Source organism: Chlorocebus sabaeus, chromosome X, assembly GCF_047675955.1.
Source record: "Chlorocebus sabaeus isolate Y175 chromosome X, mChlSab1.0.hap1, whole genome shotgun sequence".
NCBI lineage: Eukaryota > Metazoa > Chordata > Mammalia > Primates > Cercopithecidae > Chlorocebus > Chlorocebus sabaeus.
This window is the reverse complement of record NC_132933.1, coordinates 91,839,817-91,911,905: the sequence shown is the minus strand read 5'-3', so window position 1 is coordinate 91,911,905 and position 72,089 is coordinate 91,839,817.

Here is a 72,089-nt window from a genome sequence, read left to right as displayed (position 1 = left end):
AAGATATAACTCTGTGAGATGAATTAACAGAACACAGAGCAGTTTCTCAGAAATCTTCTTTCCAGTTTTGAACGGAAGATATTTCGTGTTTCACCATAGCCCTCTATGGGCTTCCAAATATCACTTTGCGAATTCCACAAGAACAGCCTTAGCGAAAGGCTTCTTGAAGGGAAAGATGTAACTCTGTGAGATGAATTAACGGAACACAGAGCAGTTTCTCAGAAAGCTTCTTTCCAGTTTTGAACGGAAGATATTTCCGTTTTCACCATAGCCCTCTATGGGCTTCCAAATATCCCTTTGCCAATTCCACAAGAACAGCCTTAGCGAAAGGCTTCTTGAAGGGAAAGATGTAACTCTGTGAGATGAATTAACAGAACACAGAGCAGTTTCTCAGAAAGCTTCTTTACAGTTTTGAACGTTAGATACTTACTTTTTCACCATAGCCCTCTATGGGCTTCCAAATATCCCTTTGCCAATTCCACAAGAACAGCCTTAGCGAAAGGCTTCTTGAAGGGAAAGATGTAACTCTGTGAGATGAATTAACAGAACACAGAGCAGTTTCTCAGAAAGCTTCTTTCCAGTATTGAACGCAAGATATTTCCTTTTTCACAGTAGCCCTCCATGGACTTCCAAATATCCCTTTGCCTATTCCACAAGAACAGCCTTAGCCAAAGGATTCTTGAAGGGAAAGATGTAACTCTGTGAGATGAATTAACAGAACACAGAGCAGTTTCTCAGAAAGCTTCTTTCCAGTTTTGAACGGAAGATATTTCGTATTTCACCATAGCCCTCTATGGGCTTCCAAATATCACTTTGCCAACTCCACAAGAACAGTCTTAGCGAAAGGCTTCTTGAAGGAAAAGATGTAACTCTGTGAGATGAATTAACAGAACACAGAGCAGTTTCTCAGAAAGCTTCTTTCCAGTTTTGAACGGAAGATATTTCCTTTTCCACCATAGCTCTCAATGGGCTTCCAAATATCACTTTGCCAATTCCACAAGAACAGCCTTAGCGAAAGGCTTCTTGAAGGGAAAGATGTAACTCTGTGAGATGAATTATCGGAACACAGAGCAGTTTCTCAGAAAGCTTCTTTCCAGTTTTGAACGGAAGATATTTCCTTTTCCACCATAGCCCTCCATGGGCTTCCAATTATCACTTTGCCAATTCCACAAGAACAGCCTTAGCGAAAGGCTTCTTGAAGGGAAAGATGTAACTCTCTGAGATGAATTAACGGAACACAGAGCAGTTTCTCAGAAAGCTTCTTTCCAGTGTTGAACGGGAGATAATTCCTTTTTCACCGTAGCCCTCTGTGGCCTTCCAAATATCACTTTGCCAATTCCACAAGAACAGTCTTAGCGAAAAGCTTCTTGAAGGCAAAGATGTAGCTCTGTGAGATGAATTAACAGAACACAGAGCAGTTTCTCAGAAAGCTTCTTTCCAGTTTTGAACGGAAGATATTTCCGTTTTCACCATAGCCCTCTATGGGCTTCCAAATATCACTTTGCCAATTCAACAAGAACAGCCTTAGCGAAAGGCTTCCTGAAGGGAAAGATGTAGCTCTGTGAGATGGATTAACAGAACACAGAGCAGTTTCTCAGAAAGCTTCTTTCCAGTTTTGAACGGAAGATATTTCCTTTTTCACCATAGCCCTCTATGGGCTTCCAAATATCCCTTTGCCAATTCCACAAGAACAGCCTTAGCGAAAGGCTCCTTGAAGGGAAAAATGTAACTCTGTGAGATGAATTAACATAACACAGAGCAGTTTCTCAGAAAGCTTCTTTCCAATATTGAACGGAAGATATTTCGTTTTTCACCATAGCCCTCTATGGGCTTCCAAATATCACTTTGCCAATTCCACAAGAACAGCCTTAGCGAAAGGGTTCTTGAAGGGAAAGATGTAACTCTGTGAGATGAATTAACAGAACACAGAGCAGTTTCTCACAAAGCTTCCTTCCAGTTTTGAACGGAAGATATTTCCTTTTTCAGCATAGCCCTCTATGGGCTTCCAAATATCCCTTTGCCAATTTCACAAGAACAGCCTTAGCGAAAGGCTTCTTGAAGGGAAAGATGTAACTCTATGAGATGAATTAACAGAACACAGAGCAGTTTATCAGAAAGCTTCTTTTCAGTTTTGAACGGAAGATATTTCCTTTTTCACCATAGCTCTCTATGGGCTTCCAAATATCCCTTTGCCAATTCCACAAGAACAGCCTTAGCGAAAGGCTTCTTGAAGGGAAAGATGTAACTCTGTGAGATGAATTAACAGAACACAGAGCAGTTTCTCAGAAAGCTTCTTTCCAGTATTGAACGGAAGATATTTCCTTTTTCACCGTAGCCCTCTATGGCCTTCCAAATATCCCTTTGCCAATTCCACAAGAACAGCCTTAGCGAAAGGCTTCTTGAAGGGAAAGATGTAACTCTGTGAGACGAATTAACAGAACACAGAGCAGTTTCTGAGAAAGCTTCTTTCAAGTTTTGAAAGGAAGTTATTTCGTTTTTCACCATATCCCTTAATGGGCTTCCAAGTATCCCTTTGCTATTTCCACAAGAACACCCTTAGCGAAAGGCTTCTTGAAGGGAAAGATGTAACTCTGTGAGATGAATTAACAGAACACAGAGCAGTTTCTCAGAAAGCTTCTTTCCAGTATTGAACCTTAGATATTTCCTTTTTCACCGTAGTCCTCTATGGGCTTCCAAATATCACTTTGCCAATTCCACAAGAAGAGCCTTAGAGAATGGCTTCTTGAATGGAAAGATGCAACTCTTTGAGATGAATTAACAGAACACAGAGCAGTTTCTCGAAAAGCTTCTTTCCAGTTTTTAACGGAAGATATTTGCTTTTTCACCATAGCCCTCTATGGGCTTCGAAATATGCCTTTGCCAATTCCACAAGAACAGCCTTAGCGAAAGGCTTCTTGAAGGGAAAGATGTAACTCTGTGAGATGAATTAACAGAACACAGAGCAGCTTCTCAGAAAGCTTCTTTCCAGTATTGAACGGAAGATATTTCCTTTTTCACCATAGCCCTCTATGGGCTTCCAAATATCCCTTTGCCAACTCCACAAGAACAGCCTTAGCGAAAGGCTTCTTGAAGGGAAAGATATAACTCTGTGAGATGAATTAACAGAACACCGAGCAGTTTCTCAGAAAGGTTCTTTCCAGTATTGAACCGAAGATATTTCCTTTTTCACCGTAGCCCTCTATGGGCTTCCAAATATCACTTTGCCAATTCCACAAGAACAGCCTTAGCGAAAGGCTTCTTGAAGGGAAAGATGTAACACTGTGAGTTGAATTAACAGAACACAGAGCAGTTTCTCAGAAAGCTTCTTTCCAGTTTTGAACGGAAGTTATTTCCTTTGTCACCATAGCCCTCTATGGGCTTCCAAATATCCCTTTGCCAATTCCACAAGAACAGCCTTAGCGAAAGGCTTCTTGAAGGGAAAGATGTAACTCTGTGAGATGAATTAACAGAACACAGAGCAATTTCTCAGAAAGCTTCTTTCCAGTTTTGAACGAAAGATATTTCCTTTTTCACCAAAGCCCTTAATGGGCTTCCAAATAACCCTTTGCCAATTCCACAAGAACAGCCTTAGCGAAAGACTTCTTGAAGGGAAAGATGTAACTCTGTGAGATGAATTAACAGAACACAGAGCATTTTCTCAGAAAGCTTCTTTCCAGTTTTGAACTTAAGATATTTCCTTTTTCACCATAGCCCTCTATGGGCTTCCAAATATCACTTTGCCAATTCCACAAGAAGAGCCTTAGCGAAAGGCTTCTTGAAGGGAAAGATGTAACTCTGAGAGATGAATTAACAAAACACAGAGCAGTTTCTCAGAAAGCTTCTTTCCAGTACTGAACGCAAGATATTTCCTATTTCACCGTAGTCCTCCATGGGTTTCCAAATATCACTTTCCGAATTCCACAAGAACAGCCTTAGCGAATGGCTTCTTGAATGGAAAGATGCAACTCTGTGAGATGAATTAACAGAACACAGAGCAGTTTCTCAGAAAGGTTCTTTCCAGTTTTGAACAGAAGATATTTCCTTTTTCACCATATCCCTCTATGGTCTTCCAAATATCCCTTTGCCAATTCCACAAGAACAGCCTTAGCGAAAGGCTTCTTGAAGGGAAAGATGTAACGCTGTGAGATGAATTAACAGAACACAGAGCAGTTTCTCAGAAAGCTTCTTTCCAGTTTTGAACGGAAGTTATTTCGTTTTTCACCATAGCCCTTAATGGGCTTCCAAGTATCCCTTTGCCAATTCTACAAGAACACCCTTAGCGAAAGGCTTCTTGAAGGGAAAGATGTAACTCTGTGAGATGAATTAACAGAACACAGAGCAGTTTCTCAGAAAGCTTCTTTCCAGTATTGAACCGGAGATATTTCCTTTTTCACCGTAGCCCTCTATGGGCTTCCAAATATCACTTTGCCAATTCCACAAGAAGAGCCTTAGCGAAAGTCTTCTTGAAGGGAAAGATATAACTCTGTGAGATGAATTAACAGAACACAGAGCTGTTTCTCAGAAAGATTCTTTCCAGTTTTGAACGGAAGATATTTCGTATTTCACCAGAGCCCTCTATGGGCTTCCAAATATCACTTTGCGAATTCCACAAGAACAGCCTTAGCGAAAGGCTTCTTGAAGGGGAAGATGTAACTCTGTGAGATGAATTAACAGAACACAAAGCAGTTTCTCAGAAAGCTTCTTTCCAGTTTTGAACGGAAGATATTTCCTTTTTCACCATAGCCCTCTATGTTCTTCCAAATATCCCTTTGCCAATTCCACAAGAACAGCCTTAGCGAAAGGCTTCTTGAAGGGAAAGATGTAACTCTGCGAGATGAATTAGCAGAACACAGAGCAGTTTCTCAGAAAGCTTCTTTCCAGTTTTGAACGGAAGATATTTCTTTTTTCACCATAGCCCTCTATGGGCTTCCAAATATCCCTTTGCCAATTCCACAAGAACAGCCTTAGCTAAAAGCTTCTTGAAGGGAAAGATGTAACTCTGTGAGATGAATTAACAGAACACAGAGCATTTTCTCAGAAAGCTTCTATCCAGTATTGAACCGAAGATATTTCCTTTTTCACCGTAGCCCTCCATGGGCTTCCAAAGATCACTTTGCCAATTCCACAAGAGCAGCCTTAGCAAAAGTCTTCTTGAAGGGAAAGATATAACTCTGTGAGATGAATTAACAGAACACAGAGCATTTTCTCAGAAAACTTCTTTCCAGTTTTGAACGGAAGATATTTCCTTTTTCACCATAGCCCTCTATGGGCTTCAAAAGATCACTTTGCCAATTCAACAAGAACAGCCGTAGAGAAAGGCTTCTTGAAGGGAAAGATGTAACTCTGAGGGATGAATTAACAAAACACAGAGCAGTTTCTCAGAAAGCTTCTTTCCCGTACTGAACGCAAGGTATTTCCTTTTCACCGTAGCCCTCCATGGGTTTCCAAATACCACTTTGCCAATTCCACAAGAACAGCCTTAGCGAAAGTCACTTGAAGGGAAAGATATAACTCTGTGAGATGAATTAACAGAACACAGAGCAGTTTCTCAGAAATCTTCTTTCCAGTTTTGAACGGAAGATATTTCGTGTTTCACCATAGCCCTCTATGGGCTTCCAAATATCACTTTGCGAATTCCACAAGAACAGCCTTAGCGAAAGGCTTCTTGAAGGGAAAGATGTAACTCTGTGAGATGAATTAACGGAACACAGAGCAGTTTCTCAGAAAGCTTCTTTCCAGTTTTGAACGGAAGATATTTCCTTTTTCACCATAGCCCTCTTTGGGCTTCCAAATACCACTTTGCCAATTCCACAAGAACAGCCTTAGCGAAAGGCTTCTTGAAGGGAAAGTTGTAACTCTGTGAGATGAATTAACAGAACACAGAGCAGTTTCTCAGAAAGCTTCTTTCCAGTTTTGAACAGAAGATATTTCCTTTTTCACCATAGCCCTCTATGGGCTTCCAAATATCATTTTGCCAATTCCACAAGAACAGCCTTAGCGAAAGGCTTCTTGAAGGGAAAGATGTAACTCTCTGAGATGAATTAACAGAACACAGAGCAGTTTCTCAGAAAGCTTCTTTCCAGTTTTTAACGGAAGATATTTCCTTTTTCACCATAGCCCTCTATGGGCTTCCAAATATCCCTTTGCCAATTCCACAAGAACAGCCTTAGCGAAAGGCTTCTTGAAGGGAAAGATGTAACTCTGTGAGATGAATTAACAGAACACAGAGCAGTTTCTCAGAAAGCTTCTTTACAGTTTTGAACGTTAGATACTTACTTTTTCACCATAGCCCTCTATGGGCTTCCAAATATCCCTTTGCCAATTCCACAAGAACAGCCTTAGCGAAAGGCTTCTTGAAGGGAAAGATGTAACTCTGTGAGATGAATTAACAGAACACAGAGCAGTTTCTCAGAAAGCTTCTTTCCAGTATTGAACGCAAGATATTTCCTTTTTCACAGTAGCCCTCCATGGACTTCCAAATATCCCTTTGCCTATTCCACAAGAACAGCCTTAGCCAAAGGATTCTTGAAGGGAAAGATGTAACTCTGTGAGATGAATTAACAGAACACAGAGCAGTTTCTCAGAAAGCTTCTTTCCAGTTTTGAACGGAAGATATTTCGTATTTCACCATAGCCCTCTATGGGCTTCCAAATATCACTTTGCCAACTCCACAAGAACAGTCTTAGCGAAAGGCTTCTTGAAGGAAAAGATGTAACTCTGTGAGATGAATTAACAGAACACAGAGCAGTTTCTCAGAAAGCTTCTTTCCAGTTTTGAACGGAAGATATTTCCTTTTCCACCATAGCTCTCAATGGGCTTCCAAATATCACTTTGCCAATTCCACAAGAACAGCCTTAGCGAAAGGCTTCTTGAAGGGAAAGATGTAACTCTGTGAGATGAATTATCGGAACACAGAGCAGTTTCTCAGAAAGCTTCTTTCCAGTTTTGAACGGAAGATATTTCCTTTTCCACCATAGCCCTCCATGGGCTTCCAATTATCACTTTGCCAATTCCACAAGAACAGCCTTAGCGAAAGGCTTCTTGAAGGGAAAGATGTAACTCTCTGAGATGAATTAACGGAACACAGAGCAGTTTCTCAGAAAGCTTCTTTCCAGTGTTGAACGGGAGATAATTCCTTTTTCACCGTAGCCCTCTGTGGCCTTCCAAATATCACTTTGCCAATTCCACAAGAACAGTCTTAGCGAAAAGCTTCTTGAAGGCAAAGATGTAGCTCTGTGAGATGAATTAACAGAACACAGAGCAGTTTCTCAGAAAGCTTCTTTCCAGTTTTGAACGGAAGATATTTCCGTTTTCACCATAGCCCTCTATGGGCTTCCAAATATCACTTTGCCAATTCAACAAGAACAGCCTTAGCGAAAGGCTTCCTGAAGGGAAAGATGTAGCTCTGTGAGATGGATTAACAGAACACAGAGCAGTTTCTCAGAAAGCTTCTTTCCAGTTTTGAACGGAAGATATTTCCTTTTTCACCATAGCCTTCTATGGGCTTCCAAATATCACTTTGCCAATTCCACAAGAACAGTCTTAGCGAAATGCTTCTTGAAGGCAAAGATGTAGCTCTGTGAGATGAATTAACAGAACACAGAGCAGTTTCTCAGAAAGCTTCTTTCCAGTTTTGAACGGAAGATATTTCCGTTTTCACCATAGCCCTCTATGGGCTTCCAAATATCCCTTTGCCATTTCCACAAGAACAGCCTTAGCGAAAGGCTTCTTGAAGGGAAAGATGTAACTCTGTGAGATGAATTAACGGAACACAGAGCAGTTTCTCAGAAAGCTTCTTTCCAGTTTTGAACAGAAGATATTTCCTTTTTCACCATAGCCCTCTTTGGGTTTCCAAATACCACTTTGCCAATTCCACAAGAACAGCCTTAGCGAAAGGCTTCTTGAAGGGAAAGATGTAACTCTGTGAGTTGAATTAACAGAACACAGAGCAGTTTCTCAGAAAGCTTCTTTCCAGTTTTGAACGGAAGTTATTTCGTTTTTCACCATAGCCCTTAAAGGGCTTCCAAGTATCCCTTTGCCAATTCCACAAGAACAGCCTTAGCGAAAGGCTTCTTGAAGGCAAAGATGTAACTCTGTGAGATGAATTAACAGAACACAGAGCAGTTTCTCAGAAAGCTTCTTTCCAGTATTGAACCGGAGATATTTCCTTTTTCACCGTAGCCCTCTATGGGCTTCCAAATATCACTTTGCCAATTCCACAAGAAGAGCCCTAGCGAAAGTCTTCTTGAAGGGAAAGATATAACTCTGTGAGATGAATTAACAGAACACAGAGCAGTTTCTCAGAAAGCTTCTTTCCAGTTTTGAACGGAAGTTATTTCGTATTTCACCATAGCCCTCTATGGGCTTCCAAATATCACTTTGCGAATTCCACAAGAACAGCCTTAGCGAAAGGCTTCTTGAAGGGAAAGATGTAACTCTGTGAGATGAATTAACAGAACACAAAGCAGTTTCTCAGAAAGCTTCTTTCCAGTTTTGAACGGAAGATATTTCCTTTTTAACCATAGCCCTCTATGTTCTTCCAAATATCCCTTTGCCAATTCCACAAGAACAGCCTTAGCGAAAGGCTTCTTGAAGGGAAAGATGTAATTCTGGGAGATGAACTAACAGAACACAGAGCAGTTTCTCGAAAAGCTTCTTTCAAGATTTGAACGGAAGATATTTGCTTTTTCACCCTAGACCTCTATGGGCTTCGAAATATGCCTTTGCCAATTCCACAAGAACAGCCTTAGCGAAAGGCTTCTTGAAGGGAAAGATGTAGCTCTGTGAGATGAATTAACAGAACACAGAGCAGTTTCTCAGAAAGCTTCTTTCCAGTTTTGAACGGAAGATATTTCCTTTTTCACCATAGCCCTCTATGGGCTTCCAAATATCACTTTGCCAATTCCACAAGAACAGTCTTAGCGAAAAGCTTCTTGAAGGCAAAGATGTAGCTCTGTGAGATGAATTAACAGAACACAGAGCAGTTTCTCAGAAAGCTTCTTTCCAGTTTTGAACGGAAGATATTTCCGTTTTCACCATAGCCCTCTATGGGCTTCCAAATATCCCTTTGCCAATTCCACAAGAAAAGCCTTAGCGAAAGGCTTCTTGAAGGGAAAGATGTAACTCTGTGAGATGAATTAAAGGAACACAGAGCAGTTTCTCAGAAAGCTTCTTTCCAGTTTTGAACAGAAGGTATTTCCTTTTTCACCATAGCCCTCTTTGGGTTTCCAAATACCACTTTGCCAATTCCACAAGAACAGCCTTAGCGAAAGGCTTCTTGAAGGGAAAGACGTAACACTGTGAGATGAATTACCAGAACACAGAGCAGTTTCTCAGAAAGCTTCTTTCCAGTTTTGAACAGAAGATATTTCCTTTTTCACCATAGCCCTCTATGGGCTTCCAAATATCACTTTGCCAATTCCACAAGAACAGCCTTAGCGAAAGGCTTCTTGAAGGGAAAGATGTAACTCTGTCAGATGAATTAACAGAACACAGAGCAGTTTCTCAGAAAGCTTCTTTCCAGATTTGAACAGAAGATATTTCCTTTTTCAACATAGCCCTCTATGGGCTTCCAAATATCACTTTGCCAATTCCACAAGAACAGCCTTAGCGAAAGGCTTCTTGAAGGGAAAGATGTAACGCTGTGAGATGAATTAACAGAACACAGAGCAGTTTCTCAGAAAGCTTCTTTCCAGTTTTGAACGGAAGTTATTTCATTTTTCACCATAGCCCTTAATGGGCTTCCAAGTATCCCTTTGCCAATTCCACAAGAACAGCCTTAGCGAAAGGCTTCTTGAAGGGAAAGATGTAACTCTGTGAGATGAATTAACAGAACACAGAGCAGTTTCTCAGAAATCTTCTTTCCAGTTTTGAACGGAAGATATTTCGTTTTTCACCATAGCCCTCTATGTTCTTCCAAATATCCCTTTGCCAATTCCACAAGAACAGCCTTAGCGAAAGGCTTCTTGAAGGGAAAGATGTAACTCTGTGAGATGAATTAACAGAACACAGAGCAATTTCTCAGAAAGCTTCTTTCCAGTTTTGAACAGAAGATATTTCCTTTTTCACCAAAGCCCTTATTGGGCTTCCAAATATCCCTTTGCCAATTCCACAAGAACAGCCTTAGCGAAAGGCTTCTTGAAGGGAAAGATGTAACTCTGTGAGATGAATTAACAGAAAACAGAGCAGTTTCTCAGAAGGCTTCTTTCCAGTATTGAACCGAAGATATTTCCTTTTTCACCGTAGCCCTCTATGGGCTTCCAAAGATCACTTTGCCAATTCCACAAGAGCAGCCTTAGCGAAAGTCTTCTTGAAGGGAAAGATATAACTCTGTGAGATGAATTAACAGAACACAGAGCATTTTCTCAGAAAGCTTCTTTCCAGTTTTGAACGGAAGATATTTCCTTTTTCACCATAGCCCTCTATGGGCTTCCAAAGATCACTTTGCCAATTCCACAAGAACAGCCTTAGAGAAAGGCTTCTTGAAGGGAAAGATGGAACTCTGAGAGATGAATTAACAAAACACAGAGCAGTTTCTCAGAAAGCTTCTTTCCCGTACTGAACGCAAGGTATTTCCTTTTCACCGTAGCCCTCCATGGGTTTCCAAATACCACTTTGCCAATTCCACAAGAACAGCCTTAGCGAAAGTCTCTTGAAGGGAAAGATATAACTCTGTGAGATGAATTAACAGAACACAGAGCAGTTTCTCAGAAAGCTTCTTTCCAGTTTTGAACGGAAGATATTTCGTGTTTCACCATAGCCCTCTATGGGCTTCCAAATATCACTTTGCGTATTCCACAAGAACAGCCTTAGCGAAAGGCTTCTTGAAGGGAAAGATGTAACTCTGTGAGATGAATTAACGGAACACAGAGCAGGTTCTCAGAAAGCTTCTTTCCAGTTTTGAACGGAAGATATTTCCTTTTTCACCATAGCCCTCTTTGGGCTTCCAAATACCTCTTTGCCAATTCCACAAGAACAGGCTTAGTGAAAGGCTTCTTCAAGGGAAAGATGTAACTCTGTGAGATGAATTAACAGAACACAGAGCAGTTTCTCAGAAAGCTTCTTTCCAGATTTGAACAGAACATATTTCCTTTTTCACCATAGCGCTCTATGGGCTTCCAAATATCACTTTGCCAATTCCACAAGAACAGCCTTATGGAAAGGCTTCTTGAAGGGAAAGATGTAACTCTGTGAGATGAATTAACAGAACACAGAGCAGTTTCCCAGAAAGCTTCTTTCCGGTTTTGAACAGAAGATATTTCCTTTTTCAACATAGCCCTCTATGGGCTTCCAAATATCCCTTTGCCAATTCCACAAGAACAGCCTTAGCGAAAGGCTTCTTGAAGGTAAAGATGTAACTCTGTGAGATGAATTAACAGAACACAGAGCAGTTTCTCAGAAAGCTTCTTTCCAGTTTTGAACGGAAGATATTTCATTTTTCACCATAGCCCTCTATGGGCTTCCAAAGATCACTTTGCCAATTCCACAAGAACAGCCTTAGCGAAAGGCTTCTTGAAGGGAAAGATGTAACTCTGTGAGATGAATTAACAGAACACAGAGCAGTTTCTCAGAAAGCTTCTTTCCAGTATTGAACGCAAGATATTTCCTTTTTCACAGTAGCCCTCCCTGGACTTCCAAATATCACTTTGCGAATTCCACAAGAACAGCCTTAGCGAAAGGCTTCTTGAAGGGAAAGATGTAACTCTGTGAGATGAATCAACAGAACACAAAGCAGTTTCTCAGAAAGCTTCTTTCCAGTTTTGAACGGAAGATATTTCCTTTTTCAACATAGCCCTCTATTTTCTTCCAAATATCCCTTTGCCAATTCCACAAGAACAGCCTTAGCGAAAGGCTTCTTGAAGGGAAAGATGTAACTCTGTGTGATGAATTAACAAAACACAGAGCTATTTCTCAGAAAGCTTCTTTCCAGTTTTGAACGAAAGATATTTCCTTTTTCACCAAAGCCCTTAATGGGCTTCCAAATATCCCTTTGCCAATTCCACAAGAACAGCCTTAGCGAAAGGCTTCTTGAAGGGAAAGACGTAACTCTGTGAGATGAATTAACAGAACACAGAGCAGTTTCTCAGAAAGCTTCTTTCCAGTATTGAAGCGAAGATATTTCCTTTTTCACCGTAGCCCTCTATGGGCTTCCAAAGATCACTTTGCCAATTCCACAAGAGCAGCCTTAGCGAAAGTCTTCTTGAAGGGAAAGATATAACTCTGTGAGATGAATTAACAGAACACAGAGCATTTTCTCAGAAAGCTTCTTTCCAGTTTTGAACGGAAGATATTTCCTTTTTCACCATAGCCCTCTATGGGCTTCCAAAGATCACTTTGCCAATTCCTCAAGAACAGCCTTAGAGAAAGGCTTCTTGAAGGGAAAGATGTAACTCTGAGAGATGAATTAACAAAACACAGAGCAGTTTCTCAGAAAGCTTCTTTCCGTACTGAACGCAAGGTATTTCCTTTTCACCGTAGCCCTCCATGGGTTTCCAAATACCACTTTGCCAATTCCACAAGAACAGCCTTAGCGAAAGGCTTCGTGAAGGGAAAGATATAACTCTGTGAGATGAATTAACAGAACACAGAGCAGTTTCTCAGAAAGCTTCTTTCCAGTTTTGAACGGAAGATATTTCGTGTTTCACCATAGCCCTCTATGGGCTTCCAAATATCACTTTGCGTATTCCACAAGAACAGACTTAGCGAAAGGCTTCTTGAAGGGAAAGATGTAACTCTGTGAGATGAATTAACGGAACACCGAGCAGTTTCTCAGAAAGCTTCTTTCCAGTTTTGAACGGAAGATATTTCCTTTTTTACCATAGCCCTCTTTGGGCTTCCAAATACCTCTTTGCCAATTCCACAAGAACAGCCTTAGCGAAAGGCTTCTTGAAGGGAAAGATGTAACTCTGTGAGATGAATTAACAGAACACAGAGCAGTTTCTCAGGAAGCTTCTTTCCAGTTTTGAACAGAAGATATTTCCTTTTTTACCATAGCCCTCTATGGGCTTCCAAATATCACTTTGCCAATTCCACAAGAACAGCCTTACCGAAAGGCTTCTTGAAGGGAAAGATGTAACTCTGTGAGATGAATTAACAGAACACAGAGCAGTTTCTCAGAAAGCTGCTTTCCGATTTTGAACAGAAGATATTTCCTTTTTCAACATAGTCCTCTATGGGCTTCCAAATATCCCTTTGCCAATTCCACAAGAAGAGCCTTAGCGAAAGTCTTCTTGAAGGTAAAGATGTAACTCTGTGTGATGAATTATCAGAACACAGAGCAGTTTCTCAGAAAGCTTCTTTCCAGTTTTGAACGGAAGATATTTCATTTTTCACCATAGCCCTCTATGGGCTTCCAAAGATCACTTTGCCAATTCCACAAGAACAGCCTTAGCGAAAGGCTTCTTGAAGGGAAAGATGTAACCCTTTGAAATGAATTAACAGAACACAGAGCAGTTTCTCAGAAAGCTTCTTTCCAGTATTGAACGCAAGATATTTCCTTTTTCACAGTAGCCCTCCATGGACTTCCAAATATCCCTTTGCCAATTCCACAAGAACAGCCTTAGACAAAGGATTCTTGAAGGGAAAGATGTAACTCTGTGAGATGAATTAATAGAACACAGAGCAGTTTCCCAGAAAGCTTCTTTCCAGTTTTGAACGGAAGATATTTCGTATTTCACCATAGCCCTCTATGGGCTTCCAAATATCCCTTTGCCAACTCCACAAGAACAGCCTTAGCGAAAGGCTTCTTGAAGGAAAAGATGTAACTCTATGAGATGAATTAACAGAACACAGAGCAGTTTCTCAGAAAGCTTCTTTCCAGTTTTCAACGGAAGATATTTCCTTTTCCACCATAGCTCTCAATGGGTTTCCAAATATCACTTTGCCAATTCCACAAGAACAGCCTTAGCGAAAGGCTTCTTGAAGGGAAAGATGTAACTCTGTGAGATGAATTAACGGAACACAGAGCAGTTTCTCAGAAAGCTTCTTTCCAGTTTTGAACGGAAGATATTTCCTTTTTCACCTTAGCCCTCTATGGGCTTCCAAATATCACTTTGCCAATTCCACAAGAACAACTTTAGCGAAAGGCTTCTTGAAGGGAAAGATGTAACACTGTGAGATGAATTAACAGAACACAGAGCAGTTTCCCAGAAAGCTTCTTTCCAGTTTTGAACGGAAGTTATTTCGTTTTTTACCATAGCCCTTAATGGGCTTCCAAGTATCCCTTTGCTATTTCCACAAGAACACCCTTAGCGAAAGGCTTCTTGAAGGGAAAGATGTAACTCTGTGAGATGAATTAACGGAACACAGAGCAGTTTCTCAGAAAGCTTCTTTCCAGTTTTGAACGGAAGAAATTTCGTGTTTCACCATAGCCCTCTATGGGCTTCCAAATATCACTTTGCGAATTCCACAAGAACAGCCTTAGCGAAAGGCTTCTTGAAGGGAAAGATGTAACTCTGTGAGATGAATTACGGAACACAGAGTAGTTTCTCAGAAAGCTTCTTTCCAGTTTTGAACGGAAGATATTTCCTTTTTCACCATAGCCCTCTATGGGCTTCCAAATATCCCTTTGACAATTCCACAAGAACAGCCTTAGCGAAGGTCTTCATGAAGGGAAATATGTAACTCTGGGAGATGAACTAACAGAACACAGAGCAGTTTCTCGAAAAGCTTCTTTCCAGTTTTTAACGGAAGATATTTGCTTTTTCACCATAGCCCTCTATGGGCTTCGAAATATGCCTTTGCCAATTCCACAAGAACAGCCTTAGCGAAAGGCTTCTTGAAGGGAAAGATGTAACTCTGTGAGATGAATTAACAGAACACAGAGCAGTTTCTCAGAAAGCTTCTTTCCAGTTTTGAACGGAAGTTATTTCCTTTTTCACCAAAGCCCTCTATGGGCTTCCAAATATCCCTTTGCCAATTCCACAAGAACAGCCTTAGCGAAAGGCTTCTTGAAGGGAAAGATGTAACTCTGTGAGATGAATTAACAGAACACAGAGTAATTTCTCAGAAAGCTTCTTTCCAGTTTTGAACGGAAGATATTTCCTTTTTCACCATGGCCCTCTATGTGCTTCCAAATATCACTTTGCCAATTCCACAAGAACAGCCTTAGCGAAAGGCTTCTTGAAGGGAAAGATGTAACTCTGAGAGATGAATTAACAAAACACAGAGCAGTTTCTCAGAAAGCTTCTTTCCAGTACTGAACGCAAGATATTTCCTTTTTCACCGTAGTCCTCCATGGGTTTCCAAATATCACTTTCCGAATTCCACAAGAACAGCCTTAGCGAATGGCTTCTTGAATGGAAAGATGCAACTCTGTGAGATGAATTAACAGAACATAGAGCAGTTTCTCAGAAAGGTTCTTTCCAGTTTTGAACGGAAGATATTTCCTTTTTCACCATAGCCCTCTATGGGCTTCCAAATATCCCTTTGCCAATTCCACAAGAACAGCCTTAAAGAAAGGCTTCTTGAAGGGAAAGATGTAACTCTATGAGATGAATTAACAGAACACAGAGCAGTTTCTCAGAAAGCTTCTTTCCAGTTTTGAACGGAAGTTATTTCGTTTTTCACCATAGCCCTTAATGGGCTTCCAAGTATCCCTTTGCTAATTCCACAAGAACACCCTTAGCGAAAGGCTTCTTGAAGGGAAAGATGTAACTCTGTGAGATGAATTAACAGAACACAGAGCAGTTTCTCAGAAAGCTTCTTTCCAGTATTGAACCGGAGATATTTCCTTTTTCACCGTAGCCCTCTATGGGCTTCCAAATATCACTTAGCCAATTCCACAAGAAGAGCCTTAGCGAAAGTCTTCTTGAAGGGAAAGATATAACTCTGTGAGATGAATTAAGAGAACACAGAGCAGTTTCTCAGAAAGCTTCTTTCCAGTTTTGAACGGAAGATATTTCGTGTTTCACCATAGCCCTCTATGGGCTTCCAAATATCACTTTGCGAATTCCACAAGAACAGCCTTAGCGAAAGGCTTCTTGAAGGGAAAGATGTAACTCTGTGAGATGAATTAACGGAACACAGAGCAGTTTCTCAGAAAGCTTCTTTCCAGTTTTGAACGGAAGATATTTCCTTTTTCACCATAGCCCTCTTTGGGCTTCCAAATACCACTTTGCCAATTCCACAAGAACAGCCTTAGCGAAAGGCTTCTTGAAGGGAAAGTTGTAACTCTGTGAGATGAATTAACAGAACACAGAGCAGTTTCTCAGAAAGCTTCTTTCCAGTTTTGAACAGAAGATATTTCCTTTTTCACCATAGCCCTCTATGGGCTTCCAAATATCCCTTTGCCAATTCCACAAGAACAGCCTTAGCGAAAGGCTTCTTGAAGGGAAAGATGTAACTCTGTGAGATGAATTAACAGAACACAGAGCAGTTTCTCAGAAAGCTTCTTTCCAGTTTTTAACGGAAGATATTTCCTTTTTCACCATAGCCCTCTATGGGCTTCCAAATATCCCTTTGCCAATTCCACAAGAACACCCTTAGCGAAAGGCTTCTTGAAGGGAAAGATGTAACTCTGTGAGATGAATTAACAGAACACAGAGCAGTTTCTCAGAAAGCTTCTTTCCAGTATTGAACGCAAGATATTTCCTTTTTCACAGTAGCCCTCCATGGACTTCCAAATATCCCTTTGCCAATTCCACAAGAACAGCCTTAGCAAAAGGATTATTGAAGGGAAAGATGTAACTCTGTGAGATGAATTAACAGAACACAGAGCAGTTTCTCAGAAAGCTTCTTTCCAGTTTTGAACGGAAGATATTTCGTGTTTCAACATAGCCCTCTATGGGCTTCCAAATATCACTTTCCCAACTCCACAAGAACAGCCTTAGCGAAAGGCTTCTTGAAGGAAAAGATGTAACTCTGTGAGTTGAATTAACAGAACACAGAGCAGTTTCTCAGAAAGTTTCCTTCCAGTTTTGAACGGAAGATATTTCCTTTTTCACCATAGCCCTCTATGGGCTTCCAAATATCCCTTTGCCAATTCCACAAGAACAGCCTTAGCGAAAGGCTTCTTGAAGGGAAAGATGTAACTCTGTGAGATGAATTAACGGAACACAGAGCAGTTTCTCAGAAAGCTTCTTTCCAGTGTTGAACGGAAGATATTTCCTTTTTCACCGTAGCCCTCTGTGGCCTTCCAAATATCACTTTGCCAATTCCACAAGAACAGTCTTAGCGAAAAGCTTCTTGAAGGCAAAGATGTAGCTCTGTGAGATGAATTAACACAACACAGAGCAGTTTCTCAGAAAGCTTCTTTCCAGTTTTGAACGGAAGATATTTCCTTTTTCACCGTAGCCCTCTATGGGCTTCCATAGATCACTTTGCCAATTCCACAAGAGCAGCCTTAGTGAAAGTCTTCTTGAAGGGAAAGATATAACTCTGTGAGATGAATTAACAGAACACAGAGCATTTTCTCAGAAAGCTTCTTTCGTTTTGAACGGAAGATAATTCCTTTATCACCATAGCCCTCTATGGTCTTCCAAGTATCCCTTTGCCAATTCCACAAGAACAGCCTTATCGAAAGGCTTCTTGAAGGAAAAGATGTAACTCTGGGAGATGAATTAACAGAACACAGAGCAGTTTCTCAGAAAGCTTCTTTCCAGTTTTGAACGGAAGTTATTTCGTTTTTCACCATAGCCCTTAATGGGCTTCCAAGTATCCCTTTGCCAATTCCACAAGAACACCCTTAGCGAAAGGCTTCTTGAAGGGAAAGATGTAGCTCTGTGAGATGAATTAACAGAACACAGAGCAGTTTCTCAGAAAGCTTCTTTCCAGTATTGAACCGGAGATATTTCCTTTTTCACCGTAGCCCTCTATGGGCTTCGAAATATCACTTTGCCAATTCCACAAGAAGAGCCTTAGCGAAAGTCTTCTTGAAGGTAAAGATGTAACTCTGTGAGATGAATTAACAGAACACAGAGCAGTTTCTCAGAAAGCTTCTTTCCAGTTTTCAACGGAAGATATTTCGTGTTTCACCATAGCCCTCTATGGGCTTCCAAATATCACTTTGCGAATTCCACAAGAACAGCCTTAGCGAAAGGCTTCTTGAAGGGAAAGATGTAACTCTGTGAGATGAATTTACGGAACACAGAGCAGTTTCTCAGAAAGCTTCTTTCCAGTTTTGAACGGAAGATATTTCCTTTTTCACCATAGCCCTCTTTGGGCTTCCAAATACCACTTTGCCAATTCCACAAGAACAGCCTTAGCGAAAGGCTTCTTGAAGGGAAAGATGTAACTCTGTGAGATGAATTAACAGAACACAGAGCAGTTTCTCAGAAAGCTTCTTTCCAGTTTTGAACGGAAGATATTTCGTGTTTCACCATAGCCCTCTATGGGCTTCCAAATATCACTTTGCCAACTCCACAAGAACAGCCTTAGCGAAAGGCTTCTTGAAGGAAAAGATGTAACTCTGTGAGATGAATTAACGGAACACAGAGCAGTTTCTCAGAAAGCTTCTTTCCAGTTATGAACGGAAGATATTTCCGTTTTCACCATAGCCCTCTATGGGCTTCCAAATATCACTTTCCCAATTCAACAAGAACAGCCTTAGCGAAAGGCTTCATGAAGGGAAAGATGTAATTCTGGGAGATGAACTAACAGAACACAGAGCAGTTTCTCGAAGAGCTTCTTTCCAGTTTTGAACGGAAGATATTTGCTTTTTCACCATAGCCCTCTATGGGCTTCGAAATATGCCTTTGCCTATTCCACAAGAACAGCCTTAGCGAACGGCTTCTTGAAGGGAAAGATGTAGCTCTGTGAGATGAATTAACAGAACACAGAGCAGTTTCTCAGAAAGCTTCTTTCCAGTTTTGAACGGAAGATATTTCCTTTTTCACCATAGCCCTCTATGGGCTTCCAAATATCACTTTGCCAATTCCACAAGAACAGCCTTAGCGAAAGGCTTCTTGAAGGGAAAGATGTAACTCTGTGGGATGAATTAACAGAACACAGAGCAGTTTCTCAGAAAGCTTCTTTCCAGTTTTGAACGGAAGATATTTCCTTTTTCACCGTAGCCCTCTATGGGCTTCCAAATATCCCTTTGCCAATTCCACAAGAACAGCCTTAGCGAAAGGCTTCTTGAAGGGAAAGATGTAACTCTGTGAGATGAATTAACGGAACACAGAGCAGTTTCTCAGAAAGCTTCTTTCCAGTTTTGAACGGAAGATATTTCCTTTTTCACCGTAGCCCTCTATGGGCTTCCAAATATCACTTTGCCAATTCCACAAGAACAGCCTTAGCGAAAGGCTTCTTGGAAGGAAAGATGTAACTCTGTGAGAAGAATTAACAGAACACACAGCGGTTTCTCAGAAAGCTTCTTTCCAGTTTTGAACGGAAGATATTTCCTTTTTCACCATAGCCCTCTATGGGCTTCCAAATATCACTTTGCCAATTCCACAAGAACAGCCTTAGCGAAAGGCTTCTTGAAGGGAAAGATGAAACTCTGTGGGATGAATTAACAGAACACAGAGCAGTTTCTCAGAAAGCTTCTTTCCAGTTTTGAACGGAAGATATTTCCTTTTTCACCGTAGCCCTCTATGGGCTTCCAAATATCACTTTGCCAATTCCACAAGAACAGCCTTAGCGAAAGGCTTCTTGAAGGGAACGATGTAACTGTGTGAGATGAATTAACAGAACACAGAGCAGTTTCTCAGAAAGCTTCTTTCCAGTTTTTAACGGAAGATATTTCCTTTTTCACCATAGCCCTCAATGGGCTTCCAAATATCCCTTTGCCAATTCCACAAGAACAGGCTTAGCGAAAGGCTTCTTGAAGGGAAAGATGTAACTCTGTGAGATGTATTAACAGAACACAGAGTAGTTTCTCAGAAAGCTTATTTCCAGTTTTGAACGGAAGATACTTCCTTTTTCACCGTAGCCCTCTATGGGCTTCCAAATATCACTTTGCCAATTCCACAAGAACAGCCTTAGCGAAAGGCTTCTTGAAGGGAAAGATGTAACTCTGTGAGATGAATTAACAGAACACAGAGCAGTTTCTCAGAAAGCTTCTTTCCAGTTTTGAACGGAAGATATTTCATGTTTCACCATAGCCCTCTATGGGCTTCCAAGGATCACTTTGCCAATTCCGCAGGAACAGCCTTAGCGAAAGGCTTCTTGAAGGGAAAGATGTAACTCTGTGAGATGAATTAACGGAACACAGAGCAGTTTCTCAGAAAGCTTCTTTCCAGTATTGAACGGAAGATATTTCCTTTTTCACCATAGCCCTCTTTGGGCTTCCAAATACCACTTTGCCAATTCCACAAGAACAGCCTTAGCGAAAGGCTTCTTGAAGGGAAAGATGTAACTCTGTGAGATGAATTAACAGAACACAGAGCAGTTACTCAGAAAGCTTCTTTCCAGTTTTGAACGGAAGATATTTCCTTCTTCACCGTAGCTCTCTATGGGCTTCCAAATATCTCTTTGCCAATTCCACAAGAACAGCCTTAGCGAAAGGTTTCTTGAAGGGAAAGATGTAACCCTGTGAGATGAATTAACAGAACACAGAGCAGTTTCTCAGAAAGCTTTTTTACAGTTTTGAACGGAAGATATTTCGTGTTTCACCATAGCCCTGTATGGGATTCCAAATATCACTTTGCCAACTCCACAAGAACAGCCTTAGCGAAAGGCTTCTTGAAGGAAAAGATGTAACTCTGTGAGATGAATTTACAGAACACAGAGCAGTTTCTCAGAAAGCTTCTTTCCAGCTTTGAACGGAAGATATTTCCTTTTTCACCATAGCCCTCCATGGGCTTCCAAATATCCCTTTGCCAATTCCACAAGAACAGCCTTAGCGAAAGGCTTCTTGAAGGGAAAGATGTAACTCTGTGAGATGAATTAACAGAACACAGAGCAGTTTCTCAGAAAGCTTCTTTCCAGTATTGAACGCAAGATATTTCCTTTTTCACAGTAGCCCTCCATGGACTTCCAAATATCCCTTTGCCAATTCCACAAGAACAGCCTTAGCAAAAGGATTATTGAAGGGAAAGATGTAACTCTGTGAGATGAATTAACAGAACACAGAGCAGTTTCTCAGAAAGCTTCTTTCCAGTTTTGAACGGAAGATATTTCGTGTTTCAACATAGCCCTCTATGGGCTTCCAAATATCACTTTGCCAACTCCACAAGAACAGCCTTAGCGAAAGGCTTCTTGAAGGAAAAGATGTAACTCTGTGAGATGAATTAACGGAACACAGAGCAGTTTCTCAGAAAGCTTCTTTCCAGTGTTGAACGGAAGATATTTCCTTTATCACCGTAGCCCTCTGTGGCCTTCCAAATATCACTTTGCCAATTCCACAAGAACAGTCTTAACGAAAAGCTTCTTGAAGGCAAAGATGTAGCTCTGTGAGATGAATTAACAGAACACAGAGCAGTTTCTCAGAAAGCTTCTTTCCAGTTTTGAACGGAAGATATTTCCGTTTTCACCATAGCCCTCTATGGGCTTCCAAATATCACTTTCCCAATTCAACAAGAACAGCCTTAGCGAAAGGCTTCATGAAGGGAAAGATGTAATTCTGGGAGATGAACTAACAGAACACAGAGCAGTTTCTCGAAGAGCTTCTTTCCAGTTTTGAACGGAAGATATTTGCTTTTTCACCATAGCCCTCTATGGGCTTCGAAATATGCCTTTGCCTATTCCACAAGAACAGCCTTAGCGAACGGCTTCTTGAAGGGAAAGATGTAGCTCTGTGAGATGAATTAACAGAACACAGAGCAGTTTCTCAGAAAGCTTCTTTCCAGTTTTGAACAGAAGATATTTCCTTTTTCACCATAGCCCTCTATGGGCTTCCAAATATCACTTTGCCAATTCCACAAGAACAGCCTTAGCGAAAGGCTTCTTGAAGGGAAAGATGTAACTCTGTGGGATGAATTAACAGAACACAGAGCAGTTTCTCAGAAAGCTTCTTTCCAGTTTTGAACGGAAGATATTTCCTTTTTCACCGTAGCCCTCTATGGGCTTCCAAATATCCCTTTGCCAATTCCACAAGAACAGCCTTAGCGAAAGGCTTCTTGAAGGGAAAGATGTAACTCTGTGAGATGAATTAACGGAACACAGAGCAGTTTCTCAGAAAGCTTCTTTCCAGTTTTGAACGGAAGATATTTCCTTTTTCACCGTAGCCCTCTATGGGCTTCCAAATATCACTTTGCCAATTCCACAAGAACAGCCTTAGCGAAAGGCTTCTTGGAAGGAAAGATGTATCTCTGTGAGAAGAATTAACAGAACACACAGCGGTTTCTCAGAAAGCTTCTTTCCAGTTTTGAACGGAAGATATTTCCTTTTTCACCATAGCCCTCTATGGGCTTCCAAATATCACTTTGCCAATTCCACAAGAACAGCCTTAGCGAAAGGCTTCTTGAAGGGAAAGATGAAACTCTGTGGGATGAATTAACAGAACACAGAGCAGTTTCTCAGAAAGCTTCTTTCCAGTTTTGAACGGAAGATATTTCCTTTTTCACCGTAGCCCTCTATGGGCTTCCAAATATCACTTTGCCAATTCCACAAGAACAGCCTTAGCGAAAGGCTTCTTGAAGGGAACGATGTAACTGTGTGAGATGAATTAACAGAACACAGAGCAGTTTCTCAGAAAGCTTCTTTCCAGTTTTTAACGGAAGATATTTCCTTTTTCACCATAGCCCTCAATGGGCTTCCAAATATCCCTTTGCCAATTCCACAAGAACAGGCTTAGCGAAAGGCTTCTTGAAGGGAAAGATGTAACTCTGTGAGATGTATTAACAGAACACAGAGTAGTTTCTCAGAAAGCTTATTTCCAGTTTTGAACGGAAGATACTTCCTTTTTCACCATAGCCCTGTATGGGCTTCCAAATATCACTTTGCCAATTCCACAACAACAGCCTTAGCGAAAGGCTTCTTGAAGGGAAAGATGTAACTCTGTGAGATGAATTAACAGAACACAGAGCAGTTTCTCAGAAAGCTTCTTTCCAGTTTTGAACGGAAGATATTTCATGTTTCACCATAGACCTCTATGGGCTTCCAAGAATCACTTTGCCAATTCCACAGGAACAGCCTTACCGAAAGGCTTCTTGAAGGGAAAGATGTAACTCTGTGAGATGAATTAACGGAACACAGAGCAGTTTCTCAGAAAGCTTCTTTCCAGTATTGAACGGAAGATATTTCCTTTTTCACCATAGCCCTCTTTGGGCTTCCAAATACCACTTTGCCAATTCCACAAGAACAGCCTTAGCGAAAGGCTTCTTGAAGGGAAAGATGTAACTCTGTGAGATGAATTAACAGAACACAGAGCAGTTTCTCAGAAAGCTTCTTTCCAGTTTTGAACGGAAGATATTTCCTTCTTCACCGTAGCCCTCTATGGGCTTCCAAATATCCCTTTGCCAATTCCACAAGAACAGCCTTAGCGAAAGGTTTCTTGAAGGGAAAGATGTAACCCTGTGAGATGAATTAACAGAACACAGAGCAGTTTCTCAGAAACTTTTTTACAGTTTTGAACGGAACATATTTCGTGTTTCACCATAGCCCTGTATGGGATTCCAAATATCACTTTGCCAACTCCACAAGAACAGCCTTAGCGAAAGGCTTCTTGAAGGAAAAGATGTAACTCTGTGAGATGAATTAACAGAACACAGAGCAGTTTCTCAGAAAGCTTCTTTGCAGTTTTTAACGGAAGATATTTCCTTTTTCACCATAGCCCTCCATGGGCTTCCAAATATCCCTTTGCCAATTCCACAAGAACAGCCTTAGCGAAAGGCTTCTTGAAGGGAAATATGTAACTCTGTGAGATGAATTAGCTAAACACTGAGCAGTTTCTCAGAAAGCTTCTTTCCAGTTTTGAACGGAAGATATTTCCTTTTCCACCATAGCCCTCAATGGGCTTCCAAATATCACTTTTCCAATTCCACAAGAACAGCCTTAGCGAAAGGCTTCTTGAAGGGAAAGATGTAACTCTGTGAAATGAATTAACAGAACACAGAGCAGTTTCTCAGAAAGCTTCTTTCCAGTATTGAACGCAAGATATTTCCTTTTTCACAGTAGCCCTCAATGGACTTCCAAATATCCCTTTGCCAATTCCACAAGAACAGCCTTAGCCAAAGGCTTCTTGAAGGGAAAGATGTAACTCTGTGTGATGAATTAACAGAACACAGAGCAGTTTCTCAGAAAGCTTCTTTCCAGTTTTGAACGGAAGATATTTCCTTTTTCACCGTAGCCCTCTATGGGCTCCCAAATATCCCTTTGCCAATTCCACAAGAACAGCCTTAGCGAAAGGCTTCTTGAAGGGAAAGATGTAACACTGTGAGATGAATTAACAGAACACAGAGCAGTTTCTCAGAAAGCTTCTTTCCAGTTTTGAACAGAAGATATTTCCTTTTACAACATAGCGCTCCATGGGCTTCCAAATATCACTTTGCCAACTCCACAAGAACAGCCTTAGCGAAAGGCTTCTTGAAGGGAAAGATGTAACTCTGTGAGATGAATTAACAGAACACAGAGCAGTTTCTCAGAAAGCTTCTTTCCAGTATTGAACGCAAGATATTTCCTTTTTCACAGTAGCCCTCCATGGACTTCCAAATATCCCTTTGCCAATTCCACAAGAACAGCCTTAGCAAAAGGATTATTGAAGGGAAAGATGTAACTCTGTGAGATGAATTAACAGAACACAGAGCAGTTTCTCAGAAAGCTTCTTTCCAGTTTTGAACGGAAGATATTTCGTGTTTCACCATAGCCCTCTATGGGCTTCCAAATATCACTTTGCCAACTCCACAAGAACAGCCTTAGCGAAAGGCTTCTTGAAGGAAAAGATGTAACTCTGTGAGATGAATTAACGGAACACAGAGCAGTTTCTCAGAAAGCTTCTTTCCAGTGTTGAACGGAATCTATTTCCTTTTTCACCGTAGCCCTCTGTGGCCTTCCAAATATCACTTTGCCAATTCCACAAGAACAGTCTTAGCGAAAAGCTTCTTGAAGGCAAAGATGTAGCTCTGTGAGATGAATTAACAGAACACAGAGCAGTTTCTCAGAAAGCTTCTTTCCAGTTTTGAACGGAAGGTATTTCCGTTTTCACCATAGCCCTCTATGGGCTTCCAAATATCACTTTGCCAATTCCACAAGAACAGCCTTAGCGAAAGGCTTCTGGAAGGGAAAGATGTAACTCTGTGGGATGAATTAACAGAACACAGAGCAGTTTCTCAGAAAGCATCTTTCCAGTTTTGAACGGAAGATATTTCCTTTTTCACCGTAGCCCTCTATGGGCTTCCAAATATCCCTTTGCCAATTCCACAAGAACAGCCTTATCGAAAGGCTTCTTGAAGGGAAAGATGTAACTCTGTGAGATGAATTAACGGAACACAGAGCAGTTTCTCAGAAAGCTTCTTTCCAGTTTTGAACGGAAGATATTTCCTTTTTCACCGTAGCCCTCTATGGGCTTCCAAATATCACTTTGCCAATTCCACAAGAACAGCCTTAGCGAAAGGCTTCTTGGAAGGAAAGATGTAACTCTGTGAGAAGAATTAACAGAACACACAGCGGTTTCTTAGAAAGCTTCTTTCCAGTTTTGAACGGAAGATATTTCCTTTTTCACCATAGCCCTCTATGGGCTTCCAAATATCACTTTGCCAATTCCACAAGAACAGCCTTAGCGAAAGGCTTCTTGAAGGGAAAGATGAAACTCTGTGGGATGAATTAACAGAACACAGAGCAGTTTCTCAGAAAGCTTCTTTCCAGTTTTGAACGGAAGATATTTCCTTTTTCACCGTAGCCCTCTATGGGCTTCCAAATATCACTTTGCCAATTCCACAAGAACAGCCTTAGCGAAAGGCTTCTTGAAGGGAACGATGTAACTGTGTGAGATGAATTAACAGAACACAGAGCAGTTTCTCAGAAAGCTTCTTTCCAGTTTTTAACGGAAGATATTTCCTTTTTCACCATAGCCCTCAATGGGCTTCCAAATATCCCTTTGCCAATTCCACAAGAACAGCCTTAGCGAAAGGCTTCTTGAAGGGAAAGATGTAACTCTGTGAGATGTATTAACAGAACACAGAGCAGTTTCTCAGAAAGCTTCTTTCCAGTTTTCAACGGAAGATACTTCCTTTTTCACCATAGCCCTCTATGGGCTTCCAAATATCACTTTGCCAATTCCACAAGAACAGCCTTAGCGAAAGGCTTCTTGAAGGGAAAGATGTAACTCTGTGAGATGAAATAACAGAACACAGAGCAGTTTCTCAGAAAGCTTCTTTCCAGTTTTGAACGGAAGATATTTCATGTTTCACCATAGCCCTCTATGGGCTTCCAAGGATCACTTTGCCAATTCCACAAGAACAGCCTTAGCGAAAGACTTCTTGAAGGGAAAGATGTAACTCAGTGAAATGAATTAACAGAACACAGAGCAGTTTCTCAGAAAGCTTCTTTCCAGTATTGAACGCAAGATATTTCCTTTTTCACAGTAGCCCTCCATGGACTTCCAAATATCCCTTTGCCAATTCCACAAGAACAGCCTTAGCCAAAGGCTTCTTGAAGGGAAAGATGTAACTCTGTGTGATGAATTAACAGAACACAGAGCAGTTTCTCAGAAAGCTTCTTTCCAGTTTTGAACGGAAGATATTTCCTTTTTCACCATTGCCCTCCATGGGTTTCCAAATATCACTTTGCCAATTCCACAAGAACAGCCTTAGCGAAAGGCTTCTTGAAGGGAAAGATGTAACTCTGTGAGGTGAATTAACAGAACACAGAGCAGTATCTCAGAAAGCTTCTTTCCAGTATTGAAAGCAAGATATTCCCTTTTTCATGTAGCCCTCCATGGACTTCCAAATATCCCTTTGCCAATTGCACAAGAACAGCCTTAGCCAAAGGATTCTTGAACGGAAAGATGTAACTCTGTGAGATGAATTAACAGAACACAGAGCAGTTTCTCAGAAAGATTCTTTCCAGTTTTGAACGGAAGATACTTCCTTTTTCACCTTTGCCCTCTATGGGCTTCCAAATATCCCTTTGCGAATTCCACAAGAACAGCCTTAGCGAAAGGCTTCTTGAAGGGAAAGATGTAACTCTGTGAGATGAATTAACAGAACACAGAGCAGTTTCTCAGAAAGCTTCTTTCCAGTTTTGAACGGAAGATATTTTCTTTTTTTCCATAGCCCTCTATGGGCTTCCAAATATCACTTTGCCAACTCCAAAAGAACAGCCTTAGCGAAAAGCTTCTTGAAAGGAAAGATGTAACTCTGTGAGATGAATTAACAGAACACAGAGCAGTTTCTCAGAAAGCTTCTTTCCAGTTTTGAACGGAAGATATTTCGTGTTTCACCATAGCCCTCTATGGGCTTCCAAATATCGCTTTGCGAATTCCACAGGAACAGCCTTAGCGAAAGGCTTCTTGAAGGGAAAGATGTAACTCTGTGAGATGAATTAACGGAACACAGAGCAGTTTCTCAGAAAGCTTCTTTCCAGTTTTGAACGGAAGATATTTCCTTTTTCACCATAGCCCTCTTTGGGCTTCCAAATACCACTTTGCCAATTCCACAAGAACAGCCTTAGCGAGAGGCTTCTTGAAGGGAAAGATGTAACTCTGTGAGATGAATTAACAGAACACAGAGCAGTTTCTCAGAAAGCTTCTTTCCAGTTTTGAACAGAAGATATTTCCTTTTTAACCATAGACCTCTATGGGCTTCCAAATATCACTTTGCCAATTCCACAAGAACAGCCTTAGCGAAAGGCTTCTTGAAGGGAAAGATGTAACTCTGTGAGATGAATTAACAGAACACAGAGCAGTTTCTCAGAAAGCTTCTTTCCAGTTTTGAACGGAAGATATTTCCTTCTTCACCGTAGCCCTCTATGGGCTTCCAAATATCCCTTTGCCAATTCCACAAGAACAGCCTTAGCGAAAGGTTTCTTGAAGGGAAAGATGTAACCCTGTGAGATGAATTAACAGAACACAGAGAAGTTTCTCAGAAAGCTTTTTTACTGTTTTGAACGGAAGATATTTCGCGTTTCACCATAGCCCTGTATGGGATTCCAAATATCACTTTGCCAACTCCACAAGAACAGCCTTAGCGAAAGGCTTCTTGAAGGAAAAGATGTAACTCTGTGAGGTGAATTAACAGAACACAGAGCAGTTTCTCAGAAAGCTTCTTTCCAGTTTTGAACGGAAGATATTTCCTTTTTCACCATAGCCCTCCATGGGCTTCCAAATATCCCTTTGCCAATACCACAAGAACAGCCTTAGCGAAAGGCTTCTTGAAGGGAAAGATGTAACTCTGTGAGATGAATTAACAGAACACTGAGCAGTTTCTCAGAAAGCTTCTTTCCAGTTTTGAACGGAAGATATTTCCTTTTCCACCATAGCCCTCAATGGGCTTCCAAATATCACTTTTCCAATTCCACAAGAACAGCCTTAGCGAAAGGCTTCTTGAAGGGAAAGATGTAACTCTGCGAAATGAATTAACAGAACACAGAGCAGTTTCTCAGAAAGCTTCTTTCCAGTATTGAACGCAAGATATTTCCTTTTTCACAGTAGCCCTCCATGGACTTCCAAATATCCCTTTGCCAATTCCACAAGAACAGCCTTAGCCAAAGGCTTCTTGAAGGGAAAGATGTAACTCTGTGTGATGAATTAACAGAACACAGAGCAGTTTCTCAGAAAGCTTCTTTCCAGTTTTGAACGGAAGATATTTCCTTTTTCACCATAGCCCTCCATGGGTTTCCAAATATCACTTTGCCAATTCCACAAGAACAGCCTTAGCGAAAGGCTTCTTGAAGGGAAAGATGTAACTCTGTGAGGTGAATTAACAGAACACAGAGCAGTATCTCAGAAAGCTTCTTTCCAGTATTGAAAGCAAGATATTCCCTTTTTCATGTAGCCCTCCATGGACTTCCAAATATCCCTTTGCCAATTGCACAAGAACAGCCTTAGCCAAAGGATTCTTGAACGGAAAGATGTAACTCTGTGAGATGAATTAACAGAACACAGAGCAGTTTCTCAGAAAGATTCTTTCCAGTTTTGAACGGAAGATACTTCCTTTTTCACCTTTGCCCTCTATGGGCTTCCAAATATCCCTTTGCGAATTCCACAAGAACAGCCTTAGCGAAAGGCTTCTTGAAGGGAAAGATGTAACTCTGTGAGATGAATTAACAGAACACAGAGCAGTTTCTCAGAAAGCTTCTTTCCAGTTTTGAACGGAAGATATTTCCTTTTTTTCCATAGCCCTCTATGGGCTTCCAAATATCACTTTGCCAACTCCAAAAGAACAGCCTTAGCGAAAAGCTTCTTGAAAGGAAAGATGTAACTCTGTGAGATGAATTAACAGAACACAGAGCAGTTTCTCAGAAAGCTTCTTTCCAGTTTTGAACGGAAGATATTTCGTGTTTCACCATAGCCCTCTATGGGCTTCCAAATATCACTTTGCGAATTCCACAGGAACAGCCTTAGCGAAAGGCTTCTTGAAGGGAAAGATGTAACTCTGTGAGATGAATTAACGGAACACAGAGCAGTTTCTCAGAAAGCTTCTTTCCAGTTTTGAACGGAAGATATTTCCTTTTTCACCATAGCCCTCTTTGGGCTTCCAAATACCACTTTGCCAATTCCACAAGAACAGCCTTAGCGAGAGGCTTCTTGAAGGGAAAGATGTAACTCTGTGAGATGAATTAACAGAACACAGAGCAGTTTCTCAGAAAGCTTCTTTCCAGTTTTGAACAGAAGATATTTCCTTTTTAACCATAGACCTCTATGGGCTTCCAAATATCACTTTGCCAATTCCACAAGAACAGCCTTAGCGAAAGGCTTCTTGAAGGGAAAGATGTAACTCTGTGAGATGAATTAACAGAACACAGAGCAGTTTCTCAGAAAGCTTCTTTCCAGTTTTGAACGGAAGATATTTCCTTCTTCACCGTAGCCCTCTATGGGCTTCCAAATATCCCTTTGCCAATTCCACAAGAACAGCCTTAGCGAAAGGTTTCTTGAAGGGAAAGATGTAACCCTGTGAGATGAATTAACAGAACACAGAGAAGTTTCTCAGAAAGCTTTTTTACTGTTTTGAACGGAAGATAATTCGCGTTTCACCATAGCCCTGTATGGGATTCCAAATATCACTTTGCCAACTCCACAAGAACAGCCTTAGCGAAAGGCTTCTTGAAGGAAAAGATGTAACTCTGTGAGATGAATTAACAGAACACAGAGCAGTTTCTCAGAAAGCTTCTTTCCAGTTTTGAACGGAAGATATTTCCTTTTTCACCATAGCCCTCCATGGGCTTCCAAATATCCCTTTGCCAATACCACAAGAACAGCCTTAGCGAAAGGCTTCTTGAAGGGAAAGATGTAACTCTGTGAGATGAATTAACAGAACACTGAGCAGTTTCTCAGAAAGCTTCTTTCCAGTTTTGAACGGAAGATATTTCCTTTTCCACCATAGCCCTCAATGGGCTTCCAAATATCACTTTTCCAATTCCACAAGAACAGCCTTAGCGAAAGGCTTCTTGAAGGGAAAGATGTAACTCTGCGAAATGAATTAACAGAACACAGAGCAGTTTCTCAGAAAGCTTCTTTCCAGTATTGAACGCAAGATATTCCTTTTTCACAGTAGCCCTCCATGGACTTCCAAATATCCCTTTGCCAATTCCACAAGAACAGCCTTAGCCAAAGGCTTCTTGAAGGGAAAGATGTAACTCTGTGTGATGAATTAACAGAACACAGAGCAGTTTCTGGGAAAGCTTCTTTCCAGTTTTGAACGGAAGATATTTCCTTTTTCACCATAGCCCTCCATGGGTTTCCAAATATCACTTTGCCAATTCCACAAGAACAGCCTTAGCGAAAGGCTTCTTGAAGGGAAAGATGTAACTCTGTGAGGTGAATTAACAGAACACAGAGCAGTATCTCAGAAAGCTTCTTTCCAGTATTGAAAGCAAGATATTCCCTTTTTCATGTAGCCCTCCATGGACTTCCAAATATCCCTTTGCCAATTGCACAAGAACAGCCTTAGCCAAAGGATTCTTGAACGGAAAGATGTAACTCTGTGAGATGAATTAACAGAACACAGAGCAGTTTCTCAGAAAGATTCTTTCCAGTTTTGAACGGAAGATACTTCCTTTTTCACCTTTGCCCTCTATGGGCTTCCAAATATCCCTTTGCGAATTCCACAAGAACAGCCTTAGCGAAACTCTTCTTGAAGGGAAAGATGTAACTCTGTGAGATGAATTAACAGAACACAGAGCAGTTTCTCAGAAAGCTTCTTTCCAGTTTTGAACGGAAGATATTTCCTTTTTTTCCATAGCCCTCTATGGGCTTCCAAATATCACTTTGCCAACTCCAAAAGAACAGCCTTAGCGAAAAGCTTCTTGAAAGGAAAGATGTAACTCTGTGAGATGAATTAACAGAACACAGAGCAGTTTCTCAGAAAGCTTCTTTCCAGTTTGGAACGGAAGGTACATTCTTTTTCACCATAGACCTCTATGGGCTTCCAAATATCCCATTGCCAATCCCACAAGAACAGCCTTAGCGAAAGGCTTCTTGAAGGGAAGGATGTAACTCTGTGAGATGAATTAACAGAACACAGAGCAGTTTCTCAGAAAGCTTCTTTCCAGTTTTGAACGGAAGATATTTCCTTTTTCACCATAGACCTCCATGGGTTTCCAAATATCACTTTGCCAATTCCACAAGAACAGCCTTAGCGAAAGGCTACTTGAAGGGAAAGATGTAACTCTGTGAGGTGAATTAACAGAACACAGAGCAGTATCTCAGAAAGCTTCTTTCCAGTTTTGAACGGAAGATACTACCTTTTTCACCTTTGCCCTCTATTGGCTTCCAAATATCCCTTTGCGAATTCCACAAGAACAGCCTTAGCGAAAGGCTTCTTGAAGGGAAAGATGTAACTCTGTGAGACGAATTAACAGAACACAGAGCAGTTTCTCAGAAAGCTTCTTTCCAGTTTTGAACAGAAGATATTTCCTTTTTAACCACAGACCTCTATGGGCTTCCAAATATCACTTTGCCAACTCCACAAGAACAGCCTTAGCGAAAGGCTTCTTGAAGGGAAAGATGTAACTCTGTGAGATGAATTAACAGAACACAGAGCAGTTTCTCAGAAAGCTTCTTTCCAGTTTTGAACGGAAGATATTTCCTTCTTCACCGTAGCCCTCTATGGGCTTCCAAATATCCCTTTGCCAATTCCACAAGAACAGCCTTAGCGAAAGGTTTCTTGAAGGGAAAGATGTAACCCTGTGAGATGAATTAACAGAACACAGAGCAGTTTCTCAGAAAGCTTTTTTACTGTTTTGAACGGAAGATATTTCGCGTTTCACCATAGCCCTGTATGGGATTCCAAATATCACTTTGCCAACTCCACAAGAACAGCCTTAGCGAAAGGCTTCTTGAAGGAAAAGATGTAACTCTGTGAGATGAATTAACAGAACACAGAGCAGTTTCTCAGAAAGCTTCTTTCCAGTTTTGAACGGAAGATATTTCCTTTTTCACCATAGCCCTCCATGGGCTTCCAAATATCCCTTTGCCAATACCACAAGAACAGCCTTAGCGAAAGGCTTCTTGAAGGGAAAGATGTAACTCTGTGAGATGAATTAACAGAACACTGAGCAGTTTCTCAGAAAGCTTCTTTCCAGTTTTGAACGGAAGATATTTCCTTTTCCACCATAGCCCTCAATGGGCTTCCAAATATCACTTTTCCAACTCCACAAGAACAGCCTTAGCGAAAGGCTTCTTGAAGGAAAAGATGTAACTCTGTGAGATGAATTAACAGAACACAGAGCAGTTTCTCAGAAAGCTTCTTTCCAGTTTTGAACGGAAGATACTTCCTTTTTCACCATAGCCCTCTATGGGCTTCCAAATATCCCATTGCCAATTCCACAAGAACAGCCTAATCGAAAGGCTTCTTGAAGGGAAAGATGTAACTCTGTGAGATGAATAAACAGAACACAGAGCAGTTTCTCAGAAAGCTTCTTTCCAGTTTTGAACGGAAGGTACTTCCTTTTTCACCATTGCCCTCTATGGGCTTTCAAATATCCGTTTGCCAATTCCACAAGAACAGCCTTAGCGAAAGGCTTCTTGAAGGGAAGGATGTAACTCTGTGAGATGAATTAACAGAACACAGAGCAGTTTCTCAGAAAGCTTCTTTCCAGTTTTGAACGGAAGATATTTCCTTTTTCACCATAGCCCTCTATGGGTTTCCAAATGTCACTTTGCCAATTCCACAAGAATAGCCTTAGCGAAAGGCTTCTTGAAGGGAAAGATGTAACTCTGTGAGGTGAATTAACAGAACACAGAGCAGTATCTCAGAAAGCTTCTTTCTAGTATTGAAAGCAAGATATTCCCTTTTTCATGTAGCCCTCCATGGACTTCCAAATATCCCTTTGCCAATTGCACAAGAACAGCCTTAGCCAAAGGATTCTAGAAGGGAAAGATGTGACTCTGTGAGATGAATTAACAGAACACAGAGCAGTTTCTCAGAAAGCTTCTTTCCAGTTTTGAACGGAAGATTCTTCCTTTTTCACCATAGCCCTCTATGGGCTTCCAAATATCCCTTTGCCAATTCCACAAGAACAGCCTAATCGAAAGGCTTCTTGAAGGGAAAGATGTAACTCTGTGAGATGAATAAACAGAACACAGAGCAGTTTCTCAGAAAGCTTCTTTCCAGTTTTGAACGGAAGATACTTCCTTTTTCACCATTGCCCTCTATGGGCTTTCAAATATCCCTTTGCCAATTCCACAAGAACAGCCTTAGCGAAAGGCTTCTTGAAGGGAAGGATGTAACTCTGTGAGATGAATTAACAGAACACAGAGCAGTTTCTCAGAAAGCTTCTTTCCAGTTTTGAACGGAAGATATATCGTGTTTCACCATAGGCCTCTAAGGGCTTTCAAATATCACTTTGCGAATTCCACAAGAGCAGCCTTAGCAAAAGGCTTCTTGAAGGAAAAGATGTAACTCTGTGAGATGAATTAACAGAACACAGAGCAGTTTCTCAGAAAGCTTCTTTCCAGTTTTGAACGGAAGATATTTCCTTTTTCACCTTAGCCCTCTATGGGCTTCCAAATATCCCTTTGCCAACTCCACAAGAACAGCCTTAGCGAAAGGCTTCTTGAAGGGAAAGATGTAACTCTGTGAGATGAATTAACAGAACACAGAGCAGTTTCTCAGAAAGCTTCTTTCCAGTTTGGAACGGAAGATACATTCTTTTTCACCATAGACCTCTATGGGCTTCCAAATATCCCATTGCCGATTCCACAAGAACAGCCTAAGCGAAGGGCTTCTTGAAGGGAAACATGTAAGTCTGTGAGATGAATTAACAGAACACAGAGCAGTTTCTCAGAAAGCTTCTTTCCAGTTTTGAATGGAAGATATTTCCTTTTTCATCATAGCCCTCTATGGGCTTCCAAATATCCCTTTGCCAATTCCACAACAACACCCTTAGCGAAAGGCTTCTTGAAGGGAAAGATGTAACTCTGTGACATCAATTAACAGAACACAGAGCAGTTTCTCAGAAAGCTTCTTTCCAGTATTGAACCGGAGATATTTCCTTTTTCACCGTAGCCCTCTATGGGCTTCCAATTATCACTTTGCCAATTCCACAAGAAGAGCCTTAGCGAAAGGCTTCTTGAAGGGAAAGATGTAACGCTGTGAGATGAATTAACAGAACACAGAGCAGTTTCTCAGAAAGCTTCTTTCCAGTTTTGAACGGAAGTTATTTCGTTTTTCACCATAGCCCTTAATGGGCTTCCAAATATCCCTTTGCCAATTCCACAAGAACACCCTTAGCGAACGGCTTCTTGAAGGAAAGATGTAACTCTGTGAGATGAATAAACAGAACACAGAGCAGTTTCTCAGAAAGCTTCTTTCCAGTATTGAACCGGAGATATTTCCTTTTTCACCGTAGCCCTCTATGGGCTTCCAAATATCACTTTACCAATTCCACAAGAAGAGCCTTAGCGAAAGTCTTCTTGAAGGGAAAGATATAACTCTGTGAGATGAATTAACAGAACACAGAGCAGTTTCTCAGAAAGCTTCTTTCCAGTTTTGAACGAAGATATTTCGTGTTTCACCATAGCCCTCTATGGGCTTCCAAATATCACTTTGCGAATTCCACAAGAACAGCCTTAGCGAAAGGCTTCTTGAAAGGAAAGATGTAACTCTGTGAGATGAATTAACGGAACACAGAGCAGTTTCTCAGAAAGCTTCTTTCCAGTTTTGAACGGAAGATATTTCCTTTTTCACCATAGCCCTCTTTGGGCTTCCAAATACCGCTTTGCCAATTCCACAAGAACAGCCTTAGCGAAAGGCTTCTTGAAGGGAAAGATGTAACTCTGTGAGATGAATTAACAGAACACAGAGCAGTTTCTCAGAAAGCTTCTTTCCAGTTTTCAACAGAAGATATTTCCTTTTTCACCATAGCCCTCTATGGGCTTCCAAATATCACTTTGCCAATTCTACAAGAACAGCCTTAGCGAAAGGCTTCTTGAAGGGAAAGATGTAACTCTGTGAGATGAATTAACAGAACACAGAGCAGTTTCTCAGAAAGCTTCTTTCCAGTTTTCAACAGAAGATATTTCCTTTTTCACCATAGACCTCTATGGGCTTCCAAATATCCCTTTGCCAATTCCACAAGAACAACATTAGCGAAAGGTTTCTTGAAGAGAAAGATGTAACTCTGTGAGATGAATTAACCGAACATAGAGCAGCTTCTCAGAAAGCTTCTTTCTAGTTTTGAACGGAAGATATTTCCTTTTTCACCATAGAACTCTACGGGCTTCTAAATATCACTTTGCCAATTCCACAAGAACAGCCTTAGCGAAAGGCTTCTTGAAGGGAAAGATGTAACTCTGTGAGATGAATTAACAGAACACAGAGCGGTTTCTCAGAAAGCTTCTTTCGAGTGTTGAACGGAAGATATTTACTTTTTCACCGTAGCCCTCTGTGGCCTTCCAAATATCACTTTGCCAATTCCACAAGAACAGTCTTAGCGAAAAGCTTCTTGAAGGCAAATATGTAGCTCTGTGAGATGAATTAACACAACACAGAGCAGTTTCTCAGAAAGCTTCTTTCCAGTTTTGAACGGAAGATATTTCCTTTTTCACCGTAGCCCTCTATGGGCTTCCAAAGATCACTTTGCCAATTCCACAAGAGCAGCCTTAGCGAAAGTCTTCTTGAAGGGAAAGATATAACTCTGTGAGATGAATTAACAGAACACAGAGCATTTTCTCAGAAAGCTTCTTTCCTGTTTTGAACGGAAGATATTTCCTTTTTCACCATAGCCCTCTATGGGCTTCCAGGTATCCCTTTGCCTATTCCACAAGAACAGCCTTATCGAAAGGCTTCTTGAAGGAAAAGATGTAACTCTGGGAGATGAATTAACAGAACACAGAGCAGTTTCTCAGAAAGCTTCTTTCGAGTTTTGAACGGAAGTTATTTCGTTTTTCACCATAGCCCTTAATGGGCTTCTAAGTATCCCTTTGCCAATTCCACAAGAACACCCTTAGGGAAAGGCTTCTTGAAGGGAAAGATGTAACTCTGTGAGATGAATTAACAGAACACAGAGCAGTTTCTCAGAAAGCTTCTTTCCAGTATTGAACGCAAGATATTTCGTTTTTCACAGTAGCCCTCCATGGACTTCCAAATATCCCTTTGCCAATTCCACAAGAACAGCCTTAGCCAAAGGATTCTTGAAGGGAAAGATGTAACTCTGTGAGATGAATTAACAGAACACAGAGCAGTTTCTCTGAAAGCTTCAGTCCAGTTTTGAACGGAAGATATTTCGTGTTTCACCATAGCCCTCTATGGGCTTCCAAATATCACTTTGCCAACTCCACAAGAACAGCCTTCGCGAAAGGCTTCTTGAAGGAAAAGATGTAACTCTGTGAGATGAATTATCAGAACACAGAGCAGTTTCTCAGAAAGCTTCTTTCCAATTTTGAACGGAAGATATTTCCTTTTTCACCATAGCCCTCTATGGGCTTCCAAATATCCCTTTGCCAATTCCACAAGAACAACCTTAGCGAAAGGCTTCTTAAAGGGAAAGATGTAACTCTGTGAGATGAATTAACAGAACACAGAGCAGTTTCTCAGAAAGCTTCTTTCCAGTTTTGAACGGAAGTTATTTCATTTTTCACCATAGCCCATAATGGGCTTCCAAGTATCCCTTTGCCAATTCCACAAGAACAGCCTTAGCGAAAGGCTTCTTGAAGGGAAAGATGTAACTCTGTGAGATGAATTAACAGAACACAGAGCAGTTTCTCAGAAAGCTTCTTTCCAGTATTGAAACGGAGATATTTCCTTTTTCACCGTAGCCCTCTATGGGCTTCCAAATATCACTTTGCCAATTCCACAAGAAGAACCTTAGCGAAAGTCTTCTTGAAGGGAAAGATATAACTCTGTGAGATGAATTAACAGAACACAGAGCAGTTTCTCAGAAAGCTTCTTTCCAGTTTTGAACGGAAGATATTTCGTGTTTCACCATAGCCCTCTATGGGCTTCCAAATATCACTTTGCGAATTCCACAGGAACAGCCTTAGCGAAAGGCTTCTTGAAGGGAAAGATGTAACTCTGTGAGATGAATTAACAGAACACAGAGCAGTTTCTCAGAAAGCTTCTTTCCAGTTTTGAACGGAAGATATTTCCTTTTTTTCCATAGCCCTCTATGGGCTTCCAAATATCACTTTGCCAACTCCAAAAGAACAGCCTTAGCGAAAAGCTTCTTGAAAGGAAAGATGTAACTCTGTGAGATGAATTAACAGAACACAGAGCAGTTTCTCAGAAAGCTTCTTTCCAGTTTTGAACGGAAGATATTTCGTGTTTCACCATAGCCCTCTATGGGCTTCCAAATATCACTTTGCGAATTCCACAGGAACAGCCTTAGCGAAAGGCTTCTTGAAGGGAAAGATGTAACTCTGTGAGATGAATTAACGGAACACAGAGCAGTTTCTCAGAAAGCTTCTTTCAAGTTTTGAACGGAAGATATTTCCTTTTTCACCATAGCCCTCTTTGGGCTTCCAAATACCACTTTGCCAATTCCACAAGAACAGCCTTAGCGAGAGGCTTCTTGAAGGGAAAGATGTAACTCTGTGAGATGAATTAACAGAACACAGAGCAGTTTCTCAGAAAGCTTCTTTCCAGTTTTGAACAGAAGATATTTCCTTTTTAACCATAGACCTCTATGGGCTTCCAAATATCACTTTGCCAATTCCACAAGAACAGCCTTAGCGAAAGGCTTCTTGAAGGGAAAGATGTAACTCTGTGAGATGAATTAACAGAACACAGAGCAGTTTCTCAGAAAGCTTCTTTCCAGTTTTGAACGGAAGATATTTCCTTCTTCACCGTAGCCCTCTATGGGCTTCCAAATATCCCTTTGCCAATTCCACAAGAACAGCCTTAGCGAAAGGTTTCTTGAAGGGAAAGATGTAACCCTGTGAGATGAATTAACAGAACACAGAGAAGTTTCTCAGAAAGCTTTTTTACTGTTTTGAACGGAAGATATTTCGCGTTTCACCATAGCCCTGTATGGGATTCCAAATATCACTTTGCCAACTCCACAAGAACAGCCTTAGCGAAAGGCTTCTTGAAGGAAAAGATGTAACTCTGTGAGATGAATTAACAGAACACAGAGCAGTTTCTCAGAAAGCTTCTTTCCAGTTTTGAACGGAAGATATTTCCTTTTTCACCATAGCCCTCCATGGGCTTCCAAATATCCCTTTGCCAATACCACAAGAACAGCCTTAGCGAAAGGCTTCTTGAAGGGAAAGATGTAACTCTGTGAGATGAATTAACAGAACACTGAGCAGTTTCTCAGAAAGCTTCTTTCCAGTTTTGAACGGAAGATATTTCCTTTTCCACCATAGCCCTCAATGGGCTTCCAAATATCACTTTTCCAATTCCACAAGAACAGCCTTAGCGAAAGGCTTCTTGAAGGGAAAGATGTAACTCTGCGAAATGAATTAACAGAACACAGAGCAGTTTCTCAGAAAGCTTCTTTCCAGTATTGAACGCAAGATATTTCCTTTTTCACAGTAGCCCTCCATGGACTTCCAAATATCCCTTTGCCAATTCCACAAGAACAGCCTTAGCCAAAGGCTTCTTGAAGGGAAAGATGTAACTCTGTGTGATGAATTAACAGAACACAGAGCAGTTTCTCAGAAAGCTTCTTTCCAGTTTTGAACGGAAGATATTTCCTTTTTCACCATAGCCCTCCATGGGTTTCCAAATATCACTTTGCCAATTCCACAAGAACAGCCTTAGCGAAAGGCTTCTTGAAGGGAAAGATGTAACTCTGTGAGGTGAATTAACAGAACACAGAGCAGTATCTCAGAAAGCTTCTTTCCAGTATTGAAAGCAAGATATTCCCTTTTTCATGTAGCCCTCCATGGACTTCCAAATATCCCTTTGCCAATTGCACAAGAACAGCCTTAGCCAAAGGATTCTTGAACGGAAAGATGTAACTCTGTGAGATGAATTAACAGAACACAGAGCAGTTTCTCAGAAAGATTCTTTCCAGTTTTGAACGGAAGATACTTCCTTTTTCACCTTTGCCCTCTATGGGCTTCCAAATATCCCTTTGCGAATTCCACAAGAACAGCCTTAGCGAAAGGCTTCTTGAAGGGAAAGATGTAACTCTGTGAGATGAATTAACAGAACACAGAGCAGTTTCTCAGAAAGCTTCTTTCCAGTTTTGAACGGAAGATATTTCCTTTTTTTCCATAGCCCTCTATGGGCTTCCAAATATCACTTTGCCAACTCCAAAAGAACAGCCTTAGCGAAAAGCTTCTTGAAAGGAAAGATGTAACTCTGTGAGATGAATTAACAGAACACAGAGCAGTTTCTCAGAAAGCTTCTTTCCAGTTTGGAACGGAAGGTACATTCTTTTTCACCATAGACCTCTATGGGCTTCCAAATATCCCATTGCCAATCCCACAAGAACAGCCTTAGCCAAAGGCTTCTTGAAGGGAAGGATGTAACTCTGTGAGATGAATTAACAGAACACAGAGCAGTTTCTCAGAAAGCTTCTTTCCAGTTTTGAACGGAAGATATTTCCTTTTTCACCATAGACCTCCATGGGTTTCCAAATATCACTTTGCCAATTCCACAAGAACAGCCTTAGCGAAAGGCTACTTGAAGGGAAAGATGTAACTCTGTGAGGTGAATTAACAGAACACAGAGCAGTATCTCAGAAAGCTTCTTTCCAGTTTTGAACGGAAGATACTACCTTTTTCACCTTTGCCCTCTATTGGCTTCCAAATATCCCTTTGCGAATTCCACAAGAACAGCCTTAGCGAAAGGCTTCTTGAAGGGAAAGATGTAACTCTGTGAGACGAATTAACAGAACACAGAGCAGTTTCTCAGAAAGCTTCTTTCCAGTTTTGAACGGAAGATATTTCCTTTTTTTCCATAGCCCTCTATGGGCTTCCAAATATCACTTTGCCAACTCCACAAGAACAGCCTTAGCGAAAAGCTTCTTGAAGGGAAAGATGTAACTCTGTGAGATGAATTAACAAAACACAGAGCAGTTTCTCAGAAAGCTTCTTTCCAGTTTTGAACGGAAGATACTTCCTTTTTCACCATAGCCCTCTATGGGCTTCCAAATATCCCATTGCCAATTCCACAAGAACAGCCTAATCGAAAGGCTTCTTGAAGGGAAAGATGTAACTCTGTGAGATGAATAAACAGAACACAGAGCAGTTTCTCAGAAAGCTTCTTTCCAGTTTTGAACGGAAGGTACTTCCTTTTTCACCATTGCCCTCTATGGGCTTTCAAATATCCGTTTGCCAATTCCACAAGAACAGCCTTAGCGAAAGGCTTCTTGAAGGGAAGGATGTAACTCTGTGAGATGAATTAACAGAACACAGAGCAGTTTCTCAGAAAGCTTCTTTCCAGTTTTGAACGGAAGATATTTCCTTTTTCACCATAGCCCTCTATGGGTTTCCAAATGTCACTTTGCCAATTCCACAAGAATAGCCTTAGCGAAAGGCTTCTTGAAGGGAAAGATGTAACTCTGTGAGGTGAATTAACAGAACACAGAGCAGTATCTCAGAAAGCTTCTTTCTAGTATTGAAAGCAAGATATTCCCTTTTTCATGTAGCCCTCCATGGACTTCCAAATATCCCTTTGCCAATTGCACAAGAACAGCCTTAGCCAAAGGATTCTAGAAGGGAAAGATGTGACTCTGTGAGATGAATTAACAGAACACAGAGCAGTTTCTCAGAAAGCTTCTTTCCAGTTTTGAACGGAAGATACTTCCTTTTTCACCATAGCCCTCTATGGGCTTCCAAATATCCCTTTGCCAATTCCACAAGAACAGCCTAATCGAAAGGCTTCTTGAAGGGAAAGATGTAACTCTGTGAGATGAATAAACAGAACACAGAGCAGTTTCTCAGAAAGCTTCTTTCCAGTTTTGAACGGAAGATACTTCCTTTTTCACCATTGCCCTCTATGGGCTTCCAAATATCCCTTTGCCAATTCCACAAGAACAGCCTTAGCGAAAGGCTTCTTGAAGGGAAGGATGTAACTCTGTGAGATGAATTAACAGAACACAGAGCAGTTTCTCAGAAAGCTTCTTTCCAGTTTTGAACGGAAGATATATCGTGTTTCACCATAGGCCTCTAAGGGCTTTCAAATATCACTTTGCGAATTCCACAAGAGCAGCCTTAGCAAAAGGCTTCTTGAAGGAAAAGATGTAACTCTGTGAGATGAATTAACAGAACACAGAGCAGTTTCTCAGAAAGCTTCTTTCCAGTTTTGAACGGAAGATATTTCCTTTTTCACCTTAGCCCTCTATGGGCTTCCAAATATCCCTTTGCCAACTCCACAAGAACAGCCTTAGCGAAAGGCTTCTTGAAAGGAAAGATGTAACTCTGTGAGATGAATTAACGGAACACAGAGCAGTTTCTCAGAAAGCTTCTTTCCAGTTTTGAACGGAAGATATTTCCTTTTTCACCATAGCCCTCTTTGGGCTTCCAAATACCGCTTTGCCAATTCCACAAGAACAGCCTTAGCGAAAGGCTTCTTGAAGGGAAAGATGTAACTCTGTGAGATGAATTAACAGAACACAGAGCAGTTTCTCAGAAAGCTTCTTTCCAGTTTTCAACAGAAGATATTTCCTTTTTCACCATAGCCCTCTATGGGCTTCCAAATATCACTTTGCCAATTCTACAAGAACAGCCTTAGCGAAAGGCTTCTTGAAGGGAAAGATGTAACTCTGTGAGATGAATTAACAGAACACAGAGCAGTTTCTCAGAAAGCTTCTTTCCAGTTTTCAACAGAAGATATTTCCTTTTTCACCATAGACCTCTATGGGCTTCCAAATATCCCTTTGCCAATTCCACAAGAACAACATTAGCGAAAGGTTTCTTGAAGAGAAAGATGTAACTCTGTGAGATGAATTAACCGAACACAGAGCAGCTTCTCAGAAAGCTTCTTTCTAGTTTTGAACGGAAGATATTTCCTTTTTCACCATAGAACTCTACGGGCTTCAAAATATCACTTTGCCAATTCCACAAGAACAGCCTTAGCGAAAGGCTTCTTGAAGGGAAAGATGTAACTCTGTGAGATGAATTAACAGAACACAGAGCGGTTTCTCAGAAAGCTTCTTTCGAGTGTTGAACGGAAGATATTTACTTTTTCACCATAGCCCTCTATGGGCTTCCAAATATCACTTTGCCAACTCCACAAGAACAGCCTTCGCGAAAGGCTTCTTGAAGGAAAAGATGTAACTCTGTGAGATGAATTATCAGAACACAGAGCAGTTTCTCAGAAAGCTTCTTTCCAATTTTGAACGGAAGATATTTCCTTTTTCATCATAGCCCTCTATGGGCTTCCAAATATCCCTTTGCCAATTCCACAAGAACAACCTTAGCGAAAGGCTTCTTGAAGGGAAAGATGTAACTCTGTGAGATGAATTAACAGAACACAGAGCAGTTTCTCAGAAAGCTTCTTTCCAGTTTTGAACGGAAGTTATTTCATTTTTCACCATAGCCCATAATGGGCTTCCAAGTATCCCTTTGCCAATTCCACAAGAACAGCCTTAGCGAAAGGCTTCTTGAAGGGAAAGATGTAACTCTGTGAGATGAATTAACAGAATACAGAGCAGTTTCTCAGAAAGCTTCTTTCCAGTATTGAAACGGAGATATTTCCTTTTTCACCGTAGCCCTCTATGGGCTTCCAAATATCACTTTGACAATTCCACAAGAAGAACCTTAGCGAAAGTCTTCTTGAAGGGAAAGATATAACTCTGTGAGATGAATTAACAGAACACAGAGCAGTTTCTCAGAAAGCTTCTTTCCAGTTTTGAACGGAAGATATTTCGTGTTTCACCATAGCCCTCTATGGGCTTCCAAATATCACTTTGCGAATTCCACAGGAACAGCCTTAGCGAAAGGCTTCTTGAAGGGAAAGATGTAACTCTGTGAGATGAATTAACGGAACACAGAGCAGTTTCTCAGAAAGCTTCTTTCCAGTTTTGAACGGAAGATATTTCCTTTTTCACCATAGCCTTCTTTGGGCTTCCAAATACCACTTTGCCAATTCCACAAGAACAGCCTTAGCGAAAGGCTTCTTGAAGGGAAAGATGTAACTCTGTGAGATGAATTAACAGAACACAGAGCAGTTTCTCAGAAAGCTTCTTTCCAGTTTTGAACAGAAGATATTTCCTTTTCCACCATAGCCCTCAATGTGCTTCCAAATATCACTTTGCCAATTCCACAAGAACAGCCTTAGCGAAAGGCTTCTTGAATGGAAAGATGTAACTCTGTGAGATGAATTAACGGAACACAGAGCAGTTTCTCAGAAAGCTTCTTTCCAGTTTTGAACGGAAGATATTTCCTTTTTCACCGTAGCCATCTGTGGCCTTCCAAATATCACTTTGCCAATTCCACAAGAACAGTCTTAGCGAAAAGCTTCTTGAAGGCAAAGATGTAGCTCTGTGAGATGAATTAACAGAACACAGAGCATTTTCTCAGAAAGCTTCTTTCCAGTTTTGAACGGAAGATATTTCCTTTTTCACCATAGCCCTCTATGGGCTTCCAAGTATCCCTTTGCCAATTCCACAAGAACAGCCTTATCGAAAGGCTTCTTGAAGGAAAAGATGTAACTCTGGGAGATGAATTAACAGAACACAGAGCAGTTTCTCAGAAAGCTTCTTTCCAGTTTTGAACGGAAGTTATTTCGTTTTCACCATAGCCCTTAATGGGCTTCCAAGTATCCCTTTGCCAATTCCACAAGAACACCCCTAGCGAAAGGCTTCTTGAAGGGAAAGATGTAACTCTGTGTGTTGAATTAACAGAACACAGAGCAGTTTCTCAGAAAGCTTCTTTCCAGTATTGAACCGGAGATATTTCCTTTTTCACCGTAGCCCTCAATGGGCTTCCAAATATCACTTTGCCAATTCCACAAGAAGAGCCTTAGCGAAAGTCTTCTTGAAGGGAAAGATATAAGTCTGTGAGATGAATTAACGGAACACAGAGCAGTTTCTCAGAAAGCTTCTTTCCAGTTTTGAACGGAAGATATTTCGTGTTTCACCATAGCCCTCTATGGGCTTCCAAATATCACTTTGCGAATTCCACAAGAACAGCCTTAGCGAAAGGCTTCTTGAAGGGAAAGATGTAACTCTGTGAGATGAATTAACGGAACACAGAGCAGTTTCTCAGAAAGCTTCTTTCCAGTTTTGAACAGAAGATATTTCCTTTTTCAACATAGCCCTCTATGGGCTTCCAAATATCTCTTTGCCAATTCCACAAGAACAGTCTTAGCGAAAGGCTTCTTGAAGGGAAAGATGTAACTCTGTGAGATGAATTAACAGAACACAGAGCAGTTTCTCAGAAAGGTTCTTTCCAGTTTTGAACGGAAGATATTTCCTTTTTCACCGTTGCCCTCTATGGGCTTCCAAATATCCCTTTGCCAATTTCACAAGAACAACATTAGCGAAAGGTTTCTTGAAGAGAAAGATGTAACTCTGTGAGATGAATTAACAGAACACAGAGCAGTTTCTCAGAAAGCTTCTTTCCAGTTTTGAACGGAAGATATTTCCTTTTACACCATAGAACTCTACGGGCTTCAAAATATCACTTTGCCAATTCCACAAGAACAGCCTTAGCGAAAGGCTTCTTGAAGGGAAAGATGTAACTCTGTGAGATGAATTAACAGAACACAGAGCAGTTTCTCAGAAAGATTCTTTCCAGTTTTGAACGGAAGATACTTCCTTTTTCACCTTTGCCCTCTATGGGCTTCCAAATATCCCTTTGCGAATTCCACAAGAACAGCCTTAGCGAAAGGCTTCTTGAAGGGAAAGATGTAACTCTGTGAGGTGAATTAACAGAACACAGAGCAGTTTCTCAGAAAGCTTCTTTCCAGTTTTGAACGGAAGATACTTCCTTTTTCACCATAGCCCTCTAAGGGCTTTCAAATAACCCTTTGCCAATTCCACAAGAACAGCCTTAGCGAAAGGCTTCTTGAAGGGAAAGATGTAACTCTGTGAGATGAATTAACAGAACACAGAGCAGTTTCTCAGAAAGCTTCTTTCCAGTTTTGATCAGAAGATATTTCCTTTTCCACCATAGTCCTCAATGGGCTTCGAAATATCACTTTGCCAATTCCACAAGAACAGCCTTAGCGAAAGGCTTCTTGAAGGGAAAGATGTAACTCTGTGAGATGAATTAACGGAACACAGAGCAGTTTCTCAGAAAGCTTCTTTCCAGTTTTGAACGGAAGATATATCGTGTTTCACCATAGGCCTCTAAGGGCTTCCAAATATCACTTTGCGAATTCCACAAGAACAGCCTTAGCAAAAGGCTTCTTGAAGGGAAAGATGTAACTCTGTGAGATGAATTAACAGAACACAGAGCAGTTTCTCAGAAAGCTTCTTTCCAGTTTGGAACGGAAGATACATTCTTTTTCACCATAGACCTCTATGGGCTTCCAAATATCCCATTGCCGATTCCACAAGAACAGCCTAAGCGAAGGGCTTCTTGAAGGGAAAGATGTAAGTCTGTGAGATGAATTAACAGAACACAGAGCAGTTTCTCAGAAAGCTTCTTTCCAGTTTTGAATGGAAGATATTTCCTTTTTCACCATAGCCCTCTATGGGCTTCCAAATATCCCTTTGCCAATTCCACAAGAACAGCCTTAGCGAAAGGCTTATTGAAGGGAAAGATGTAACTCTGTGAGATGAATTACCAGAACACTGAGCAGTTTCTCAGAAAGTTTCTTTACAGTTTTGAACGGAAGATATTTCCTTTTCCACCATAGCCCTCAATGGGCTTCCAAATATCACTTTGCCAATTACACAAGAACAGCCTTAGAGAAAGGCTTCTTGAAGGGAAAGATGTAACTCTGTGAAATGAATCAACAGAACACAGAGCAGTTTCTCAGAAAGCTTCTTTCCAGTATTGAACGCAAGATATTTCCTTTTTCACAGTAGCCCTCCATGGACTTCCAAATATCCCTTTGCCAATTCCACAAGAACAGCCTTAGCCAAAGGATTCTTGAAGGGAAAGATGTAACCCTGTGAGATGAATTAACAGAACACAGAGCAGTTTCTCAGAAAGCTTTTTTCCAGTTTTGAATGGAAGATATTTCGTGTTTCACCATAGCCCTCTAAGGGATTCCAAATATCACTTTGCCAACTCCACAAGAACAGCCTTAGCGAAAGGCTTCTTGAAGGGAAAGATGTAACTCTGTGAGATGAATTAACAGAACACAGAGCAGATTCTCAGAAAGCTTCTTTCCAGTTTTGAACGGAAGATATTTCCTTTTTCACCATAGCCCTCCATGGGCTTCCAAATATCCCTTTGCCAATTCCACAAGAACAGCCTTAGCGAAAGGCTTCTTGAAGGGAAAGATGTAACTCTGTGAGATGAATTAACAGAACACAGAGCAGTTTCTCAGAAAGCTTCTTTCCAGTATTGAACTCAAGATATTTCCTTTTTCACAGTAGCGCTCCATGGACTTCCAAATATCCCTTTGCCAATTCCACAAGAACAGCCTTAGCCAAAGGATTCTTGAAGGGAAAGATGTAACTCGGTGAGATGAATTAACAGAACACAGAGCAGTTTCTCAGAAAGCTTTTTTCCAGTTTTGAACGGTAGATATTTCGTGTTTCACCATAGCCCTCTATGGGCTTCCAAATATCACTTTGCCAACTCCACAAGAACAGCCTTAGCGAAAGGCTTCTTGAAGGAAAAGATGCAACTCTGTGAGATGAATTAACAGAACACAGAGCAGTTTCTCAGAAAGCTTCTTTCCAGTTTTGAACGGAAGATATTTCCTTTTTCACCATAGCCCTCTATGGGGTTCCAAATATCCCTTTGCCAATTCCACAAGAACAGCCTAATCGAAAGGCTTCTTGAAGGGAAAGATGTAACTCTGTGAGATGAATTAACAGAACACAGAGCAGTTTCTCAGAAAGCTTCTTTCCAGTTTTGAACGGAAGATACTTCCTTTTTCACCATTGCCCTCTATGGGCTTCCAAATATCCCTTTGCGAATTCCACTAGAACAGCCTTAGCGAAAGGCTTCTTGAAGGGAAAGATGTAACTCTGTGAGATGAATTAAGAGAACACAGAGCAGTTTCTCAGAAAGATTCTTTCCACTTTTGAACGGAAGATACTTCCTTTTTCACCATAGCCCTCTATGGGCTTCCAAATATTCCTTTGCCAATTCCACAAGAACAGCCTTAGTGAAAGGCTTCTTGAAGGGAAAGATGTAACTCTGTGAAATCAATTAACAGATCACAGGGCCGTTTCTCAGAAAGCTTCTTTCCAGTTTTGAACGGAAGATATTTCCTTTTTCACCATAGCCCTCTATGGGCTTCCAAATATCACTTTGCCAATTCCACAAGAACAGCCTTAGCGAAAGGCTACTTGAAGGGAAAGATGTAACTCTGTGAGATGAATTAACAGAACACAGAGCAGTTTCTCAGAAAGCTTCTTTCCAGTTTTGAACGGAAGATATTTCGTGTTTCACCATAGCCCTCTATGGGCTTCCAAATATCACTTTGCCAACTCCACAACAACAGCCTTAGCGAAAGGCTTCTTGAAGGAAAAGATGCAACTCTGTGAGATGAATTAACAGAACACAGAGCAGTTTCTCAGAAAGCTTCTTTCCAGTTTTGAACGGAAGATATTTCCTTTTTCACCATAGCCCTCTATGGGCTTCCAAATATCCCTTTGCCAATTCCACAAGAACAGCCTTAGCGAAAGGCTTCTTGAAGGGAAAGATGTAACTCTGTGAGATGAATTAACAGAACACTGAGCAGTTTCTCAGAAAGCTTCTTTCCAGTTTTGAACGGAAGATATTTCCTTTTCCACCATAGCCCTCAATGGGCTTCCAAATATCACTTTGCCAATTCCACAAGAACAGCCTTAGCGAAAGGCTCCTTGAAGGGAAAGATGTAACTCTGTGAGATGAATTAACGGAACACAGAGCAGTTTCTCAGAAAGCTTCTTTCCAGTTTTGAACGGAAGATATTTCCTTTTTCACCTTAGCCCTCTATGGGCTTCCAAATATCACTTTGCCAATTCCACAAGAACAGCCTAATCGAAAGGCTTCTTGAAGGGAAAGATGTAACTCTGTGAGATGAATTAACAGAACACAGAGCAGTTTCTCAGAAAGCTTCTTTCCAGTTTTGAACGGAAGATACTTCCTTTTTCACCATTGCCCTCTATGGGCTTCCAAATATCCCTTTGCGAATTCCACTAGAACAGCCTTAGCGAAAGGCTTCTTGAAGGGAAAGATGTAACTCTGTGAGATGAATTAAGAGAACACAGAGCAGTTTCTCAGAAAGATTCTTTCCACTTTTGAACGGAAGATACTTCCTTTTTCACCATAGCCCTCTATGGGCTTCCAAATATGCCTTTGCCAATTCCACAAGAACAGCCTTAGTGAAAGGCTTCTTGAAGGGAAAGATGTAACTCTGTGAAATGAATTAACAGATCACACGGCCGTTTCTCAGAAAGCTTCTTTCCAGTTTTGAACGGAAGATATTTCCTTTTTCACCATAGCCCTCTATGGGCTTCCAAATATCACTTTGCCAATTCCACAAGAACAGCCTTAGCCAAAGGATTCTTGAAGGGAAAGATGTAACTCGGTGAGATGAATTAACAGAACACAGAGCAGTTTCTCAGAGAGCTTTTTTCCAGTTTTGAACGGTAGATATTTCGTGTTTCACCATAGCCCTCTATGGGCTTCCAAATATCACTTTGCCAACTCCACAAGAACAGCCTTAGCGAAAGGCTTCTTGAAGGAAAAGATGCAACTCGGTGAGATGAATTAACAGAACACAGAGCAGTTTCTCAGAAAGCTTCTTTCCAGTTTTGAACGGAAGATATTTCGTGTTTCACCATAGCCCTCTATGGGCTTCCAAATATCACTTTGCCAACTCCACAACAACAGCCTTAGCGAAAGGCTTCTTGAAGGAAAAGATGCAACTCTGTGAGATGAATTAACAGAACACAGAGCAGTTTCTCAGAAAGCTTCTTTCCAGTTTTGAACGGAAGATATTTCCTTTTTCACCATAGCCCTCTATGGGCTTCCAAATATCCCTTTGCCAATTCCACAAGAACAGCCTTAGCGAAAGGCTTCTTGAAGGGAAAGATGTAACTCTGTGAGATGAATTAACAGAACACTGAGCAGTTTCTCAGAAAGCTTCTTTCCAGTTTTGAACGGAAGATATTTCCTTTTCCACCATAGCCCTCAATGGGCTTCCAAATATCACTTTGCCAATTCCACAAGAACAGCCTTAGCGAAAGGCTCCTTGAAGGGAAAGATGTAACTCTGTGAGATGAATTAACGGAACACAGAGCAGTTTCTCAGAAAGCTTCTTTCCAGTTTTGAACGGAAGATATTTCCTTTTTCACCTTAGCCCTCTATGGGCTTCCAAATATCACTTTGCCAATTCCACAAGAACAGCCTAATCGAAAGGCTTCTTGAAGGGAAAGATGTAACTCTGTGAGATGAATTAACAGAACACAGAGCAGTTTCTCAGAAAGCTTCTTTCCAGTTTTGAACGGAAGATACTTCCTTTTTCACCATTGCCCTCTATGGGCTTCCAAATATCCCTTTGCGAATTCCACTAGAACAGCCTTAGCGAAAGGCTTCTTGAAGGGAAAGATGTAACTCTGTGAGATGAATTAAGAGAACACAGAGCAGTTTCTCAGAAAGATTCTTTCCACTTTTGAACGGAAGATACTTCCTTTTTCACCATAGCCCTCTATGGGCTTCCAAATATTCCTTTGCCAATTCCACAAGAACAGCCTTAGTGAAAGGCTTCTTGAAGGGAAAGATGTAACTCTGTGAAATGAATTAACAGATCACAGGGCCGTTTCTCAGAAAGCTTCTTTCCAGTTTTGAACGGAAGATATTTCCTTTTTCACCATAGCCCTCTATGGGCTTCCAAATATCACTTTGCCAATTCCACAAGAACAGCCTTAGCCAAAGGATTCTTGAAGGGAAAGATGTAACTCGGTGAGATGAATTAACAGAACACAGAGCAGTTTCTCAGAAAGGTTCTTTCCAGTTTTGAACGGAAGTTATTTCCTTTTTCACCATAGCCCTCTATGGGCTTCCAAATATCCCTTTGCCAATTCCACGAGAACAGCCTTAGCGAAAGGCTTCTTGAAGGGAAAGATGTAACGCTGTGAGATGAATTAACAGAACACAGAGCAGTTTCTCAGAAAGCTTCTTTCCATTTTGAATGGAAGTTATTTCGTTTTTCACCATTGAACTTAATGGGCTTCCAAGTATCCCTTTGCCAATTCCACAAGAACCCCCTTAGCGAAAGGCTTCTTGAAGGGAAAGATGTAACTCTGTGAGATGAATTAACAGAACACAGAGCAGTTTCTCAGAAAGTTTCTTTCCAGTATTGAACCGGAGATATTTCCTTTTTCACCGTAGCCCTCTATGAGCTTCCAATTATCACTTTCCAATTCCACAAGAAGAGCCTTAGCGAAAGGCTTCTTGAAGGGAAAGATGTAACGCTGTGAGATGAATTAACAGAACACAGAGCAGTTTCTCAGAAAGCTTCCTTCCAGTTTTGAACGGAAGTTATTTCGTTTTTCACCATAGCCCTTAATGGGCTTCCAAGTATCCCTTTGCCAATTCCACAAGAACACCCTCAGCGAAAGGCTTCTTGAAGGGAAAGATGTAACTCTGTGAGATGAATTAACAGAACACAGAGCAGTTTCTCAGAAAGCTTCTTTCCAGTTTTGAACGGAAGATATTTCCTTTTTCACCATAGAACTCTACGGGCTTCAAAATATCACTTTGCCAATTCCACAAGAACAGCCTTAGCGAAAGGCTTCTTGAAGGGAAAGATGTAACTCTGTGAGATGAATTAACAGAACACAGAGCAGTTTCTCAGAAAGCTTCTTTCCAGTTTTGAACGGAAGATATTTCGTGTTTCACCATAGCCCTCTATGGGCTTCCAAATATCACTTTGCGAATTCCACAAGAACAGCCTTACCGAAAGGCTTCTTGAAGGGAAAGATGTAACTCTGTGAGATGAATTGACGGAACACAGAGCAGTTTCTCAGAAAGCTTCTTTCCAGTTTTGAACGGAAGATATTTCCTTTTTCACCATAGCCCTCTTTGGGCTTCCAAATACCGCTTTGCCAATTCCACAAGAACAGCCTTAGCAAAAGGCTTCTTGAAGGGAAAGATGTAACTCTGTGAGATGAATTAACAGAACACAGAGCAGTTTCTCAGAAAGCTTCTTTCCAGTTTTCAACAGAAGATATTTCCTTTTTCAACATAGCCCTCTATGGGCTTCCAAATATCACTTTGCCAATTCTACAAGAACAGCCTTAGCGAAAGGCTTCTTGAAGGGAAAGATGTAACTCTGTGAGATGAATTAACAGAACACAGAGCAGTTTCTCAGAAAGCTTCTTTCCAGTTTTGAACAGAAGATATTTCCTTTTTCAACATAGCCCTCTATGGGCTTCCAAATATCTCTTTGCCAATTCCACAAGAACAGTCTTAGCGAAAGGCTTCTTGAAGGGAAAGATGTAACTCTGTGAAATGAATTAACAGAACACAGAGCAGTTTCTCAGAAAGCTTCTTTCCAGTTTTGAACGGAAGATATTTCCTTTTTCACCATAGCCCTCTATGGGCTTCCAAATATCACTTTGCCAATTCCACAAGAACAGCCTTAGCGAAAGGCTTCTTGAAGGGAAAGATGTAACTCTGTGAGATGAATTAACAGAACACAGAGCAGTTTCTCAGAAAGCTTCTTTCCAGTTTTGAACAGAAGATACTTCCTTTTTCACCATTGCCCTCTATGGGCTTCCAAATATCCCTTTGCGAATTCCACTAGAACAGCCTTAGCGAAAGGCTTCTTGAAGGGAAAGATGTAACTCTGTGAGATGAATTAAGAGAACACAGAGCAGTTTCTCAGAAAGATTCTTTCCACTTTTGAACGGAAGATACTTCCTTTTTCACCATAGCCCTCTATGGGCTTCCAAATATTCCTTTGCCAATTCCACAAGAACAGCCTTAGTGAAAGGCTTCTTGAAGGGAAAGATGTAACTCTGTGAAATGAATTAACAGATCACAGGGCCGTTTCTCAGAAAGCTTCTTTCCAGTTTTGAACGGAAGATATTTCCTTTTTCACCATAGCCCTCTATGGGCTTCCAAATATCACTTTGCCAATTCCACAAGAACAGCCTTAGCCAAAGGATTCTTGAAGGGAAAGATGTAACTCGGTGAGATGAATTAACAGAACACAGAGCAGTTTCTCAGAAAGGTTCTTTCCAGTTTTGAACGGAAGTTATTTCCTTTTTCACCATAGCCCTCTATGGGCTTCCAAATATCCCTTTGCCAATTCCACGAGAACAGCCTTAGCGAAAGGCTTCTTGAAGGGAAAGATGTAACGCTGTGAGATGAATTAACAGAACACAGAGCAGTTTCTCAGAAAGCTTCTTTCCAGTTTTGAATGGAAGTTATTTCGTTTTTCACCATTGAACTTAATGGGCTTCCAAGTATCCCTTTGCCAATTCCACAAGAACCCCCTTAGCGAAAGGCTTCTTGAAGGGAAAGATGTAACTCTGTGAGATGAATTAACAGAACACAGAGCAGTTTCTCAGAAAGTTTCTTTCCAGTATTGAACCGGAGATATTTCCTTTTTCACCGTAGCCCTCTATGAGCTTCCAATTATCACTTTCCAATTCCACAAGAAGAGCCTTAGCGAAAGGCTTCTTGAAGGGAAAGATGTAACGCTGTGAGATGAATTAACAGAACACAGAGCAGTTTCTCAGAAAGCTTCCTTCCAGTTTTGAACGGAAGTTATTTCGTTTTTCACCATAGCCCTTAATGGGCTTCCAAGTATCCCTTTGCCAATTCCACAAGAACACCCTCAGCGAAAGGCTTCTTGAAGGGAAAGATGTAACTCTGTGAGATGAATTAACAGAACACAGAGCAGTTTCTCAGAAAGCTTCTTTCCAGTTTTGAACGGAAGATATTTCCTTTTTCACCATAGAACTCTACGGGCTTCAAAATATCACTTTGCCAATTCCACAAGAACAGCCTTAGCGAAAGGCTTCTTGAAGGGAAAGATGTAACTCTGTGAGATGAATTAACAGAACACAGAGCAGTTTCTCAGAAAGCTTCTTTCCAGTTTTGAACGGAAGATATTTCGTGTTTCACCATAGCCCTCTATGGGCTTCCAAATATCACTTTGCGAATTCCACAAGAACAGCCTTACCGAAAGGCTTCTTGAAGGGAAAGATGTAACTCTGTGAGATGAATTGACGGAACACAGAGCAGTTTCTCAGAAAGCTTCTTTCCAGTTTTGAACGGAAGATATTTCCTTTTTCACCATAGCCCTCTTTGGGCTTCCAAATACCGCTTTGCCAATTCCACAAGAACAGCCTTAGCAAAAGGCTTCTTGAAGGGAAAGATGTAACTCTGTGAGATGAATTAACAGAACACAGAGCAGTTTCTCAGAAAGCTTCTTTCCAGTTTTCAACAGAAGATATTTCCTTTTTCAACATAGCCCTCTATGGGCTTCCAAATATCACTTTGCCAATTCTACAAGAACAGCCTTAGCGAAAGGCTTCTTGAAGGGAAAGATGTAACTCTGTGAGATGAATTAACAGAACACAGAGCAGTTTCTCAGAAAGCTTCTTTCCAGTTTTGAACAGAAGATATTTCCTTTTTCAACATAGCCCTCTATGGGCTTCCAAATATCTCTTTGCCAATTCCACAAGAACAGTCTTAGCGAAAGGCTTCTTGAAGGGAAAGATGTAACTCTGTGAGATGAATTAACAGAACACAGAGCAGTTTCTCAGAAAGGTTCTTTCCAGTTTTGAACGGAAGCTATTTCCTTTTTCACCGTTGCCTTCTATGGGCTTCCAAATATCCCTTTGCCAATTCCACAAGAACAACATTAGCGAAAGGTTTCTTGAAGAGAAAGATGTAACTCTGTGAGATGAATTAACAGAACACAGAGCAGTTTCTCAGAAAGCTTCTTTCCAGTTTTGAACGGAAGATATTTCCTTTTTCACCATAGAACTCTACGGGCTTCAAAATATCACTTTGCCAATTCCACAAGAACAGCCTTAGCGAAAGGCTTCTTGAAGGGAAAGATGTAACTCTGTGAGATGAATTAACAGAACACAGAGCAGTTTCTCAGAAAGATTCTTTCCAGTTTTGAACGGAAGATACTTCCTTTTTCACCTTTGCCCTCTATGGGCTTCCAAATATCCCTTTGCGAATTCCACAAGAACAGCCTTAGCGAAAGGCTTCTTGAAGGGAGAAATGTAACTCTGTGAGGTGAATTAACAGAACACAGAGCAGTTTCTCAGAAAGCTTCTTTCCAGTTTTGAACGGAAGATACTTCCTTTTTCACCATAGCCCTCTAAGGGCTTCCAAATAACCCTTTGCCAATTCCACAAGAACAGCCTTAGCGAAAGGCTTCTTGAAGGGAAAGATGTAACTCTGTGAGATGAATTAACAGAACACAGAGCAGTTTCTCAGAAAGCTTCTTTCCAGTTTTGATCAGAAGATATTTCCTTTTCCACCATAGTCCTCAAAGGGCTTCGAAATATCACTTTGCCAATTCCACAAGAACAGCCTTAGCGAAAGGCTTCTTGAAGGGAAAGATGTAACTCTGTGAGATGAATTAACGGAACACAGAGCAGTTTCTCAGAAAGCTTCTTTCCAGTTTTTAACGGAAGATATTTCCTTTTTCACCATAGCCCTCTATGGGCTTCCAAATATCACTTTGCCAATTCCACAACAACAGCCTAATCGAAAGGTTTCTTGAAGGGAAAGATGTAACTCTGTGAGATGAATTAACAGAATACAGAGCAGTTTCTCAGAAAGCTTCTTTCCAGTTTTGAACAGAAGATATTTCCTTTTTCACCATAGCCCTCTATGGGCTTCCAAATATCACTTTGCCAATTCCACAACAACAGCCTAATCGAAAGGTTTCTTGAAGGGAAAGATGTAACTCTGTGAGATGAATTAACAGAATACAGAGCAGTTTCTCAGAAAGCTTCTTTCCAGTTTTGAACGGAAGATATTTCCTTTTTCACCATAGCCCTCTATGGGCTTCCAAAGATCACTTTGCCAATTCCACAAGAACAGCCTTAGCGAAAGGCTTCTTGAAGGGAAAGATGTAACTCTGTGAGATGAATTAACAAAACACAGAGCAGTTTCTCAGAAAGCTTCTTTCCAGTACTGAACGCAAGATATTTCCTTCTTCACCATAGTCCTCCATGGGTTTCCAAATATCACTTTCCGAATTCCACAAGAACAGCCTTAGCGAATGGCTTCTTGAATTTAATGATGTAACTCTGTGAAATGAATTAACAGATCACAGAGCAGTTTCTCAGAAAGCTTCTTTCCAGTTTTGAACGGAAGATATTTCCTTTTTCACCATAGCCCTCTATGGGCTTCCAAATATCCCTTTGCCAATTCCACAAGAACAGCCTTAGCGAAAGGCTTCTTGAAGGGAAAGATGTAACGCTGTGAGATGAATTAACAGAACACAGAGCAGTTTCTCAGAAAGCTTCTTTCCAGTTTTGAACGGAAGATATTTCCTTTTCCACCATAGCCCTCAATGGGCTTCCAAATATCACTTTGCCAATTCCACAAGAAAAGCCTTAGCGAAAGGCTTCTTGAAGGGAAAGATGTAACTCTGTGAGATGAATTAACGGAACACAGAGCAGTTTCTCAGAAAGCTTCTTTCCAGTGTTGAACGGAAGATATTTCCTTTTTCACCGTAGCCCTCTGTGGCCTTCCAAATATCCCTTTGCCAATTCCACAAGAACAGTCTTAGCGAAAAACTTCTGGAAGGCAAAGATGTAGCTCTGTGAGATGAATTAACAGAACACAGAGCAGTTTCTCAGAAAGCTTCTTTCCAGTTTTGAACGGAAGATATTTCCGTTTTCACCATAGCCCTCTATGGGCTTCCAAATATCCCTTTGCCAATTCCACAAGAACAGCCTTAGCGAAAGGCTTCTTGAAGGGAAAGATGTAACTCTGTGAGATGAATTAACGGAACACAGAGCAGTTTCTCAGAAAGCTTCTTTCCAGTTTTGAAGAGAAGATATTTCCTTTTTCACCATAGCCCTCTTTGGGCTTCCAAATACCACTTTGCCAATTCCACAAAACAGCCTTAGCGAAAGGCTTCTTGAAGGGAAAGATGTAACACTGTGAGATGAATTAACAGAACACAGAGCAGTTTCTCAGAAAGCTTCTTTCCAGTTTTGAACAGAAGATATTTCCTTTTTCACAATAGCCCTCTATGGGCTTCCAAATATCACTTTGCCAATTCCACAAGAACAGCCTTAGCGAAAGGCTTCTTGAAGGGAAAGATGTAACTCTGTGAGATGAATTAACAGAACACAGAGCAGTTTCTCAGAAAGCTTCTTTCCAGATTTGAACAGAAGATATTTCCTTTTTCACAGTAGCACTCCATGGACTTCCAAATATCCCTTTGCCAATTCCACAAGAACAGCCTTAGCCAAAGGCTTCTTGAAGGGAAAGATGTAACTCTGTGAGATGAATTAACAGAACACAGAGCAGTTTCTCAGAAAGGTTCTTTCCAGTTTTGAACGGAAGATATTTCCTTTTTCACCGTTGTCCTCTATGGGCTTCCAAATATCCCTTTGCCAATTCCACAAGAACAACATTAGCGAAAGGTTTCTTGAAGAGAAAGATGTAACTCTGTGAGATGAATTAACAGAACACAGAGCAGTTTCTCAGAAAGGTTCTTTCCAGTTTTGAACGGAAGATATTTCCTTTTTCACCATAGCCCTCTACGGGCTTCCAAATATCACTTTGCCAATTCCACAAGAACAGCCTTAGCGAAAGGCTTCTTGAAGGGAAAGATGTAACTCTGTGAGATGAATTAACAGAACACAGAGCGGTTTCTCAGAGAGCTTCTTTCCAGTTTTGAACGGAAGATATTTCCTTTTTCACCATAGCCCTCTATGGGCTTCCAAATATCACTTTGCCAATTCCACAAGAACAGCCTTAGCGAAAGGCTTCTTGAAGGGAAAGAAGTAACTCTGTGGGATGAATTAACAGAACACAGAGCAGATTCTCAGAAAGCTTCTTTCCAGTTTTGAACTGAAGATATTTCCTTTTTCACCATAGCCCTCTATGGGCTTCCAAATATCCCTTTGCCAATTCCACAAGAACAGCCTTAGCCAAAGGATTCTTGAAGGGAAAGATGTAACTCTGTGAGATGAATTAACAGAACACAGAGCAGTTTCTCAGAAAGCTTTTTTCCAGTTTTGAACGGTAGATATTTCGTGTTTCACCATAGCCCTCTATGGGCTTCCAAACATCACTTTGCCAACTCCACAAGAACAGCCTTAGCGAAAGGCTTCTTGAAGGAAAAGATGCAACTCTGTGAGATGAATTTACAGAACACAGAGCAGTTTCTCAGAAAGCTTCTTTCCAGTTTTGAACGGAAGATATTTCGTGTTTCACCGTAGCCCTCAATGGGCTTCCAAATATCACTTTGCCAACTCCACAAGAACAGCCTTAGCGAAAGGCTTCTTGAAGGAAAAGATGTAACTCTGTGAGATGAATTAACAGAACACAGAGCAGTTTCTCAGAAAGCTTCTTTCCAGTTTTGAACGGAAGATATTTCCTTTTTCAGCATAGTCCTCTATGGCCTTCCAAATATCCCTTTGCCAATTCCACAAGAACAGCCTTAGCGAAAGGCTTCTTGAAGGGAAAGATGTAACTCTGTGAGATGAAGTAACAGAACACAGAGCAGTTTCTCAGAAAGCTTCTTTCCAGTTTTGAACGGAAGATATTTCCTTTTCCACCATAGCCCTCAATGGGCTTCCAAATATCACTTTGCCAATTCCACAAGAACAGCCTTAGCGAAAGGCTTCTTGAAGGGAAAGATGTAACTCTGTGAGATGAATTAACGGAACACAGAGCAGTTTCTCAGAAAGCGTCTTTCCAGTGTTGAACGGAAGATATTTCCTTTTTCACCGTAGCCCTCTGTGGCCTTCCAAATATCACTTTGCCAATTCCACAAGAACAGTCTTAGCGAAAAGCTTCTTGAAGGCAAAGATGTAGCTCTGTGAGATGAATTAACAGAACACAGAGCAGTTTCTCAGAAAGCTTCTTTCCAGTTTTGAACGGAAGATATTTCCGTTTTCACCATAGCCCTCTACGGGCTTCCAAATATCACTTTGCCAATTCCACAAGAACAGCCTTAGCGAAAGGCTTCTTGAAGGGAAAGATGTAACTCTGTGAGAAGAATTAACAGAACACAGAGCGGTTTCTCAGAAAGCTTCTTTCCAGTTTTGAACGGAAGATATTTCCTTTTTCACCATAGCGCTCTATGGGCTTCCAAATATCACTTTGCCAATTCCACAAGAACAGCCTTAGCGAAAGGCTTCCTGAAGGGAAAGATGTATCTCTGTGGGATGAATTAACAGAACACAGAGCAGTTTCTCAGAAAGCTTCTTTCCAGTTTTGAACGGAAGATATTTCCTTTTTCACCGTAGCCCTCTATGGGCTTCCAAATATCACTTTTCCAATTCCACAAGAACAGCCTTAGCGAAAGGCTTCTTGAAGGGTACGATGTAACTCTGTGAGATGAATTAACAGAACACAGAGCAGTTTCTCAGAAAGCTTCTTTCCAGTTTTTAACGGAAGATATTTCCTTTTTCACCATAGCCCTCTATGGGCTTCCAAATATCCCTTTGCCAATTCCACAAGAACAGCCTTAGCGAAAGGCTTCTTGAAGGGAAAGATGTAACTCTGTGAGATGAACTAACAGAACACGGAGCAGTTTCTCAGAAAGCTTCTTTTCAGTTTTGAACGGAAGATACTTCCTTTTTCACCATAGCCCTCTATGGGCTTCCAAATATCACTTTGCGAATTCCACAAGAACAGCCTTAGCGAAAGGCTTCTTGAAGGGAAAGATGTAACTCTGTGAGATGAATTAACAGAACACTGAGCAGTTTCTCAGAAAGCTTCTTTCCAGTTTTGAACGGAAGATATTTCATTTTTCACCATAGACCTCTATGAGCTTCCAAGGATCACTTTGCCAATTCCACAAGAACAGCCTTAGCGAAAAGCTTCTGGAAGGGAAAGATGTAACTCTGTGAAATGAAATAACAGAACACAGAGCAGTTTCTCAGAAAGTTTCTTTCCAGTATTGAATGCAAGATATTTCCTTTTTCACAGTAGCACTCCATGGACTTCCAAATATCCCTTTGCCAATTCCACAAGAACAGCCTTAGCCAAAGGCTTCTTGAAGGGAAAGATGTAACTCTGTGAGATGAATTAACAGAACACAGAGCAGTTTCTCAGAAAGCTTCTTTCCAGTTTTGAACGGAAGATATTTCCTTTTTCACCGTTGCCCTCTATGGGCTTCCAAATATCCCTTTGCCAATTCCACAAGAACAACATTAGCGAAAGGTTTCTTGAAGAGAAAGATGTAACTCTGTGAGATGAATTAACAGAACACAGAGCAGTTTCTCAGAAAGGTTCTTTCCAGTTTTGAACGGAAGATATTTCCTTTTTCAACATAGCCCTCTACGGGCTTCCAAATATCACTTTGCCAATTCCACAAGAACAGCCTTAGCGAAAGGCTTCTTGAAGGGAAAGATGTAACTCTGTGAGATGAATTAACCGAACACAGAGCGGTTTCTCAGAGAGCTTCTTTCCAGTTTTGAACGGAAGATATTTCCTTTTTCACCATAGCCCTCTATGGGCTTCCAAATATCACTTTGCCAATTCCACAAGAACAGCCTTAGCGAAAGGCTTCTTGAAGGGAAAGATGTAACTCTGTGGGATGAATTAACAGAACACAGAGCAGATTCTCAGAAAGCTTCTTTCCAGTTTTGAACTGAAGATATTTCCTTTTTCACCATAGCCCTCTATGGGCTTCCAAATATCCCTTTGCCAATTCCACAAGAACAGCCTTAGCCAAAGGATTCTTGAAGGGAAAGATGTAACTCTGTGAGATGAATTAACAGAACACAGAGCAGTTTCTCAGAAAGCTTTTTTCCAGTTTTGAACGGTAGATATTTCGTGTTTCACCATAGCCCTCTATGGGCTTCCAAATATCACTTTGCCAACTCCACAAGAACAGCCTTAGCGAAAGGCTTCTTGAAGGAAAAGATGCAACTCTGTGAGATGAATTAACAGAACACAGAGCAGTTTCTCAGAAAGCTTCTTTCCAGTTTTGAACGGAAGATATTTCCTTTTTCACCATAGCCCTCTATGGGCTTCCAAATTTCCCTTTGCCAATTCCACAAGAACAGCCTTAGCGAAAGGCTTCTTGAAGGGAAAGATGTAACTCTGTGAGTTGAATTAACAGAACACTGAGCAGTTTCTCAGAAAGCTTCTTTCCAGTTTTGTACGGAAGATATTTCGTGTTTCACCATAGCCCTCTATGGGCTTCCAAATATCACTTTGCCAACTCCACAAGAACAGCCTTAGCGAAAGGCTTCTTGAAGGAAAAGATGTAACTCTGTGAGATGAATTAACAGAACACAGGGCAGTTTCTCAGAAAGCTTCCTTCCAGTTTTGAACGGAAGATATTTCCTTTTTCACCATAGCCCTCTATGGGCTTCCAAATATCCCTTTGCCAATTCCACAAGAACAGCCTTAGCAAAAGGCTTCTTGAAGGGAAAGATGTAACTCTGTGAGATGAATTAACAGAACACAGAGCAGTTTCTCAGAAAGCTTCTTTCCAGTTTTGAACGGAAGATATTTCCTTTTCCACCATAGCCCTCAATGGGCTTCCAAATATCACTTTGCCAATTCCACAAGAACAGCCTTAGCGAAAGGCTTCTTGAAGGGAAAGATGTAACTCTGTGAGATGAATTAACGGAACACAGAGCAGTTTCTCAGAAAGCTTCTTTCCAGTGTTGAACGGAAGATATTTCCTTTTTCACCGTAGCCCTCTGTGGCCTTCCAAATATCACTTTGCCAATTCCACAAGAACACTCTTAGCGAAAAGCTTCTTGAAGGCAAAGATGTAGCTCTGTGAGATGAATTAACAGAACACAGAGCAGTTTCTCAGAAAGCTTCTTTCCAGTTTTGAACGGAAGATATTTCCGTTTTCACCATAGCCCTCTATGGGCTTCCAAATATCACTTTGCCAATTCCACAAGAACAGCCTTAGCGAAAGGCTTCATGAAGGGAAAGATGTAATTCTGGGAGATGAACTAACAGAACACAGAGCAGTTTCTCGAAAAGCTTCTTTCCAGTTTTGAACGGAAGATATTTGCTTTTTCACCATAGCCCTCTATGGGCTTCGAAATATGCCTTTGCCAATTCCACAAGAACAGCCTTAGCGAAAAGCTTCTTGAAGGGAAAGATGTAGCTCTGTGAGATGAATTAACAGAACACAGAGCAGTTTCTCAGAAAGCTTCTTTCCAATTTTGAACGGAAGATATTTCCTTTTTCAACATAGCCCTCTATGGGCTCTCAAATATCCCTTTGCCAATTCCACAAGAACAGTCTTAGCGAAAAGCTTCTTGAAGGCAAAGATGTAGCTCTGTGAGATGAATTAACAGAACACAGAGCAGTTTCTCAGAAAGCTTCTTTCCAGTTTTGAACGGAAGGTATTTCCGTTTTCACCATAGCCCTCTATGGGCTTCCAAATATCCCTTTGCCAATTCCACAAGAACAGCCTTAGCGAAAGGCTTCTTGAAGGGAGAAATGTAACTCTGTGAGGTGAATTAACAGAACACAGAGCAGTTTCTCAGAAAGCTTCTTTCCAGTTTTGAACGGAAGATACTTCCTTTTTCACCATAGCCCTCTAAGGGCTTCCAAATAACCCTTTGCCAATTCCACAAGAACAGCCTTAGCGAAAGGCTTCTTGAAGGGAAAGATGTAACTCTGTGAGATGAATTAACAGAACACAGAGCAGTTTCTCAGAAAGCTTCTTTCCAGTTTTGATCAGAAGATATTTCCTTTTCCACCATAGTCCTCAAAGGGCTTCGAAATATCACTTTGCCAATTCCACAAGAACAGCCTTAGCGAAAGGCTTCTTGAAGGGAAAGATGTAACTCTGTGAGATGAATTAACGGAACACAGAGCAGTTTCTCAGAAAGCTTCTTTCCAGTTTTTAACGGAAGATATTTCCTTTTTCACCATAGCCCTCTATGGGCTTCCAAATATCACTTTGCCAATTCCACAACAACAGCCTAATCGAAAGGTTTCTTGAAGGGAAAGATGTAACTCTGTGAGATGAATTAACAGAATACAGAGCAGTTTCTCAGAAAGCTTCTTTCCAGTTTTGAACAGAAGATATTTCCTTTTTCACCATAGCCCTCTATGGGCTTCCAAATATCACTTTGCCAATTCCACAACAACAGCCTAATCGAAAGGTTTCTTGAAGGGAAAGATGTAACTCTGTGAGATGAATTAACAGAATACAGAGCAGTTTCTCAGAAAGCTTCTTTCCAGTTTTGAACGGAAGATATTTCCTTTTTCACCATAGCCCTCTATGGGCTTCCAAAGATCACTTTGCCAATTCCACAAGAACAGCCTTAGCGAAAGGCTTCTTGAAGGGAAAGATGTAACTCTGTGAGATGAATTAACAAAACACAGAGCAGTTTCTCAGAAAGCTTCTTTCCAGTACTGAACGCAAGATATTTCCTTCTTCACCATAGTCCTCCATGGGTTTCCAAATATCACTTTCCGAATTCCACAAGAACAGCCTTAGCGAATGGCTTCTTGAATTTAATGATGTAACTCTGTGAAATGAATTAACAGATCACAGAGCAGTTTCTCAGAAAGCTTCTTTCCAGTTTTGAACGGAAGATATTTCCTTTTTCACCATAGCCCTCTATGGGCTTCCAAATATCCCTTTGCCAATTCCACAAGAACAGCCTTAGCGAAAGGCTTCTTGAAGGGAAAGATGTAACGCTGTGAGATGAATTAACAGAACACAGAGCAGTTTCTCAGAAAGCTTCTTTCCAGTTTTGAACGGAAGATATTTCCTTTTCCACCATAGCCCTCAATGGGCTTCCAAATATCACTTTGCCAATTCCACAAGAACAGCCTTAGCGAAAGGCTTCTTGAAGGGAAAGATGTAACTCTGTGAGATGAATTAACGGAACACAGAGCAGTTTCTCAGAAAGCTTCTTTCCAGTGTTGAACGGAAGATATTTCCTTTTTCACCGTAGCCCTCTGTGGCCTTCCAAATATCCCTTTGCCAATTCCACAAGAACAGTCTTAGCGAAAAACTTCTGGAAGGCAAAGATGTAGCTCTGTGAGATGAATTAACAGAACACAGAGCAGTTTCTCAGAAAGCTTCCTTCCAGTTTTGAACGGAAGTTATTTCGTTTTTCACCATAGCCCTTAATGGGCTTCCAAGTATCCCTTTGCCAATTCCACAAGAACACCCTCAGCGAAAGGCTTCTTGAAGGGAAAGATGTAACTCTGTGAGATGAATTAACAGAACACAGAGCAGTTTCTCAGAAAGCTTCTTTCCAGTTTTGAACGGAAGATATTTCCTTTTTCACCATAGAACTCTACGGGCTTCAAAATATCACTTTGCCAATTCCACAAGAACAGCCTTAGCGAAAGGCTTCTTGAAGGGAAAGATGTAACTCTGTGAGATGAATTAACAGAACACAGAGCAGTTTCTCAGAAAGCTTCTTTCCAGTTTTGAACGGAAGATATTTCGTGTTTCACCATAGCCCTCTATGGGCTTCCAAATATCACTTTGCGAATTCCACAAGAACAGCCTTACCGAAAGGCTTCTTGAAGGGAAAGATGTAACTCTGTGAGATGAATTGACGGAACACAGAGCAGTTTCTCAGAAAGCTTCTTTCCAGTTTTGAACGGAAGATATTTCCTTTTTCACCATAGCCCTCTTTGGGCTTCCAAATACCGCTTTGCCAATTCCACAAGAACAGCCTTAGCGAAAGGCTTCTTGAAGGGAAAGATGTAACTCTGTGAGATGAATTAACAGAACACAGAGCAGTTTCTCAGAAAGCTTCTTTCCAGTTTTCAACAGAAGATATTTCCTTTTTCAACATAGCCCTCTATGGGCTTCCAAATATCACTTTGCCAATTCTACAAGAACAGCCTTAGCGAAAGGCTTCTTGAAGGGAAAGATGTAACTCTGTGAGATGAATTAACAGAACACAGAGCAGTTTCTCAGAAAGCTTCTTTCCAGTTTTGAACAGAAGATATTTCCTTTTTCAACATAGCCCTCTATGGGCTTCCAAATATCTCTTTGCCAATTCCACAAGAACAGTCTTAGCGAAAGGCTTCTTGAAGGGAAAGATGTAACTCTGTGAGATGAATTAACAGAACACAGAGCAGTTTCTCAGAAAGGTTCTTTCCAGTTTTGAACGGAAGCTATTTCCTTTTTCACCGTTGCCTTCTATGGGCTTCCAAATATCCCTTTGCCAATTCCACAAGAACAACATTAGCGAAAGGTTTCTTGAAGAGAAAGATGTAACTCTGTGAGATGAATTAACAGAACACAGAGCAGTTTCTCAGAAAGCTTCTTTCCAGTTTTGAACGGAAGATATTTCCTTTTTCACCATAGAACTCTACGGGCTTCAAAATATCACTTTGCCAATTCCACAAGAACAGCCTTAGCGAAAGGCTTCTTGAAGGGAAAGATGTAACTCTGTGAGATGAATTAACAGAACACAGAGCAGTTTCTCAGAAAGATTCTTTCCAGTTTTGAACGGAAGATACTTCCTTTTTCACCTTTGCCCTCTATGGGCTTCCAAATATCCCTTTGCGAATTCCACAAGAACAGCCTTAGCGAAAGACTTCTTGAAGGGAGAAATGTAACTCTGTGAGGTGAATTAACAGAACACAGAGCAGTTTCTCAGAAAGCTTCTTTCCAGTTTTGAACGGAAGATACTTCCTTTTTCACCATAGCCCTCTAAGGGCTTCCAAATAACCCTTTGCCAATTCCACAAGAACAGCCTTAGCGAAAGGCTTCTTGAAGGGAAAGATGTAACTCTGTGAGATGAATTAACAGAACACAGAGCAGTTTCTCAGAAAGCTTCTTTCCAGTTTTGATCAGAAGATATTTCCTTTTCCACCATAGTCCTCAAAGGGCTTCGAAATATCACTTTGCCAATTCCACAAGAACAGCCTTAGCGAAAGGCTTCTTGAAGGGAAAGATGTAACTCTGTGAGATGAATTAACGGAACACAGAGCAGTTTCTCAGAAAGCTTCTTTCCAGTTTTTAACGGAAGATATTTCCTTTTTCACCATAGCCCTCTATGGGCTTCCAAATATCACTTTGCCAATTCCACAACAACAGCCTAATCGAAAGGTTTCTTGAAGGGAAAGATGTAACTCTGTGAGATGAATTAACAGAATACAGAGCAGTTTCTCAGAAAGCTTCTTTCCAGTTTTGAACAGAAGATATTTCCTTTTTCACCATAGCCCTCTATGGGCTTCCAAATATCACTTTGCCAATTCCACAACAACAGCCTAATCGAAAGGTTTCTTGAAGGGAAAGATGTAACTCTGTGAGATGAATTAACAGAATACAGAGCAGTTTCTCAGAAAGCTTCTTTCCAGTTTTGAACGGAAGATATTTCCTTTTTCACCATAGCCCTCTATGGGCTTCCAAAGATCACTTTGCCAATTCCACAAGAACAGCCTTAGCGAAAGGCTTCTTGAAGGGAAAGATGTAACTCTGTGAGATGAATTAACAAAACACAGAGCAGTTTCTCAGAAAGCTTCTTTCCAGTACTGAACGCAAGATATTTCCTTCTTCACCATAGTCCTCCATGGGTTTCCAAATATCACTTTCCGAATTCCACAAGAACAGCCTTAGCGAATGGCTTCTTGAATTTAATGATGTAACTCTGTGAAATGAATTAACAGATCACAGAGCAGTTTCTCAGAAAGCTTCTTTCCAGTTTTGAACGGAAGATATTTCCTTTTTCACCATAGCCCTCTATGGGCTTCCAAATATCCCTTTGCCAATTCCACAAGAACAGCCTTAGCGAAAGGCTTCTTGAAGGGAAAGATGTAACGCTGTGAGATGAATTAACAGAACACAGAGCAGTTTCTCAGAAAGCTTCTTTCCAGTTTTGAACGGAAGATATTTCCTTTTCCACCATAGCCCTCAATGGGCTTCCAAATATCACTTTGCCAATTCCACAAGAAAAGCCTTAGCGAAAGGCTTCTTGAAGGGAAAGATGTAACTCTGTGAGATGAATTAACGGAACACAGAGCAGTTTCTCAGAAAGCTTCTTTCCAGTGTTGAACGGAAGATATTTCCTTTTTCACCGTAGCCCTCTGTGGCCTTCCAAATATCCCTTTGCCAATTCCACAAGAACAGTCTTAGCGAAAAACTTCTGGAAGGCAAAGATGTAGCTCTGTGAGATGAATTAACAGAACACAGAGCAGTTTCTCAGAAAGCTTCTTTCCAGTTTTGAACGGAAGATATTTCCGTTTTCACCATAGCCCTCTATGGGCTTCCAAATATCCCTTTGCCAATTCCACAAGAACAGCCTTAGCGAAAGGCTTCTTGAAGGGAAAGATGTAACTCTGTGAGATGAATTAACGGAACACAGAGCAGTTTCTCAGAAAGCTTCTTTCCAGTTTTGAAGAGAAGATATTTCCTTTTTCACCATAGCCCTCTTTGGGCTTCCAAATACCACTTTGCCAATTCCACAAAACAGCCTTAGCGAAAGGCTTCTTGAAGGGAAAGATGTAACACTGTGAGATGAATTAACAGAACACAGAGCAGTTTCTCAGAAAGCTTCTTTCCAGTTTTGAACAGAAGATATTTCCTTTTTCACAATAGCCCTCTATGGGCTTCCAAATATCACTTTGCCAATTCCACAAGAACAGCCTTAGCGAAAGGCTTCTTGAAGGGAAAGATGTAACTCTGTGAGATGAATTAACAGAACACAGAGCAGTTTCTCAGAAAGCTTCTTTCCAGATTTGAACAGAAGATATTTCCTTTTTCACAGTAGCACTCCATGGACTTCCAAATATCCCTTTGCCAATTCCACAAGAACAGCCTTAGCCAAAGGCTTCTTGAAGGGAAAGATGTAACTCTGTGAGATGAATTAACAGAACACAGAGCAGTTTCTCAGAAAGGTTCTTTCCAGTTTTGAACGGAAGATATTTCCTTTTTCTCCGTTGCCCTCTATGGGCTTCCAAATATCCCTTTGCCAATTCCACAAGAACAACATTAGCGAAAGGTTTCTTGAAGAGAAAGATGTAACTCTGTGAGATGAATTAACAGAACACAGAGCAGTTTCTCAGAAAGGTTCTTTCCAGTTTTGAACGGAAGATATTTCCTTTTTCACCATAGCCCTCTACGGGCTTCCAAATATCACTTTGCCAACTCCACAAGAACAGCCTTAGCGAAAGGCTTCTTGAAGGAAAAGATGCAACTCTGTGAGATGAATTTACAGAACACAGAGCAGTTTCTCAGAAAGCTTCTTTCCAGTTTTGAACGGAAGATATTTCGTGTTTCACCGTAGCCCTCAATGGGCTTCCAAATATCACTTTGCCAACTCCACAAGAACAGCCTTAGCGAAAGGCTTCTTGAAGGAAAAGATGTAACTCTGTGAGATGAATTAACAGAACACAGAGCAGTTTCTCAGAAAGCTTCTTTCCAGTTTTGAACGGAAGATATTTCCTTTTTCAGCATAGTCCTCTATGGCCTTCCAAATATCCCTTTGCCAATTCCACAAGAACAGCCTTAGCGAAAGGCTTCTTGAAGGGAAAGATGTAACTCTGTGAGATGAAGTAACAGAACACAGAGCAGTTTCTCAGAAAGCTTCTTTCCAGTTTTGAACGGAAGATATTTCCTTTTCCACCATAGCCCTCAATGGGCTTCCAAATATCACTTTGCCAATTCCACAAGAACAGCCTTAGCGAAAGGCTTCTTGAAGGGAAAGATGTAACTCTGTGAGATGAATTAACGGAACACAGAGCAGTTTCTCAGAAAGCTTCTTTCCAGTGTTGAACGGAAGATATTTCCTTTTTCACCGTAGCCCTCTGTGGCCTTCCAAATATCACTTTGCCAATTCCACAAGAACAGTCTTAGCGAAAAGCTTCTTGAAGGCAAAGATGTAGCTCTGTGAGATGAATTAACAGAACACAGAGCAGTTTCTCAGAAAGCTTCTTTCCAGTTTTGAACGGAAGATATTTCCGTTTTCACCATAGCCCTCTACGGGCTTCCAAATATCACTTTGCCAATTCCACAAGAACAGCCTTAGCGAAAGGCTTCTTGAAGGGAAAGATGTAACTCTGTGAGAAGAATTAACAGAACACAGAGCGGTTTCTCAGAAAGCTTCTTTCCAGTTTTGAACGGAAGATATTTCCTTTTTCACCATAGCGCTCTATGGGCTTCCAAATATCACTTTGCCAATTCCACAAGAACAGCCTTAGCGAAAGGCTTCCTGAAGGGAAAGATGTATCTCTGTGGGATGAATTAACAGAAAACAGAGCAGTTTCTCAGAAAGCTTCTTTCCAGTTTTGAACGGAAGATATTTCCTTTTTCACCGTAGCCCTCTATGGGCTTCCAAATATCACTTTTCCAATTCCACAAGAACAGCCTTAGTGAAAGGCTTCTTGAAGGGTACGATGTAACTCTGTGAGATGAATTAACAGAACACAGAGCAGTTTCTCAGAAAGCTTCTTTCCAGTTTTTAACGGAAGATATTTCCTTTTTCACCATAGCCCTCTATGGGCTTCCAAATATCCCTTTGCCAATTCCACAAGAACAGCCTTAGCGAAAGGCTTCTTGAAGGGAAAGATGTAACTCTGTGAGATGAACTAACAGAACACGGAGCAGTTTCTCAGAAAGCTTCTTTTCAGTTTTGAACGGAAGATACTTCCTTTTTCACCATAGCCCTCTATGGGCTTCCAAATATCACTTTGCGAATTCCACAAGAACAGCCTTAGCGAAAGGCTTCTTGAAGGGAAAGATGTAACTCTGTGAGATGAATTAACAGAACACTGAGCAGTTTCTCAGAAAGCTTCTTTCCAGTTTTGAACGGAAGATATTTCATTTTTCACCATAGACCTCTATGAGCTTCCAAGGATCACTTTGCCAATTCCACAAGAACAGCCTTAGCGAAAAGCTTCTGGAAGGGAAAGATGTAACTCTGTGAAATGAAATAACAGAACACAGAGCAGTTTCTCAGAAAGTTTCTTTCCAGTATTGAACGCAAGATATTTCCTTTTTCACAGTAGCACTCCATGGACTTCCAAATATCCCTTTGCCAATTCCACAAGAACAGCCTTAGCCAAAGGCTTCTTGAAGGGAAAGATGTAACTCTGTGAGATGAATTAACAGAACACAGAGCAGTTTCTCAGAAAGCTTCTTTCCAGTTTTGAACGGAAGATATTTCCTTTTTCACCGTTGCCCTCTATGGGCTTCCAAATATCCCTTTGCCAATTCCACAAGAACAACATTAGCGAAAGGTTTCTTGAAGAGAAAGATGTAACTCTGTGAGATGAATTAACAGAACACAGAGCAGTTTCTCAGAAAGGTTCTTTCCAGTTTTGAACGGAAGATATTTCCTTTTTCAACATAGCCCTCTACGGGCTTCCAAATATCACTTTGCCAATTCCACAAGAACAGCCTTAGCGAAAGGCTTCTTGAAGGGAAAGATGTAACTCTGTGAGATGAATTAACCGAACACAGAGCGGTTTCTCAGAGAGCTTCTTTCCAGTTTTGAACGGAAGATATTTCCTTTTTCACCATAGCCCTCTATGGGCTTCCAAATATCACGTTGCCAATTCCACAAGAACAGCCTTAGCGAAAGGCTTCTTGAAGGGAAAGATGTAACTCTGTGGGATGAATTAACAGAACACAGAGCAGATTCTCAGAAAGCTTCTTTCCAGTTTTGAACTGAAGATATTTCCTTTTTCACCATAGCCCTCTATGGGCTTCCAAATATCCCTTTGCCAATTCCACAAGAACAGCCTTAGCCAAAGGATTCTTGAAGGGAAAGATGTAACTCTGTGAGATGAATTAACAGAACACAGAGCAGTTTCTCAGAAAGCTTTTTTCCAGTTTTAAACGGTAGATATTTCGTGTTTCACCATAGCCCTCTATGGGCTTCCAAATATCACTTTGCCAACTCCACAAGAACAGCCTTAGCGAAAGGCTTCTTGAAGGAAAAGATGCAACTCTGTGAGATGAATTAACAGAACACAGAGCAGTTTCTCAGAAAGCTTCTTTCCAGTTTTGAACGGAAGATATTTCCTTTTTCACCATAGCCCTCTATGGGCTTCCAAATTTCCCTTTGCCAATTCCACAAGAACAGCCTTAGCGAAAGGCTTCTTGAAGGGAAAGATGTAACTCTGTGAGTTGAATTAACAGAACACTGAGCAGTTTCTCAGAAAGCTTCTTTCCAGTTTTGTACGGAAGATATTTCGTGTTTCACCATAGCCCTCTATGGGCTTCCAACTATCACTTTGCCAACTCCACAAGAACAGCCTTAGCGAAAGGCTTCTTGAAGGAAAAGATGTAACTCTGTGAGATGAATTAACAGAACACAGGGCAGTTTCTCAGAAAGCTTCCTTCCAGTTTTGAACGGAAGATATTTCCTTTTTCACCATAGCCCTCTATGGGCTTCCAAATATCCCTTTGCCAATTCCACAAGAACAGCCTTAGCGAAAGGCTTCTTGAAGGGAAAGATGTAACTCTGTGAGATGAATTAACAGAACACAGAGCAGTTTCTCAGAAAGCTTCTTTCCAGTTTTGAACGGAAGATATTTCCTTTTCCACCATAGCCCTCAATGGGCTTCCAAATATCACTTTGCCAATTCCACAAGAACAGCCTTAGCGAAAGGCTTCTTGAAGGGAAAGATGTAACTCTGTGAGATGAATTAACGGAACACAGAGCAGTTTCTCAGAAAGCTTCTTTCCAGTGTTGAACGGAAGATATTTCCTTTTTCACCGTAGCCCTCTGTGGCCTTCCAAATATCACTTTGCCAATTCCACAAGAACACTCTTAGCGAAAAGCTTCTTGAAGGCAAAGATGTAGCTCTGTGAGATGAATTAACAGAACACAGAGCAGTTTCTCAGAAAGCTTCTTTCCAGTTTTGAACGGAAGATATTTCCGTTTTCACCATAGCCCTCTATGGGCTTCCAAATATCACTTTGCCAATTCCACAAGAACAGCCTTAGCGAAAGGCTTCATGAAGGGAAAGATGTAATTCTGGGAGATGAACTAACAGAACACAGAGCAGTTTCTCGAAAAGCTTCTTTCCAGTTTTGAACGGAAGATATTTGCTTTTTCACCATAGCCCTCTATGGGCTTCGAAATATGCCTTTGCCAATTCCACAAGAACAGCCTTAGCGAAAGGCTTCTTGAAGGGAAAGATGTAGCTCTGTGAGATGAATTAACAGAACACAGAGCAGTTTCTCAGAAAGCTTCTTTCCAATTTTGAACGGAAGATATTTCCTTTTTCAACATAGCCCTCTATGGGCTCTCAAATATCCCTTTGCCAATTCCACAAGAACAGTCTTAGCGAAAAGCTTCTTGAAGGCAAAGATGTAGCTCTTTGAGATGAATTAACAGAACACAGAGCAGTTTCTCAGAAAGCTTCTTTCCAGTTTTGAACGGAAGGTATTTCCGTTTTCACCATAGCCCTCTATGGGCTTCCAAATATCCCTTTGCCAATTCCACAAGAACAGCCTTAGCGAAAGGATTCTTGAAGGGAAAGATGTAACTCTGTGAGATGAATTAACGGAACACAGAGCAGTTTC